The sequence below is a fragment of the Glycine max genome, chromosome 12, assembly GCF_000004515.6.
Source record: "Glycine max cultivar Williams 82 chromosome 12, Glycine_max_v4.0, whole genome shotgun sequence".
NCBI classification, from domain to species: domain Eukaryota; kingdom Viridiplantae; phylum Streptophyta; class Magnoliopsida; order Fabales; family Fabaceae; genus Glycine; species Glycine max.
Window position 1 is genome coordinate 36,032,479 of NC_038248.2, and position 62,570 is coordinate 36,095,048.

General features: G+C 31.3%; 6 protein-coding genes across 11 annotated transcripts in view; 4 read left to right on the forward strand and 2 right to left on the reverse strand.

The window, feature by feature from the left end:
- LOC100820370 (bZIP domain-containing protein) overlaps positions 1-463 on the forward strand; it is a 2,390-nt gene extending 1,927 nt beyond the window's left edge. Inside the window, exons 4-5 of the mRNA NM_001370950.1 lie at positions 44-73; positions 154-463. Of these exons, the coding sequence (NP_001357879.1) occupies positions 44-73; positions 154-240 (117 nt within the window). The 3' untranslated portion in view covers positions 241-463. The remainder of the gene's footprint in view (positions 1-43; positions 74-153) is intronic.
- Positions 464-13,414: 12,951 nt separating this feature from the next.
- On the reverse strand, positions 13,415-21,855 carry TGA17 (bZIP transcription factor). Of its 5 annotated transcripts, none has more exons than XM_006592702.4 (13): positions 21,494-21,855; positions 21,219-21,369; positions 21,006-21,094; positions 20,573-20,649; positions 20,098-20,331; positions 18,996-19,040; positions 18,855-18,914; positions 18,648-18,725; positions 18,517-18,562; positions 17,441-17,715; positions 16,134-16,355; positions 14,188-14,330; positions 13,415-13,842 (listed from the first exon to the last, which is right to left on the reverse strand). In XM_006592702.4, exons 2-13 carry the CDS (start codon positions 21,326-21,328, stop codon positions 13,755-13,757), a joined length of 1,467 nt encoding a protein of 488 aa, XP_006592765.1. In that variant the 5' UTR covers positions 21,329-21,369; positions 21,494-21,855; the 3' UTR covers positions 13,415-13,754. The 5 variants fall into 5 exon arrangements, with proteins under 5 accessions (XP_006592765.1, XP_040863511.1, XP_014620491.1 ...); XM_041007577.1 differs by having other exon boundaries at positions 17,441-17,712; positions 21,489-21,848; XM_014765005.3 differs by having other exon boundaries at positions 21,489-21,848.
- A 10,627-nt stretch (positions 21,856-32,482) lies between these two features.
- Positions 32,483-35,726, reverse strand: LOC100499759 (uncharacterized). Its single transcript, NM_001248701.2, is given in 6 exon segments — positions 32,483-32,790; positions 33,235-33,280; positions 34,549-34,607; positions 35,241-35,292; positions 35,386-35,436; positions 35,535-35,726. Coding segments are annotated over 6 exon segments (417 nt in total). The 5' UTR covers positions 35,628-35,726; the 3' UTR covers positions 32,483-32,674.
- A 5,248-nt stretch (positions 35,727-40,974) lies between these two features.
- Positions 40,975-44,421, forward strand: PHR21 (MYB-CC domain-containing transcription factor PHR21). 2 transcript variants are annotated; one of them, NM_001363724.1, is made up of 7 exons: positions 41,242-41,404; positions 41,488-41,704; positions 41,795-41,871; positions 42,570-42,627; positions 42,710-42,794; positions 42,905-42,974; positions 43,318-44,421. In NM_001363724.1, the coding sequence occupies exons 2-7, from the start codon at positions 41,494-41,496 to the stop codon at positions 44,077-44,079; spliced, it is 1,263 nt and encodes a 420-aa protein (NP_001350653.1). In that variant the 5' UTR covers positions 41,242-41,404; positions 41,488-41,493; the 3' UTR covers positions 44,080-44,421. The 2 variants fall into 2 exon arrangements, with proteins under 2 accessions (XP_040863041.1, NP_001350653.1); XM_041007107.1 differs by having other exon boundaries at positions 40,975-41,404; positions 41,488-41,871; positions 43,318-44,346.
- A 3,678-nt stretch (positions 44,422-48,099) lies between these two features.
- Positions 48,100-48,919, forward strand: LOC100810928 (uncharacterized). Its single transcript, NM_001254268.3, has one exon. The coding sequence runs from the start codon at positions 48,227-48,229 to the stop codon at positions 48,644-48,646; it is 420 nt and encodes a 139-aa protein (NP_001241197.1). The 5' UTR covers positions 48,100-48,226; the 3' UTR covers positions 48,647-48,919.
- Positions 48,920-51,082: 2,163 nt separating this feature from the next.
- On the forward strand, positions 51,083-53,260 carry LOC100305550 (uncharacterized). The gene is made up of 6 exons (NM_001250017.2): positions 51,083-51,098; positions 51,208-51,266; positions 51,492-51,711; positions 52,079-52,244; positions 52,564-52,769; positions 53,001-53,260. The coding sequence occupies exons 2-6, from the start codon at positions 51,262-51,264 to the stop codon at positions 53,052-53,054; spliced, it is 651 nt and encodes a 216-aa protein (NP_001236946.1). The 5' UTR covers positions 51,083-51,098; positions 51,208-51,261; the 3' UTR covers positions 53,055-53,260.
- Positions 53,261-62,570: the final 9,310 nt, after the last annotated feature.

A 62,570-nucleotide genomic window follows, 5' to 3' on the forward strand; every position in this document is an offset into this window, starting at 1 on the left:
TTTTTGATGTTTAACATACTTTATCTTCATTGAAATCTACTAGGCCGATGCTGAACGCAAGAGAAAACAAGAGGTTAGTGATTATGTTTCAAATGTAAGTTATTGCAGGGTTATTAAGTTAGATCACTGTGTAATTATCATGTAATTATGCAGATTTCTCAGAGAAAGCACACAACAATGGCTCAAAAGAGGACAGAAAAATTGAGGTCAATGAAGAGGCCTCTAAGCGCATCCTGGTGAACAAGCCTCAACGGCAAGGATAAAAATTAGCATACACACATGTGAAAAGAAATAACGTATCTGTATTATCTAAGATACACCTTAACCGTTTATTAAAATTTAAATTGTTAGTACATTTGGAGATATGGACAATAGAAAAAAATAAGAGAGATAAATGTTACTAATATTATTCTGCTGCATAATATTTCAAGGGTTATAAATATTAAGTATCTCAGCCAGTTAATCCCTGCTTCTATTAAAAATAATTATATTTAATTATAATTTATTTTGCTTAAATTTTATCCGTATTTATATATTTTTTGCAAATTCAAAAATAAATGAATGTGTTATTCTTATCAATCGACTACACTTGTAATGAGGCAGTGGGAATAACATTAAGGTTGTGTTTCGGTTGAACTGAAAGGCTAGAATGCTGTAACCTGCTTTATTGTGTTGTTCGGTTCTAGTGAATTGGGATGAAAATTGCTTCTTCAACCTCTATCTTTGCTTCATGCACCTAATCCAGAATGGTGCAGGAAGTAATTGAAGGTGTAGAAAGCAATTACCGTTGGTGGGTGGACTATGGACGTTTTTGTTGACTAGCGATTAAATATAGGGAGCTACCGCTATTGACACTTACAACTTTACTATTGACACTACCAATAATGTGAAATTCCTCTCCTTCCCCTCACACTTCTCCCCCAGGCCACCCCACCCTCTCTCCCCTTTCCCCCTCCATTGGTAGTGTCAAGAGGCTTTGTTTGTTTCAAAGGAGAAAAATAATGTACCAAAAAAAAAAAATTATACTATATTTCTTGAGATTTATACTTCTTACACTCTATTTTAATTCAAAAATTTATCTTTTTTTTCCTCTAAACTAAACACATCCTAAGAGTAATTTTAGTGCATGTAAACAACTTCTCTAATGTTTTATTTGGTTTAGAAGATGGAAATCCTAAGAGTAATTTTAGTGCATGTAAACAACTTCTCTAATGTTGTATTTGGTTTAGAAGATGGAAATCGAAAGGATGAAAAATAGAAGAGATTTTTTTTAATTAAAGTGTGAAAGATGTGGGTCTTGTATGAGATTCACCAAATTTCTCTTCCCCCTCGACCAAACACACCCTAAAAAAGTGGAAAGTGGTGGGTGATGATCTCTAGTGAAACAGTTAGCTGTTGCAAATCAATATTAATATTAATATATTATCCATATGAGTTAATATTGCAAAACATTTGTTTGTATGTTATTTGTCTTATTCTTCTTTTGACATGTGAATTCTTCTGGCACAATTTCTTCCTTTATACTCTCCATCGTTAATTGTTAAATTTTGAAAGTAAAAAGATTCAATGATTTTTAATTGTTAATTGGTAAAGTCTGAAAATAAAAAGGACTAATTACAACCAATGAATTTTTAATTGATAACTGTTATAGATTAGATAAATAAATTGTTATAGATTATATAAAATAAAAAGGATTAACAATCCACGATTTTTAACATTGACATTTTTTAATTGTTAATTGATATAGATTATAGATAATTGTTACCTGTTAAATTTTGAAAATAAAAAAATATTCAGTTTTTGAAATGGACTTTTTTTAATTGTTAACTGTTATAGATAAATTATAGATAAATAAATATTCGATAAGGGATTCTATCGGAACAGTCGGAGGAATAACTGAAGGAATCTCAGGGAACCGCTAGAAATGTTACTATCACTGGTGGTTGAAGGAAGACACATGAGTCCGCTCAAAGGTAAGGGATGAGTTTATCGCAATTGGGGGTTAGAATGAACATGTGTAAGGATTCTTAGAGAACTAAATTTGAGTTTATTTTGGGATGTTTATTGAATTATAATTTTTCCTTTATGATTATAAATACAATATTATTGTGTTCTATGTACCAATTGATGTCCTGATGAGAATTGATTGATAAACTTGAATGCTCTTGATGTCTTTGTGTTTAACCCATGATTTTGATTAATTAATTTTGATACAATTGTGAGAAACTATTTCAGAGGTTTTACATCTCATGTTGTGATAAAATCTTTTGTATAAATTGTTATGTTAAGGTTATGAAATGATGATTCAAACTGTGAGTATGTGATAAATTGAACATGTGACGGATGATGAAATACATGTGTATTGAGATGAGATGTGTGTATTGAGTTGTGAACTATGAATTGTGCAATCACACAATTGTAAGACCCTTTAAGGGTGACGAGTATTGTGATGGGATCCACTGTGGGAACCCGACGAGTTAAAATAATTTTGAAAACAATTGAGTAAATGTGTGTATTGAATAGTTCATAGGTAAAGTGTATACGATTTATGAGGTGTGATAACATGTTAGACTGAGATTATATCATTGTGATTGAGATTAAGTGTATGTGATAAATTGAGTATGTATATGATTGAGATATATATGTGCATTGAGGTGTTGTGTGCATTGAGTTGTGAACTATGAATTGTACAATCACACGATCATAAGTCCCTTCAAGGGCGACGAGTTAATGCTAAGTCCCTTTTAGGGCAACGAGTTGATGCTAAGTCCCTTTTAGGGTGACGAGTTGATGCTAAGTCCCTTTTTGAGCGACGAGTTAATGCTAAGTCCCTTTAAGGGCGACGAGTTAATGATAAGACCCTTAAAGGGCGACGAGTTAAAATTATTTTGAAAACAATTGAGGAGTCGTGTGTTTTGTACAGTTCATAGATAGAGTCTGTGTGCTAAAATGTTTTCTGGGTTGGACCTGAATCAGGAGGGAGAGGCCCTGACGGACTCTTTGGAGTGTAGGCCTTAGGGGTCACACGGTTTGAGTGCTCCTTTAAGCCTATGTTGATCCCATATGGTTGGAACATTCTCGCAAAACACTGTGACCCTGACTGGTCTCCCTATGATATTACCTAGTGAGAGTGACTTGACTTACTATTGTGTGGTTTGTCTTGTCATGTACTCCTAGGCGCCCGACGAGGTTTTTCACTGACATGTACCACGTTGCATATAGGCTTGAGTCTTAGCATAACTGTTGCATACGCTTGCTAATTGTTTATTATGAAATTGATGTGTTATTATGTCTTGATCGGAGTGTGTGATTCCTGTATATTATGATTGATGATTGAAAGGTGTGATTGATGGATGAAAAGTGTGATTGATGAATGACAAAGTGATGAAATAATGTGAGATATGCTAAGTAAATTGTATTTGGCTACTATATGTTGTGTTGTTTCTCTCTAGTAGTTAGAAATGTAATAACTCAATCCTGATTTGCTGTTTGTGTTTGGATTCTGTGATGATCTTGAACTTTGTGTTCGGGGAAGCAGATGAATAGGTGGATGACTATGAAGAACCTCATGCTAGAGGACACAAGAACACCACGCTCTGATAGGATGTGACTTTAGGATATAGGTTCTATATTAACTGTATGAAACTTAGATGACCTTCTTTGAGCCGAGATGACTTTATTATTTATTTGAACAAGTTTGAATATGATGTAGAAGAAAGTGAATGTGAGCCTTTTACCCATTTGAAAGACTTATATTTAAAAATGTTTTAAAAATACTTTTAATTAATATTTAAATTTTTATTCCTTTATTAATATATATGTGAAGGATAGAGGGTGTCACATCCACAATACTTCATGGAACATTGGAATAGGGACCACTTCGTATGAGATTACGTTTGGCCACAAGCCCTTTAATTTTCCAGAATACCTCTCTAGATCATCTAATCTTGATGTCGTTGACGAGATGTTAAGTAACCGGGAAGAAATATTTCACACTATTCGTAAGAAGTTGCTTAAGGCGCAGGCTATCATCAAGCACCATGCTGATGTTAAGCGTAGGGAGGTAACTTACCAACCTGGGGATTGGGTCCTCCTGAAACTTCGACCTTACCAACAAAGGTCAGTCAAAGGAGCACATGCAGTTTCCGGCAAATTGGCTATGCATTTCTACGACCCATTTCAAATCCTTGACCGTATAGGCCCTGTTGCTTATCACTTATAACTTCTAGAAGGGGCTCGAATACACCCTGTCTTTCACTACTCAATGCTCAAGCCGTTTCACGGGACACCAAACAAAGCTAATTTAGCTGATATGCCAAATCACTTCATCAATGATCAACCTCACATTACTCCCTTGGCTATTCTAGACTATCGTCGATCGTCCCCAGCCATGAATGCTCCGTGGGAGGTGTTAGTTCAATGGCACGAATTATCCCCTGATGAGATTTCTTGGGAAGACTAGGACCAGTTGCACCGGGATCATCACTTTGAGGACAAGGTGATCCTTCAAGGGCCGAAGGATGATAGCATATCAGAAGCAACACCAGAAACAAAAACTACAACATTAGAAGCAGGAGTGCAAAGAGAAAAGACTAAGAGAATGATTTCCAGGCCTTTGTACCTCAAGGATCATGTCTGAGGATGAAGGTGTTGAGTTGGCAGTGAGATTTGCTGGGTAGTGTTGTCTGCTACTAGGGAACATTCCTAACCAATTCGGTTACTGAAAGATTCCTAGAGGATCAGGAAATCACAATTATGTTAGTAGAATGCACTATATATATCTATGTAAATAACAACAAATCAATGAGAAATATAATCCTTCTTATCTTTTGGCCTTTTCTTCTTTAGCTTTCATTCTCTTCCTCTGGAGGTCCTGGCCCTCAAAGCCAGTCCTGATAGCATAGCCGTATCAGTTTTTCTTTAAATATTGGCTTTTAGAATGATAATGAAAAAATTTAGACAAAAACTACAAGAAATTTTTTTATTAGAGGTAGTCAAAGGTTGACAATTATGTATCCTTTATTTGGGTTATAAGTGTCATTTTCTAAGAGATAGTTTGTCATATCAAAGAATTGAAAGTTGATATATATAATTCTTTAACAATATTTTAATTCTTTATAGAATTATATTCACAACTAAATTATTAGATAAAATGTTTCCAATGGACTATGAATCCAAGTATAGAACTTTCCATTATACATTATCAAACGTTCATCTTTCCATTATGCATACCAAATATTTGATGTTATTTTTAATAATCAATTAAAGTTATTGTTGATATTATAGAATATATTCTTGTTATTTTCAATAATTAATAATTATAATAATTAATTTTGATGGACAGAAAAATTGGATTGAAATATATCTATATCTATATATATATATATATATATATATATATATATATATATATATATATATATATATATATATATATATATATATATATATATATATTTGCTTGTGACTACTTTTAATCTTTAAATTTTCTCATTTTATGTTTATATCATGGTCTCTTTGATCAATTTTTAGAAAAAATTAGGAAAGAACAATTTATCTAAAACTACATTAACATTTAAATTATTAAAGTGAAATTAAGTTTATTTAATTTGTTGTAATAATTTTAATATAAATATATTTATTACTTATCATCATGTGATTTAATTAATTTATTAAATGTTCTAATCTAAATTAGTTGTCATAAAATATTATTTTATGACTTATTTATTATCTTTTCAAATAATTATTGAAGAAATTTCTTTGCGTCAACAAATTTAAGTTTTCATTATACCATGATATTTGTATGTAAATTTATTAATATACAAATAATATATGAATATTTTTCTCTCCTTTTACATGTTGATATTATATATGTATATGTATTTATATTTTCTCATGACTACATTTCTTAATATATAAATTTTATTGCATATCATGTATAAAATCAAACTTTTGGAATGAACCTTTTTATTAAATCAAAAAGAATAATTTACACTAAACTCACGAGAAGAAATAATTTTCTTAAAAATACATTAACATTTAAATTATTAGAGTTAAATTCATATTTTTAATTTATTATCATTGTATTTTAAATATAAATCTCGACAAAAAAAAGTTTTAATATAATTATAAATTATCTTGCTTACTAACATGTAACTTAATTAACTTATTGAATATGTTATTTTATGTGGATGAACATTTTCTTATGAAATGAAACAGAGAAAATTATGAAAACATGCTTCATGCATGGTTTATAGTAAAATCATACATTATCTTAGAAACTTCAACATGAAGCTTTTATATTAAGTATTTAATTTTTTTTACATTTAAAAAAAAACATTTTTCACTATTATTACAATTTTATATTTTTTAACAGTAAAAAAAATAATTTTTTAAATCAAACTCTTGAGATGAACATCTTTTATTAAATCAAGTAGGAAAATTTACACTTAACTCATGAGAAGGAACAATTTACCTAAAATTACACTAACAATTAAATTATTAGAGTGAAATTATTTTTTAATTGTGTATACATATATTCAAAAAATAAAAATTATTTATATTTTGTTGAATTTATACACAACAATAACCAAAACAATACTCGTGGATGACATAGGTACACAAACTAATTCTTATAAATATGGGAATTTGAAATGTAAAGAGACTACCCGACCAAATCATGAAATTTTATTTTCCCTAATATGCCATATTTATTGCCTTTTCACAACTTTATTTTACTGTTTTTTGTTTTTTCTTTACCGCAAATTCGTTAGACTAGCATAACTTAGAAACCTTGGTGATACAACAGCTAGGAAGCTTTTTAGAGTGAACTAGAGATCCATTTGAGTGATAAACTACTTCCCTCAAGTCAATCGTTTAACTAAGAATCAACTATTTACTGTTTAATTACTCGTAACTGTGAATAAACTTATCGAGTGTTTATCTATCACCGAAGCTTACCTATATAGAACATGGGAAGTATAAAAAACTAATGACTAATAAGTTGCTGGTTTGAATAGTCCTAAATCTAGTCTCTTTAAGCAATATCCCGGATTCGAGTTTTGTGGATAAAAAAAAATATAATTAGAAAGAAAATTTTTATAATAATTTTGGAATTGAAAGGAATGATGTATATAAAGAGTTTTTAGTTTGGTCACTCATCAGATTGATAGCTACGGTACATAGGTATAATTGATGATTAAATCGTACAAAAATTATTAAATTTCCTCACTTTTATTGTTTATTTTTATGTGAATAATGAGAAATTTAACATCATTTAAATTCTTGACCAGCATATGGTTAATTTGGAAAATTTATAATCTTTGGTGTTAGAATTACTGCAGAAACACGAAATAAAGCTTGGAAGAAAAGCTGAAAACCTGAAGACTCTCACCCAACGAACAGAAGTCACATGGAGAAACCATATATTACGTGAAGACACGCTTAGCGTGAGTTATGCACTAAGCGCGTGATCACCGACTCACTCTTAAGTGCGGCAATCACGCTTAGTGCGAGACTCTGTAAATTTTAAGCTAAACTTCACCTATAAAAAGAGGAGGAAGTACAGGAGAAAGATACATTGAGACACAAAGCTCTACACTAAATATTCACAAAATTAGAGTCTCCCAAATAAGGGAAACAAACCTTTAAGAGTCATTCCTTCCCTGCATCTCCATTCCCATTATTATTCTTTTCTCCCATTAACCCCTTGTAATTGTAAAGTCTCTCATGACAATGAGAGACTAAACTGTTCATTGTTGGGACCCTAGCAACCAAATGCTCGTGATGTAATTTCTTTCCTATTATCTATTTAATGCTATTTTAATTTTTATTGCCTTTTTTATGTGCTTAATTTTACTGATTGTGGCCTGATCACCAATATTCATGTATTTGTTTTAGGATTTAGGCATTGGAAAATGTTTATTTTCTAAGAACTGGAAAAGAATATCTAAATGATTTATGTCTAGGGATAGAATGATATTATTTAGCCTGTTTTATGCATCTCTTTTCTAATGCAATTTATTTAGTTTATTCTTCTAAGGGATTAGGGGAAAGATTAGATAAATTAGACTCTTTCACTCGAGGGATCATGGTTAGAGTGTAAAAATTGGAATAATATTAAATAGAGAAGAATCATTAACATTACATCGAGAGTAGATTTGGTAGGCTAAGCCCCAACATATTTACATTTTAAATCAACCTTCACATCACAATCCTTTAAGTGTTTGTTTTTCTTGTTCTTGTCTGTTTTAGTGAGTAGTTTAATTTTTATGTCAATTTGCTTTTAACTTTTCATCTCTCAAATCTTTAATTCAATTTATTAATTGCTTGAAAATTGGGAATACATCAATCTAAATACAAACAAAGTCCCTATGGACTCAACACTTGAACTCCCGTTTTACTTTACTACTTGTGACAATTTGATATACTTGCTAATGAGTTAACACACATCATTGTTGCATAGATGTCCCATTAAACTTTAATGGTCCTATTATCATGTTTCTTCATAAATTTCCTTTTAGCTCCTTGATTCCTTTGGTGGCTCACATAATAGACTTAGTGACCTCCTTGATTCTTAAGTCTCATTTCTTCCTAGACTAACATATTATGCAATTCATACACACTCCATTTGTCTTTCAAGGAATTATAGTTCATTTGAAATGAGTCATACTCAATTTGTAATTAGTTTAGCATAAATTATACAAAGAAATTCTCATTCACAACCATTCCCAAGGTCTTAAGTCTTGCAGCAATGTTTGTCATATCAATGGCAGGCTCATACATAGTACCTGAATCATTAAACTTCATCATGGTCAATGGACTCATTAATGTCCTAGTAAGAGACTTGTAAGCTATTTGGGAGCACTTTCCCGCTAACCCCCATAAATTCTTTAGCACTGTCGGTCACGGGGAGAGTTATTTTAATGTTGTTTGTGATAGTCATTCTCATGAACATTAGGTTCAGTTTGTTAGATCTTTTTCCAAGTTTTGTAATGGCTTTCAATTCACTGCTACTAGAGTTAGTAATAGTAGCAAAGTTCTCTACTGAAATATAAATAATCACATTAGAAGGGAGGATTGAATGCGTTAATAAAGGATAATAACTTTTCGCAAATAAAGACTTCTATCATAAGCTTAGAAAAATAGATGCAATGAAGTCATCCACTAATAAGAAAAACAAGTTTGATGAAAACCAAGTTTGGTTGTCTAGTAATAATAAAACAATATTTTCTCAAAGGTTTTTCAGGTAAACACTTGATAGGAAAAAGGTGTCAAGATAAGCTTAAAAGAATATTCAATAAAACCACTTAAGAGAGACGTATAAACACTTGATTTATATTGGTTCACTCAACCAAAGTTACATTCAGTTCTCCTTTATGCAACTATAAAAGGATTATACTTATCAAAACTTTGATTACAGATAAGTATTATGTCTTATCATTCCTGACTATACAAGTATTCTTTTTGTCATTCCTAACACACCCTTAGACTTCCCTTGAATCTAAGACCAACTAAGTATTGTTTAACACTAAGTTACTCCTGATTTTCACAAACAAAAGTTTGAATGAATATAATGATTCAACAACACTTAAAGAGTGAATAAACAATTAAACTCAAATACAAATAACTTTGCTTAGAAAAGAGTAATGAAAATTAAGTGTTGAGTATATCATCCACTTCAATGTGCAAAGTTTCGCTTTAGAGAACTTATATATTTTTTTTTCACTTGATTATTTTTCTATTGTTGATTCTAAAGAAGAGTCACATTTTATAAACTTCAATGAAAAATCTGTTACGAGATTAGTGTTGAGTCTTGGTATGTTTGTTGTCTCACAACTGGAGGCAAAGCACGTGGCACACTCTAAATGACGAGGATAGGAATAAAAGTACAAACAATTACATGTGCTCCTCTTCCACAACAAAAGTGATTTTGAGGAATATTTTGCAAAACCCTTCTATTTTGTTCTTTCCATAAATTTCAAATGTTAACAATTCAAATAGAGAGAGGCAATATTGCAATTCAAAAAGCGAGATCGTGAACTTTCCTTTGTGGCTAACATAGACCTTTAGTACCTTGTTGGATATCACTTGTGAGAATATAAAATAAGTGTATAAAAAATTTAAAGTCCAATGGTTGTAACAAAGGACAACTCGTGAAGACATTGGTTTTTACAATAAGTGGACATGTTTGATTTGATAACGTGTGGGACACTGAGTATATCTTTATAAAATTATTTTCCGTTTTAAGTATGGATGCAACTTAAGGTTGTAGATGTTGATATAAAGACGCGTAAGCTCTTTTACAAAGTTGGTCTTACGTACTCAACAACAAATCATAAGATCGTCCATAATTTATACTTTTGTAAACATCAAAATCTAAGGTATGGTAGGTCTTTCATTAGTTAGTGGATCATCCAAAATTAACATATTCCAATTTAGCAAGATCAAAATCCAAAACATCAAGGTGAAATTAAACTTGTTTATTCCAATCATAAAAGTTAAGCAGATTAAAAATTACCATAAACAACACATGAGAATCTAGGAAATTAGGAATCATAATTTCATATAAGTATTTTGAGACATAAGACACATGTTACATATATAATATATATTCAAACAACATTCAATGCATATTGATGTTTTCCTTTGGGCGATATACCAACACATAACATACAACATTATGATGCAGATTAAATTATAATATTATTTCCTTCAAACCAAAATAACATTGTTGAGAATTAAATACACACCAATTAAAATTACCTACTATCTTTGGGTATGTAAATAAACATAAATCACTTACAAATATATTTATTAATTATAAAAACAACTAATCAACTTTTGTATAATTGAATTTCAATGTACCTATTAATCAATAATTATATATTTCAACATCTATTATTTTATGGGTAATTGAAAAATTATCATTAATTTAAAATTAAACAAACTTAAAAATTTGATCACTTTAATGACTAATAAATCTATCGTCCACTTAATTCTAAATAAACATTCAACCTGCATATTTTTATTGCTACCAACAATTCGTAATATTCTTACTAATTTCATTCTTCTAGGTCATAAAATAATATTCATTTACCATATAATAAAAGAATCTCGAAACAATTGAACCATGGGACTTTCAATATCATTCGTATACGTACCGGAAAATTTCAAAGTCATTTGAAATAATAATAATAATAATAATAATAATGACAAAGCTTTATTATTGAATTCACGAATCATGCATACGACCATTCATACACATATTATCACATCGCGATGCATGACCATAATTTCATAAGCAATTTATTCACGATCCAATCAAACCATGTGCACCATAAAATTTTGTAAAATCCTGATTTTAATTCCGATTCATTATAAAATTTCGATCATTCAAATCAATTCTATATCCATATACACGCGATACAATAAATAATCAATATTTACAGCGGAAAACAATCAATAATTTTTAAAATTTTAAAATTAGGGTTCATGAAATTTGGGAAGAAACATCATTAATGGAGAATTATATAATTTTACAACACATAAAAGCTTTCTAGTTTTCTAAGATCACAATAATAAAAAACCAAAAAGGATCTTAATATCAATTATTCTCTAAATAATTGATAAACAATATGTATCTTTATCTACAATGAGACTTTTCTCCTATGCATTTTGATTTCTTAAAAAAAAAAGAAAATAAATTTTTTTCATTTGACTCTTCTTTATATTCTCTCTATCTTTCAATATGGAAGTTAAGATTAAGAGAATACTTTAATATAAAAAAGGTGACTTTGTTTCATGCTAGTGGATATTGACTCTTTTAAAATCTCTACTTCCATCAAATATATATATCTTTAGAAATAACTTTAAGCTCATGAGTCATTTATAATTTAGTTCATAATCATTAATTATTATTTATTTATTTGTCTTTAATAAGTCACGTACATTTTACATGCTACAAAAATTTCAGCCAGCAGCAGTTAACGTGTTCAAAAAAATTTGTTAAAAAAACCATGTAACAGTCTACGTTCAATATAAAGGGAGCATTAGTCATCAACCCAAAGACTCTTGTCTGCACATATAAGTTATTGAGAAAGGTGAGGATGAATTTGCAAGATATTAATTCAAAGAATGAGAATTCAAAATTACATAACTATATAAAGCTAAACTCCCCAACACATTCATAGCTCCAACTTTGTAATTGTGATGATATTGTGGCCTGTTTCTATGGATATATAGATTAAGTGAGGAAACCCATCAAAAAGATCACCCTTTTTCTCCAATATAACCTGCCCATACATATTGTAAATAAGTGCTTTCTTGTATAAGTTTTCTTCTTATAACAGGTTCGTATAAGTTTTCTTCTTATAATTTGGCATCTATAAATTTGGAAGCAAGAAATAAATGGAAGGAAAGTAAAATAGGTAGTGTAAATAGGAACAAAAGTATAATTGGTAATGATAGATTTATGGGAGAGGAGATGTAGCACTTCTTTTCTTTATTATTATAATAATTAAAAAGAGGAGATGTAGCATTTACTTTGAATAATTATTATTTTGTCCAGGGCAACGACTTTCTTATTTTGTCCCTAGCTGGTTCATACACTTTCTTAGCTGGTGACGAAAATGCAAACGACGAGAGCAAAATCGAAGAAAAATGCACAAAATCTGCTCCACATTATTCTGATACTCAAAGAAATAAGGCACAAAATATGTTTTACTTTGTTCCAATAATAGTATTTTTCTGACACTTCACTCAATTTTTGTCCACTTAGACCACTTTTCAACTTATTTTATCTTTATTCACATATTTTATGAAATTTTTTTCAGAAAATCATTTATCTTTTAAGTTAAACACATTTTTCTAAAGTTTTTAAGTAATATGTTATAAAAAAATAGATATATCTTATTAGTATATATAAGTAATATCAATTAATTTATTATAGTTATCATAAACGGTAAAATCTTGAACCTTATACAATTCATAGATCCTCTCATTCTAATGTGATTCCTTTGCAATATTATACTTTGAATTATAATTATCTTTTATAAAATATATATATGTTTAAATTTTTAAAATTGATAATTCTTCATTAATATTATATCACATTAAATCATATCAATAACTATTATAAAATTAAAGTTTTGATTTGATAACTAAAAATATTAAAGTGAAATTTAAATCAGATCAATGACTCTTGAGAAATTAAAATTTCCACTCAACTGTTGTTAAAGATTAAAATAAAATTTACTTATATATTGATAGATATTCCACTTGCAACCACTACAAATAAATGCAATGCAACTACCTCTTCCTTTCTTTTTCTCTATTCCCAAAAATGTTCCGATCTTATATGTTTTTATAAAGTCATTAATCAAGATGTGAGGTCAGATTATAAATATATTAAAAGTTAGAAGAAAAAGAAGCAATTAGCTAACTAGAAGATAGAGTCAATTGTATGGATACTTTATCTACATCCATGCCACAAGCACCTTCTCATAAACTGTTTTTTTTTTTTTCTATTTCTCTTCAGCTAAAGTAGGAGCTTCCTCATCATGCACATAAAAACTAGATTTACATTTACAATAAAACATAAAGACACAAGGGAGCATAGAAGATTGAAAAGAAAAAATAAATAAATATTTTTCTTTTAGGAAGACGCTGACATTCATTTGTAAAGCAGCCCAACGAAATCCCCTTAATTATGGCGAGCAAACTTCTTTCAGGCTAATGGGTTTTAATTACATCTCTCAGAAACTTGAGAAATAATTCTGAGAATGTTGGACTATTTGCATTTCCGTAGTTGTTTGGCATGAGTTATCGTCGTTGATCAAGGTCCTGTTTGAATATCCCAAAAGGAAATTGGTGGTATATATGGAGTATATTAGAAGTTGTATACATATAAACTTAAAATAAAATAGCAATGTCAATGAGAAGAAAGAATATGGCGAAAGCAATCAAATACTCCAATTAGTTATTTGTTTTACCTCTAGAAGGGGTATGAAGTATAAACATCAAAGAAAAACGAAAATGGTATATTATGACAATTCTTTGCTCCGTAAAGAAAAAACCGGTGACCCTATGAAATTAGAAAGTAATTCATTCTTTTATCTTTAAAACAATTTTCTTATTAAATATTATTATTATTATTATTATTTATAAAATAAATAAATTCTAACTTACTCTCGTGGTCTTGATGCCCAAAGAGAACTAAGGGCACGAAGACGTCCATAGTACTCTCCAATAACAATAAAGCATCGTGCTGCTTGACGAACTGTGAGTAATCGACATAGCTGATGAAGAGTTTGCTGCCTCAAATTATCAGCCTTCAATTCATAAACACATAAAAGTTTATGGAAGTTAATAAGTCACCAATAATTTAAGAATTAATGCATGTGTCTATGACTCTATGTCTACATATATTGATAAAAATAATTATATAAAGCCATCTAGATTTTTAAATAAACATGTGAGATTTAAGGTTTTAATTTTAATTATTAATTTATATATAATTCAAAGGTTAATATTTATCTTTTGCATCTCTTGCAAGTTGCAACAGCACAGTGTCTCAACAACAAAAAAGTGTAGCATTAATTCTTGCTTAGCCAGTATCTTGCATCTAACATAAGGGATTAATCACCACCTGCTACCATATAAGATGGCTCTCCAATAAGAGAAAGTTCTTGTGTATTCTAAAAAAATGTTACAATACTTTATTAAGAATGTAATATAGCGAGTTATATTGTATATAAGACGTTAAATTAAAATTAAAATATCATTAAATTAAATTTAGCAATTATAAAATTAATTATCCAATTCAAATTCTGGGATTGTTAAATTTAACAATTATACAATACTTGGTGAGGTAGTCTTATCAATAAACTTAATTGACAGTTGCTAATTATTGAATAAAGTAATACATTTTATTTTCTTCTATAACCCTATAATTTAATTTATTATAAATTCCTCAAAAAAATTAAAAAAGACTTGAGAAATTGTCTTTTAAAATAGTAATGATGATAATTCTACCAAGGGTTTATGATTCAACATTAGCCATCGCTCTCTAAAACCAACTTCTGACTAAGACATTTTAAAATGGAAAAAGTACTTCAAATACCTAGAATCTAATATTTTGATGAGCAAGAACGTTATAACTTATAAGAAATCGAAAGCAATACATGCCTCCACTTATTTAACTAATGAGCCTGGAACCAATATACTTAGAGAGACGTGACGACCAAGAAGTGAAGATAATTAATTTAAGTTATATCCTAGCTAGTTATCTGTATATAAAATATAATTAAGCAAAAAAAATCATCTAAAATTAATGAAAGCAACACATATAGAAAAAAAAATCGAGTAGGGGGCGGAGTTAATTATTCTCAAAGTTCAATCAATGTCAAGTGTTCGTCAGAAAAATATTATCTAGGATAAACACCACAAATGTACGTACGACCTAAAATACGCATGCAGCCAATGAATAAGCAGAGGAAATATGTGGACTAGAAAGAAAGTATCATTTCTAGTTTTCAGCTATTACTATCTAATCATGGGTCTAATAGTTGGCTAACTTTTAGGTTTTAGAGTTAATTTCTATGAGTTATGTAGTTAAAAGCATAATAAAGTGTCATAACTATCCTATGAAAAAAAAATTCCAAAAGTCAAAAGAAGGTAAGAGAAGCAATTGCCCTAGTCTAATTAACGTGGTTCCCGTTTTCAACTATGAAGTTTATAAGCCAATTAGTGTTTAAACCCAAACAATTAAAATTGACAAGTCACACACACATTCAAATCTAATTTTGACAAAAGCTTAAATAAATCGATAGTAAAACAGAAATTGCAACATACAAAGAAGTCAGGTCACTATGAGGCTTTACGTCCACCTCCCCACCAAATGTTGTACTTAAAATAGTATTTACTATTTATTAACTCACCCAAGAAGGAAAAGAAAAGTGTGATCAATCAAGTCAAAAATATGCAAAAAGTAAAAGTACTAATAAAACGTTTCTTTTAATACATTCTTTATTTTGTATTATGATCATTTTAAAACATTATTCATATAAAAAATATATTAAAAAATGTGTTAGTGATATTTCTCTAGTACACGTATAATTTAAAATTTAAATTACCTGGCGAACAAAACCTTCAAGATTGGCAAGCTTGCTCATGGCAACGACCATTTGTTGAACACCATCAACCACTGGGCCTCCAGCTATGGTGTCCACAAGTGACTGCTGCAACTGCTCAAGTCCCTGAGAGAGTGCTTCTTCTGCTTGCTGTGAGGAATGCTTCAGGCCATACATCCCCATTATCTGTTGCTCAGCTAGTGGCTCCAACTGCTGAATCAGCATCTGACCAAAAAATACTATATTATAGTAATTGTTCGAGTATTATCCTTGCCACAATGATTAGTTATATAGGAAGATCAGTAACAAAAAGATAAAATAGAAAAAAGGAGAGAGAAAATAGAAAATAAAGTGAGAGTAAGATGAAAGAAAAGCATTCAGACAAAAAAAAAAAATGAAAGAAAATTAAAACCCTTAACGTTAATGTTAATTATAATTAGTAATTATTGCCTTAAACTGCGAGATTTCCCTGCGACATTGGAACAGTTATTCACTACCACAAAAAACACGGGATAAATTTGTGAGAACATCTCCAACGAAAATATTTTAAATGAATTTTTTAAGTTATTTTTTTTATTTTTATATTATTTTTTTATGATCTTCAAAGTGTTATATCATTATAAAAAATTTATATACAACTTTCTTCAAATGATAAGAAACTTTAAAATATTTTAAAAAAAAAGTCACACTTTTTTTTTAATTATAGTATTATTATGTGGCAGCTGAATATTATTTTTTATTGTTAAAAATGATTTTTTATAATTTTTTTTGAAGATACATATCTTATTTTAAAAAAATTCTCATTATCATATATATTTATTTTATTAGAAAAGAAACAATAAAAAAACACAGTTTTTTCATTTAAAAAATTCTTTAAAAAAAAAATACTCGTTGGAGATTCTCTAATAACAACAAAACAATGATGTTACCGAAAAAGTTATTTATCTCCTTTGTCCAAAAAATGACACCCCCAATTTCCAAAACTAAAAGGAAAATGACTCGCCAAATACATTAGCATGTTCGTTGTCTTTTCTTAAATATATATTTTTTTATTCAATTAATCATCTTTACTACATTAAGTATATGTGGATTCCACAACCTTACCACTCTTTGTCACTACTACTTTTTTTTTTTTAAGGTATTGTCACTACTACTATTAATATATTGTTCTCATTGTTATTTTATTGATTATCTTGTATATGTACTAAATACATATACATACACTTTAACTTATGAGTTTAATGTGGACAATGTAAAATTGTTTTCTCTAAATTTATATGCAATTGATGTATAGTGTATAGTGTACACACCATGATGAGATCAGAGGGTCTAAAACCACCAATCCAGAGGAAACAACGTTCAGCTTGGGAAGTCCACATGCCATTGATAAGGTGGAAGACATCAGATTTAGCAGCCACACCCTTGAGCCTGAAAATCTCATCATAGTGAGAAAGATATCCATCCACCATCACTCTCATATCACTGTCTGATAACGGTGCTTGCAACCCGTTCCTCAGCTCCCCCATTAGTCTGTGATCTTCTTCTAACCATCTTGCATATTCCATGTCAAACATTGCGGCTCCTGCTACATAACATAACAAAACCATTCTGATTATACTTACCATTACTTAATCAATTATTGCCATTATTGATTATATATAATTATATATGATCACATTAAACTACAATATAACTGGTGCCGGTTCAAATCTGTTTGCTTTCTAGTATTGTTTTTATACGTAGTATTTTATACATGTGTTACATATTAATAATGTTACAATGTTTTTAACTACTATTAAAAATGTTGGTTGATTTGGTGACATGTGCAATGTGACCACGAATGAAACAGACCCGGCACCATTTGCATAATGGATTAATCATAATATACATCTCCTTTTCGTTAGAAAGTGTGTTTCTACTTATGATAGTTATTATTTTATTTGTTGTTAACTTTTTACCCTAAAGACCGTATTATTTTACCACGAGTCAAAAAGAGTAGTATCAGAATGGAATAATTCTCTTCTCTGAAAAGCCGAAGCATATAAAGTAGCGTTTTTATAACTTCATATAATATGTTAAGAAAAGGTCGTACAACTAGGCATAAATTTAATATGTTAGAGTTATCTAATTATGACATTGGCTATTGTTTTTATTATTCAAACACGAATTATTTAGCCACAGATTTTGGTCAAATGCAGAGGCTTCATTAAATTTTGAAACGGGCCATCAAAATTGAAATTTGAATTTCATTTGGTATTAAAAAAGATGTAAACTTCGTAAAAATTATGGCATTATTCTATTTTATCTTTCTGAGTTTGAGAAATTAGAAAATGACACTACATTTAAAAACTAAACAAAAAAATTAAAAAAAAACAGAGAAACTCACCCGAGCTTACAGTACTTCCAACACCACCACAATCCACGAACAAGCCCTATAAATTAACAGCTCAAATAATATTAATCACTAAAAGTAAAATATCAAAATATAAATTATAATATAATAAGTGACATGAGAACCTGAGGGCGTGCTCTTTGAAGTTCTTGTTCTATCTGGTTAAGCTTTAATCTACTTGACTCTAGTTGCTGCACATAAGCCTATTCCATACACAGAAACAAAATGCAGTGAAATTTAAAGCTCCTTTTGAGTTTCCACTTTCTGCAACAATGTAAGTGTTATTTCTCAACAAGTAGTTGAATTTGTACAACAATATATGTAGGACTCACCTTTTTCCTCAGACGGCTTTTCCTTGCAGCCTCTCTGTTTTGAGCCAAACGTCTCAATGTCTGAGGCCAACAAAAAAATCTTACCTTAGATCCTACGTAAAATCATTTAATAAAAAAGAGTTTGGAAAATTATTCAATAACCTTTGCATCAAGTGGTTTGTCTGATGTAGAACCAGCTCCCTTTCTCTGCCAGAAAAATGACCCCAAAAACATTATTTGAAAGACATTGATGATTTCAGCAAGGGAAAGAAATGAAAATAGAAAGATGAACACAAATGTTCATTTGCTCAACACAGTGTTGAACTTCGGACTACAATTAACAAACCAGAAAAATGTGACCATATTAGTAGCCAAATAAATGAGGGAGGGAAAAAAAGAAAACTGTTAAACATTACTCAACTTCATTCATCCTAGCTTAGTAAAAACAAAGGTAGCTCAAAAGAAGTGCTAAGCTTTGAATTCAAAACAAAAGAGTGCTCACTCTGGGAAGCATTTCTGAATCCTGAGGTCCCTTGGACCATTTCTCTAGAGGCATGCAACCATCAATATGATAAGGGTAGCAAAAAGCATCATTATCTGCCATTGTTTTGGTGTATGCTATTGCTGTGGTTTAGATTTCGAACTCCAAATTTGACTCTAGAGAAGAACACAAGTTTTCTCTATATTGAGCCAAGTGAGGGGGTCACTTTAATGAGAAACGTTGATAAGTACTGAAAAGATTCTCAATTTGTTTTATGTTCGTACTTTGTCCACATCCCCTCTCTCTATCATATTTCATGTCAGACATTCATCAGAAAATCGTTCAGGAATCAGGAAAAACTCTGTGTTCTTTTGATTTTCTGAAAGCTGTTGGGATCTGTGCCTTCTTTATGAAGATACACAAAAGAGAGAGAGAGAGAGAGAGAGGAAGAGGAGGGACAGATCAAAACAGTAAAAATAGCATTTAAAAGGCCAACTTTCCCCGAGTTTTGGGGATATGGAAAGAGAGAACTGAGAGATTAACAGTGAAAAAACAGTGTTTTAATAACCTTTCTTGAGGCCTAGACTCTGTTGAGGAACCAATTGGAGTTTAGTCTCCTACTAGAAGAGACTAGTCTTGCACAATATGGTGAATTAATGTTTAGATTGACAGGGAGAGAAGTGTTCACATTTAATCTTTGAATAAAAACTTGTGTTTGGAAAAATTACTTGTGTGAGACATAAATAAAACTTAAAAGAAAAAGACCCTGAGAGAGAGAGAGACCTTTTCTTGAGGTGATTTGGCTGCTGATTGATTCTGTGAAGAGGCTGCTCTTGGGGCATCACTTGCCATCTCCTGTTGAAGTTGCTGTCTATGCTGCAGATGCTGCTGATCAAAAGCCTGATGATGATCTGAAGAAGATGCCTTTTTACTTATGGGAGATTCTGCCTCAAAGGGGGGCTCAGTTTTGCTAGAGAGACCTGAATCAGTGCTTTCTCCTCCTGACTTTGAACCAACCTGTATATGGAAAGCCACCAAAAGAAAAAAAAAATTGATTCAGAAAATTCAACTAGAAAAAATAAAAATCACCTCACATATATATATTATCAAAGTTGCAAGGCTGAGGATTTGGACAATATCATTTTCACAAGGAAAGGGAAAAAAAATAAAATATTGAGATTTCTTGAACTTGTAAGCATAAGCAATTAAAAGCATGTTTAAATAAATGGTCAAAGATGGACAAGTAGGAGACTAGTACTCTTGGGGTTTGCTGGAATCTCATTGGCCATGAAGGGAACATTTCCAGTGTAGCTGCAGGTCTGGCTGTGAATAAAGCTGCAAGAATCACAAAAGCAAAATCTGTAAGAGGATCACCAAGTTGAAGGAGTTGAAGATTACCAAAATAAAAGACCATGAGGACTTTCAATTATGACAGCAGCAACAAATAAAAAGGCAGAGGAACCTAATCCCAAATTCAACTTTTCAGCAGTTATGGACTCTCAAAATCATTATTGTATCGGAAACGGTAACCCCCCCCCCCCCCCCCCGCCCCCCCCCACTGCGCATTTTTTAGACATATTCAAACCTCTTATCCTTCACCCCTTTTTCTCTCTGCTTTTGGAAAGAGTTGGTTATGATTACCTAACGTCAGAAAAAAAAAAGAAGCATAAGTGATGGAAACGGAAACATACATGCTTTGCCCTCATCATTTCTACCCTTAACTCCATGCAGAACAATTGCTTCCTCCAGCTCCCCAAAATCAAAAGCAGATCCTTGATTGCTAAGAAACAAAACAAAAAACAGTTTAAATTAAAATCAACACAAACCAAGCATATTAGTTCCTTCTTAAGAGCCTGAAAAGTTAATAGGATTAGGAGATGATACTATTATTGAAGAATAATTACATTAAGCTTGATGCAGGAGTGTTAATTCCGTGAAGCACTCCATAAGGGATGTGGTGACTTGAAGGTCCTGACTCAGACAAACCAAGTTCTCCTATTCTGTGGCTCGCCATGCAAAGCTTTTATTTTTAGACCATTATCATCTTCCCTGAAGCTGAAACCATGTATTATAATTCAAATTGAATTTACATGAACAAAAAGTGGTGTTGCTCCAGCATGAATTTGAAAAGTGGTATATATGTGTATGGTGTCATGTGTTGAGTTAGTGTTCACCTTACCTCTATGTGTGTTTTAGGGATAAATACAAGTCTATATTGAGAAGGTCATAGAGGGGAGAAAGATCAAGGCTTTCTTGTCAAAGTAATATCTAATCTATGTTGTAAGTTGGCACAAGAGAGGGTCCAGTCTTTTTCTCAGATATGATCCTCTTTGCAACTTTTTATTTTATCTTTCATGGGGTGTCTCTTTCTCTTTCTTTTCTCCTTCTCAATGAAGAAACCTGAGTGATTAGTCTGTTTGGCTTGCTTTATGGCTGTCCCTAGTTGAAAAAATATTTCAGATTGAGAAACTCATTCTGTGGTACCCAAGATGTTGTCCCAGCAAAACTTGTCTCATGCTCTCTTTGGAGTTTGGACTTGTGGGGCTTCTTATTCAAAGGTGGCTCAAATAAAATTTAAAAGAAAAATTTGAATAAAACAAAAAAAAACTAATAAATTTGGACAGGTGGGGTCTGTTGCAGGAACCCACTAGGATCACTGACTCCTACTCCACTCTCTCTCTCCTCTAACCGCCTGTGTTTTCTTATTGGTTCAATTCTGTGATGAATGTACTTAAAACAACTAAAGACTCATGTAGTTTCATCCGAGATGTGAGACCACAACAAATTCATTGAACTCCTGTATGAGACCAAGTTGAACACAATAAATTCATGAATCAATGCATGGGATCAAGTTTTCTTTCCTATTAAAATTTGGCTGATAAAAGGGGTTCAAAATTGAAAGGAAAAGGTGAATTTCACTCTTTTTTCTTCTTCTGTTGGAGTGAGTTATTTTACACATACAAATAAAAGAGAAAAAAAACTATGTTCATACCAATTCAACCAAGACATTAGAATAATAGTCCACAAGCTTAACAACTTTGTGTATTTAATCCAAGCTCTGTGATTGATTTGTTTGGTGTTATCCCATTTGTTGATGGGTCAACATCCATTCCATGTCATCACCTAAACCATGCCACGTTAAGATTCCCTTCTACTTATAGTTATAGAAATATGTTTGCAGAGCAACATGGTGCAAAGGATAATCTCAAATTACTAGCAACCTTGGTTTCATTTTAATCTGTTAATTAGTACAATAAACCCATCACTCACGTAATTTGTATTTGACTATCCTTCCTAACTCTCACGCCTTGTATAGTAAGCTTAACTGCTAATCTTTCAAAATTCTAACTACCCTAGATAGAGGTGTTACGACATAGACTGCTGATGTAAAATAAAGTGTACATAGCAAGGCAAAAGGGGATTTATTTATTTCCACAATTTCTAAGTCTATGTAGTATGAAGTTTGGGACCAACATTATTGAACACATAAATATAAATATGTTATATATCTACGGATATAAAGAAAGGACAGAAAGAAAGAGAGAACGGTGAAGGAGACTTTTAGGTAATGGACCCATGATCTATAATATATCATGAAAGAGGTAAGATCAATATTTTATATTGTGCTCCTTTTGCAGGTAATATGCCTCCTACCAATTATTCTTTTATGATGCCAAATTGCCAATGATTGGTCTTAAAAAAAAAAAAAGGTGGTTTGGCTCAAAATATAAACGCTCTCTTGGTTAGGTCAATATGTATTTTAAGCATACATAAACCTGTGTTCCCAACATACCTTACAACATCTTCACGTGGAAGTGTTTTTGAGAAGATTTTAGACAATAAATCATTCAACGAATCTGTCATTACCTTGAGCCGTAATTTTTTCAGCTTCCCTGTCCAGAAAGGTGATTGGTCTGGATCAAATCATAAAATTAATAATTCTTTTGTTGATTATGTTCAACTGTTATGTTGAGTAGCCTCATAGTTTGTCGGCTAAGCAAGTAACTGAAAGTTCTTTTTTTTTTTTTGGTTTACATTATTTTTGGGGGATTATAGCTGGACCATTTTGCATTTTGGTCTAAATTTGTATCGATACTAACGTTTGGGGGATAATTAATTGTTTTTTCATTCTTTATAGGTGAATGGCCATAGGCAGATCAAACTTATGTAAGAGTTGACATGGCACTAATAAATCCACCAAACTATATGCTAAGAAAAATCAGGGGTGTCAATGATTAGCAATGGACCCGGGGGGAAGGAATAGAAACTTGTAGTGAGTACTATACCGATTATTAATGGGATAAGCGAAATTCACTCACTCAAGCCTTACATATATTTTGGTCATAAGAAGAGAGATTCATAAAGGAAAATAATTAGCTATTTAGCCTATTAATGAACTAAATGGTAACAGTTGATAAGAAAGGAACGTCATCTTTTAGCTTTGGATTCCTACAGCACTCAGTTTGAACTTTGAAGATCAACTAAACTGTAAGTGCATTGAAGGATAAGACATAAAAGCAATAAAGAAAGGTGCAAATAAAACAATAAATAATGAACATATAGTGGGCTAAAAAAAATAGACATAATTAGATTAACATTCAATAATAGTTGGATCTTAATTCTATAATTTCTATATTAAAAGTCTAAAACTAACGGTTAAACCCTTTAAATTTGCTTGTTATGTTTTTAATAATCCATCAACCCACTTTTATAATTATGTAAGATAAAGACTAATAACTACAATGTTGCTAATGCTTCATTAGTTATGGATAAAATTCATTGGCATCTTCTCTTTCCTACTTTTTCTCAATCTACATTACTTTATAATTTAATTTTTAATATACACTACTTGAAACTTTCTCTTCTTTTTGGCTTTTTAATTTAAAATATTTTAAAATATAAATATTATATTATATAATTTTTTAATTGGTTTTAAAATTACTTATTTATTAAATTAAACTTTATAATTTTGTTTTTTATTTTTTTAAAGAAAAAATATACATATAAAGAAAAATAAAGAAAATTTGATAAAATTAGAGTACAATTTTTTAGTTACTTTGTATGTACTTTTATAGTTAAATTTATGTGCTGTTAATATTTTTTTGTTATGTTCGTTGATTAAAAAAATAAGAAAATTAGTTAGTAGTATTAAAATAAATTAAAAAACACAGTAAAAAAATAATTAATACATCTCTCTTATACAATAGACATAAAATTTCAAAGAGTAGTAACTGTTATATTGAAAATATCTTTAAAAATATTTATTGAAAATATCTTTAAATAAAAATATATTGAAAATATCTTTAAAAATATTTATTTAGCAGGTTATTTTGGATTGAGTGATAAGAATTGATATTTTTATTATTTATGGCGTACAGCTATGAAAAGAAATGATTAAAATATCCAAAAGATACTGATAACTATTAAATACGAACTATTTTTTATAATAAAAATATATTGAAAATATCAAAAAGATACTGATAACTATTAATTGGCAATTATTTTTTGTTGCCACCCGAAACAACGTGGCAAGAATATGAACGAGATCAGTGAGTTCCTGATCCAAGGAAAAAGAAGATGACAAAAGATCGTCCCGCTTCAACTGGCATTCCTAACCGTTATCATAACATATCTTCATCTTAATTTTTTTCGTAGTCAAATATAATTATTTGAGTATTTTATTGATAATGTAATATAATGTTTTTCTATAAATAAGTTGTTAAACAAAAAATCTTCTCATTTTTAATTAAATCTAATGACATAAACAAACTAATTATATTTAGTAATATAATTATATTAAAAATAATTATATTAGAAAATTTAGATTTTAAATAAAAATATTCACCTAAAAAATATGTTAAGTAAATGAAATAATAAAATAAAAATAATTATATTTAATAATATCATTTTCTTTAAAAAAATTAAAAAAATAAAATTATAAAATTTAATTTAATAAATAATTAATTTTAAACCAATTAAAAAAATTATATAATGTAATATTTATATTTTATAATATTTTTAATTAAAAAATAAAAAGGAGAGAAAAAATCCTAAGTAATATATATTAGAAATTAAACTGTAAAGTAGTGTAAATTGAAAAAAAAAAACAGGAGAAATAAGTGTATTTACGGGAAAAAAAAAACCAAATTTATTGCCTACCCAATTAATTATCTTTTTATTTGAACATGTCAACCATTTTTATTTGAGGAATGCTAGCAACAAAATATCTAGCCAACACTAGAAATTATCATGTTTTCCGTGTATTTACGATAATTTTTTATGATTTTTAATAATTAGAAAAAATATATTGAAAAGAATGTTTGGAGAATACATTTCTTGTATATCTCCAGTATCTTTAAGAAAATGGGTCTTGGAAACACATCTCTTAACCTGGTCAACTAAAAAAATGCCTTGATTCCAATATCCGGGCTTTGAATTCAATGTAGCCTTTTAGATCATACTATCATTCATCCTCATCTTTAAGATGAAAGAAACTAACTAATTCATCTATCTTTTGATTTGGTCAATCTTTTCATTTATTTTATCACAAGCTAAATGTTATTAGTCCTCCACTGAGTTCTAATATGCTAAATCTACATTACTGTTTTCCTAACTTCTAGTCTTGAAATAATTATTTCATCTCACCGTCCAAATTCTTGTCTAGTCTGTTGATAAGCTTCTTGCCTAATTATTCTATAAATTAAACAGCTAATTTCTCAAATCAGACTGATCACGTTGGTGTGACTCAATAATTTATACTCTAATTCGTCCTATTATAATTGCAGTCGTAAGTTATTTTATGCATACCAAGAAAAATTATATGGATGAAAATGAATAATAATTTTACAAATTTAATCTTATCATTATTAATTTATTTTTAATTTTTGTTTCTCTTATCATTAATATTATAAGAAATATGAGTGAAAAAAATTATTACATTAAAAAGCTAAAATGATAATTATTTTGAAATAAATTTTCTTTTTCACATGATGCTTGTTATGAGATGGAGGGAGTAATATTTTTGTGTGCTAATAGTTACATATCACTTTTAATATAACACAAATTTGCATGTGGTGACAAAATTATCATATGAAAATGAAAAATATAAAATGAGATAAATTGTGTATAAACTAAATGAATCTAAGATAATATGCATGTAGTTATGTGTTTTTAGCATTTCTATCCAACAAATTGTAAGGATTGTTCCTAACTAACATTTCTTCAATGAGAAAATAAATTATGTAGTGTTATTATAAAGTAATTTTATATGATCATTTAATCCACAAATTAATATGTATGAATTATAAAAATTATAACAACATATAACTACAAAACTCTTCATTAATCACTTTATCCATGACGTATTAGCAATATATTACCAAATTATGTTTTACTAAATAGAAGACAAGTGGTTTGGATTGATAAAATAATCTATCGTATAAAGAAATATGAAAATAATATCACAAAAATAATATATATATTTTTTAAATTTAGAAATACTGATTTTTATGTGAAATCTCAATGGAAGAACTACACTACAGAGTGATTAGAAATATAAGTCTCTCCTTGTGTTAAATCAATATGAGCTTACTTACCTACCCATTATAAAAAAATCCATTCATCCTTCACATCAACATATTACTAATATGGGTTACATTTTCTTTTGGCAAAATAATTGTTGTTATACCTTTGTGAGTTACACTTAAATGAATTATCATCAATTTCTTTTTTAACTAAGTGTCAAAATTTTGGCAGATCACCCATTCTTTTACTTCTTTTTTATTGAACTTTAAACATTGTCGAGTATCGTATACATAATAGTAGTTGAGTTACTTGAGTGGCATATCAAAACATTATTTTAGTTTCAACACTGCTATGTAGTATATCAAAGTTATCACCAACTCTACTCAATTGACAAGATCATTTATCTAACCATCTTCTAGTTATTGTAATAGTTGGCACAATAAACTGAAATGATCTTTCACATAACCTATCTTAATTCGTCTCATGCAAAGAAATTAGAATCATCTCACCATTAATTCAATGCATATCATATCAAGTCAGTTTAGTGTTAAATCATGTCCATATATGAAGATTCTCTGATCATTTGGCAAAGTAAATTGTAAGTTCTAAAGACGCAAGCCTAACATATACACATAAAAAAAAAACTCACGTTAATTAGTTAATGACTTTGTTCTTTGTTATTTGACATTTTATTTTTACTTTTACTTCTTTAAAATTGTAAGGTGTTAAAATGTTACTTATTTTGAAATGGTTATTTGTAACTTAATTGATTTCTATTTCGAGTAAATGGTCATTTTATTTCTTAAAATGATGTTTTAAAAAATACTTAGTCTATAAACTAATCCATTAACTCACAAATTTAACTAGCAGGTTGTATGGATCATATCAAATAAATGATGATTGCTTCTTGCACCTTCATAAATTATTTTTTGCACTTCTATCACATCTGAAAAGCTCAATCCAAAATAGAAAATTACATTCTGAATTAAACTTTTCAAAATATAATGAAGTGCAATTTTCAGAATATGATGGAGTGCAAGGAGTAAATTATGTAAGTACAAGAAGTTTTAGTCCATATAAATCACTTAACTCATTTGATTTATGGGAATTGCTTGGGGCACCTAGCAATTTTTGGAAATGTCGAAAATACCCTTATGGTATTTTCGGTTATAAATAGTAGGAGGAGTTTTTTTTATTTCTGTAACGTCATTTTTTTCACAAAATCTCTGTCACTTAGTGTAAGTTGCTTTCGTTAAGGTCGGTTTTGAAGCGTATTTGGTCTCCGGTGGTGTATGTGCATTGCTGAGGAGTATACGGTGAATTTTGGTTAATTTTCATTGTCGGAGAAGAATAGGTACGTGAAATACATACAGATTGTCAATCTATATGGTCATACAGATTTATTTATTTTGTTAATTTAATTATTAATAATTTTGTAAATTTTTTTGTACTAGTTTTAGTAATTTCAGAAAATTTGATTTGGTGATATTATTTTTGATAGCGATATAAAAAAATGTATTAAGTAATTAGAATGGTGCAAAAAGAAATACTAATGATTAATAATTAACTAACATTACATTGCTTAAAAATTAATATACTAATGATTGATAATTAAACAAATTTATATGATAATGATGATGTATTTACATGTGTTAACTAAATTATGTATTTTATTGAAGGATGTATTTATTAGATTTATATGACATTTTAATGAAAAAGTGCAGTAAAATATTTTTTTTAAACAACTATATTTGTGTGAATAACAAATGAGGTAATTGTATAATTTGTTGTCATTGAATTGAATTTGTTAAATATTTTATTAAGATGGATGAAGACCAATGGATGTATGATAGTATGATGTCTGAAGAAGTTGATATAAATATTAAAAATGAGGAAGATGTTGGTGTTAAAGTAGAACACGTTGATTGCTCTGATGCCTTTAATACTTCTCAGGTATTTGTATAGTTTGTTGTTGTTGGTACAGTAATTATATTACATAGATGTTTACTCATGTCAAACCTGATTTGAATTGTGTTCTAGTTGTTTGCTTGTCGTGATGAAGTTTTACAATGGGCTCAATCGTTGGCTCATGACATTGGATTTGTTGTCGTTATAATGAGGTCAGATAACAATACCGGTGTTCAAGGAAGAGTTGATAGCTTGTGAAAGGAGTGAGGAGTATAGGCCTAAAAAACATAATTTGGTAAAAACATGCATTGACAGTAGAAAATGTGGATGTCCGTTTAAGTTGCGTGCGAAACCAATTTCGAGAGGAGACAAATGGATGGTGAAGTTAATTTGTGGGGTTCACAACCACAAAATGGCAAAGTCATTCATTGAGCATCCATATGCGGGTTGACTGATAAAGGATGAGAAGATTGTTGTTGCTGATATGACAAAGTTCATGGTGAAACCAAGAAATATTTTGTTGATGTGGAAGAAGCACAATGACAACAATTATACAACAATCAAACAAATTTACAATGCGAGACATGCTTACCATTCTTCTATAAGAGGGAGTAACACCGAAATGCAACAACTGATGATGTTGCTTGATTGAGATCAATATATTCATTGGCATAGGCTGAAGGATGATAATGTTGTACGTGACTTGTTTTGGAATAATTATGATGCAATAAAGTTAACCAATTTTTTTAATTTGATTTTTTATCAACAGTACCTACAAAACAAATAGGTACAAACTGTCGTTGCTTGATATTGTTGGTGTTACACCAACAAGAATGACATTATCCGTCGGGTTTGCTTACTTGGAAGGAGAACGTCTTAATAATGTTGTTTGGGCTCTACAGCGATTTCGGGGTCTTTTCATAAGAGTTGATGCATTCCTCAGGGTTATTGTCACTGACAAAGATTTTTCTTTGATGAATGCAGTGAAAACTGTATTTCCGGATGCTACAAACTTATTGTGTCGGTTCCACATTGACAAGATTGTGAAGGCAAAATACAAAACCCTGGTTGCTCAAAAGAATGCATGTGATTATGTGATGGAGGTTTGGGGAAGTTTGATTGACTATCCATGTGAGAATTCTTTTGATGAGTACCTTAAAAACTTTGAAATGGCTTACTCTTCGTGACCTATATTGGTGGACTATGTATGTCAAACATGGGTAGTTTCATTCAAAGAAAGATTTGTGAAAGCATGAACCAACAAAATGATGCATCTAAGAAACACAACCACTAACAGGTATCAATATTGTTTGTTGTTTGTGTTCATTTGTTTAAGTGTTGACTTAAATGAAAATGATGCAGTTGTTTACATATTTTTGTATATTTCATCTCTAGAGTTGAGAGTACTCATTGGTCACTAAAAAGACTCTTACAAAACTCAGTTGGTTACATATAGAGTATTTAGGAAGCAATAAATAATATGATAACACCTTAATACACCCAAATTAAAGCATCTTTTAAGACAAGCACACACATAATTGGACATGTGTTTAAAATAACCTAGTACAAAAAATTACTTGACATGATATCAAAAATTCAAGATATACTTTAAATGAAATTACAAAATAGACAAAAACTCTTCACGATGTGAATGTGTCATGATAACTACCCATAAAAGACTTGAAAAATAGTCTCGTAAATTAAACAAAATAGGCTATTAAATGACAAAATGTTTTGTACAAAAAGACTCTTAAAAAGGTTAAATTAAAACAAGATATTCATCTTTATGCAGAAAAAATGCATACACTGGACACTGTACTGTATCGACAATGACAATTCTAGATTGATAGAAAGAAAGAATAATGACGGAACCCTTTTAACACCTTACTTTAAATATTTTTTTTAAAAAAAAAGCCGTATCATCTTACTCTTTTAGACAAGATTCAATTTGATAAATTCTACCAATAGTGCTTAAGAATATTGAGCGTTACTAACAGGTGTCAATAAACAAAAATGTGGAACAATTAGAAAATAGGGTGTAACTAAATTAAATTGCAGTCAGTCTCGCTAATAATAATACAGATACATGTCAAAATACATTAAGCATGATACATATTGCAAAAAAAATCTCTTCAAGCCTTGTGAAACTTCAGATGCCAATGCCATACTTAATCAGCTACAAAAGAGAAGAGTATGAAGTGATTAGTTAAATAAATAAATAAATACACTCCTAATTCATAACCATCTTCAACAGAGATCAGCTTCCAACAATAAGAGATGTGTAAAATATACATTTTTAAAAAAGAAATAGTTGAATCATACTTAATAAATAAAAATATAGCATAATTATATTTATATCCACACACACACAAAAGCATTAACAAACAACAGAAATGCACAAAACACACGGCAACGACAATTCAAACGAGAAATTAAAAAAAATAGGGAATGATAAATTTGGAGAGCCCGCGTGGCCATCACTGCCCTCAAGCAATGTGAAACAGAGAAAGGGGCTCTGACCGCGGGCAGTCTTCATTGCAGGGTTCCAACGGCGAATTCCATCTTTCAGTCGCGGGGACTCTGGGGGCAGAGCCGCCATTAAAGGAGGCTCCGCCGTCACCGTCCCCGCTGCGAGTGAAAGGATCGGAAAGGGAACAACCGCGCCGTGGCTTCCTCTGCTCAGATAAGATCAAGTAGTGTTGAGGTTCTGTTTAGGGTTTGTGCTCTGATTAAATACTACCACCACCCACCAATCCGTCTTACTCATATTCCCAAAATACCCTTGCCATTAAATCAACCCACGCTCCCTCCTTTATAAATTGTAAAAAAATTCAATTAAATAAAATACACCGTAAAAGTTAGGCATAATTTCTAATGTGCATTTTTTAGGTGTTTCTAATGTTATTTTATAATCAAAATTTAAAATTCATTTCGATAATTTGCCGTTAAAAATTAACGCAGGTTATAAAAGTGAAAGCTTAATATTATTGGAAAAATAATATTACAGACATATGGTAAATAGCATCTAAGCTTTGTCTTTTGAAAAAATATACAAAAACTATGTGATTTTAAAAAATAAAAAATCCAAATTAGATTTTCTATCATTTTAAATAAATAAATTTAGTAATTTATATAAAAAAGTTACGTAAAATTATTTTTATTAAATATAAAACAAAAAGTTGTAATTATCATAAAGTGTAACCATTAGAAAGTGCTATTTGTAGCAAATTATTCTCTTTCACTGTTTTTTTATGGCAAGCAATTATAGATGATATTACATTTTTTATTTTTCGTATAATTTTATTTCTAGTTATTCGTGAAATTGGAAATGAAAAAAAAACCACGGGATTAAATTATTTATTTTAAAAATAACAAAGTCATATCAATTGGCATGATTCACGAATGAGTTTAGATTAAATGAGATTCCGAAATGCAAATAGTTGAAAGGAGTTCAAAAAATATGAAAGAAATTCCAATTAGATAAATTTTGGAAAAAAAATTAAGTGAAAAAACCCATATTTCCATAATATTTTCATAACCTTACACATTTTATTAACTTATTGAGCCATTATTTGATATTAAACTTTATTGAACCAAACTATAAATGATTACCAGATAGAAATAAAAATGATTATTTATGTTTCAAAAATAACAAAACTGCCAACGATTTGTTATTTTATTGCATCCAAAAGCAAGAACGCGGTGAATGCAAAACAAGAGTACAATAAACTTTTTTCTGTCTATCTTTCACTTTAACTTCAATCAAACAAAATAAAATACATCATTATACGTGTTTTTTCTCTTTTCTACTATCTTTCCTCTCATTCAAGTTCCAAACATACCAATCTCAAGAGCAGTATTTACACAAGAAAAACAAAACTCTCAGCACACCCATCATGAATGCATGGTCAGACACAAGTCCATTATATCATTTTCTTGACCTTTGAATATTTTCATCCTTTGATGGCGGAGGTGAGATAGGAGATGAGTAGGCTGCATGATAAGAAGAGGAAACAAGTTGTGCTGCAGCAGGAACAGCCCCACCTGCAGTTATGCAAGTGAAACGGTTATCAAACATGGTACATCCCCGAAAGGATAAAACAAACGTCATCCAACTCTTCATATAAATGAAGAATTTCGTGACTTGGATTGTCAGATGTTAACATGGTAAACACAAAGCTTTTCTTCAATCAACGCAACCACAACTTGAAAAGTTTACCGTGTCAATCAAGAGTCAAGACTATTCAAATATATCAACAGAATAACTGGCACTCCGTAGAAATAGAAAACATAATCAAGGTAAGTATGCTTTGTCACAACTCAGAAAACAAAAGTTATTTTTTTACTTCTGAATATAACAAATTTTTGTGGGCGTTCTTGTTTTTCTGAAATTTTCCCTACAAAGTTACACATTTCTCAGCCTTAGGACTGAAACCAAAGACCAACGGAGTGTAAAAGCCAAGTAAAATAACATGTTCAGAAACTCACCTGCCAGGCCTGCACAGGCTGAAGACAATACTATCACAGGTGGTGCCTGAATTGCAGAAAGGTTTATGTCAGTATGACTGTAAAATGGTTTAGACTGAATTAAGAAGGATCATAGACACATAGTATTCAAATGTTCAACTTGTGAGTGAAAGCTCTATGACTATGATGCTTCAACATCTATGAAACTTCATTCCAAAAGATACAGCAAAATATGTAACGACTGCAACCTCAATGGTACAAATTACACATTTAAACAAAGAAGAAATAACTCCAGCTGAATTTATAGGCAATAAAAAGCATTAGCATTGGACTCGGAAATCAACCAAATGATGTATGCATCAAAACAAGGCTGATCCAAAATGGATAACAATGATGATCCAAGATGGTGCAGCAACAACTTTAGCTGTTTTAGAAAATGTAACTAAAATTTCCTAAGGGAAACAATAAAAAAGGTTTGTAGTGGATGTATAAAAGTAAATTTTAGAAAAGATGCTTCAAGAATGTAAACAAAAGCATAACCCTCCCCCCAACCCCTCTCCCAAAAATATCATTTCCCCTTTTGAAAAGTGAAAATTCACTCTTTCTATCTCGTCCAAAATTTAGTCATCAAAGAATTATGTGTGTACTGTGTAGGAAACATGGCAGGAATGAACTAATAATCACAGCGAATCCTCCAATTTTAAGTTCTATTCATGAGTATTTTGCAGATTACAGAATGATATAAGTCATTTCACTTATATATAAAGGGGCAAAATGACTCTAGATCAGCAGACGAAGCAAGGGTGTCTAGGTCACAGCCTCACAGGTGCTGTACCTTTAACACTGTATGAAAGGTCACAGGGTATCCTATCTGTTAACTGTCTCATGAATTGTGATGTCATAGATATGCAACAATAATTTCAATACCTTATATGGTTTTATTTTGTATATTTACGAGTTTACATAAAGTTGCCAACAACAACAGCATCACTTCGTCATTCATTAGGAGGATAATAAGAAAGAAGTACAGAATCTTAGTTAAGAATCTATACATCATTTCTTAGTAAAAGAAAGGAAATTTCCAAGTTCATAAATCATAACTGGTAACATTTTTTAAGAATTAAGAACTAATATGATGTGCTTAAGTCATATGATAGAACATTATTAACTTTTAGGATGCTTAATTTTATAATCTAAGAGTTCATTAGTCAATGATTTACATCTCTGAAGTATTCAATATGAGGAAAAACCATGAACTATTGCAATAAGCCAAAATTTAGTACAGATAAATGAATAAAACTAAAAAAATACCAATAAAAGCACTAAAAAACTTACACCAATGAGAAAATGCAACCACATGGGTCCTTTGATCCTTCTTTGGACAATTGGCATAACTGCATCAGAGAACAAAATTACTTTTGAATACAATACATATGTGAAAATATGTAGGCTTCATGGACATGAGATTCCGTGCTAGAGAGGGATTGGTAGTCAAAGAAACAATACATGCACTGACAATATAAAGTCTTCTACACTGACATTCAATCATAAACCACCAGTATGACAAACTCACTAAGTTTTATAATAACTACCTTAAAAGTCATCCTAACAATGATTTCTAATTAGTTAACATTGTAAAAACTTTCGCTAACAGTACATGTCCATTTTGAAGATTCGAGGCATAATATTGCAATCATCTAAGAAAATAAGTATAAATACACATTCATAGAGTTTTGTTTCTAAATACTAAAATCAATCGTTTAGTTACTAAATATTAAAACTTTTAGTTCGGAAGATGAACAATTTCCACAATTAAAATTTACAGACAAATCAAACTTAATCGTTCTCGTTCATCATGTTTACAACCCAAGTCAAGTTTGAGTACAATACATCTTAAAGGCAATACAGACAAAACAACAGGCAGCAACTGATCACTATGATGAATTACCCCCTTACATTTTAGAGAATCTTAGCAAGCTAATATATGCTATAATATAAATCAAACAGTGAGGAACAAGAAGGCATACCAAGATTGAATCCATAAAATGCACTTGCCACGCCGCCAACGGCAGAACCAATCTGAAATGTTCAAACCCCACAAACAAAGATCAGAAATTTCGCACACCCATATAAATATGGAAGAATAAAATGAAATGGGTGTGAAGAATTTACCATGGAGAAGCTATCCCTAATGAGAGGCGAAACGGTCCAGTGACTGGTTTCCTGAAGAAAAGTCAAAAGTTAGAAAGAAAGAAAAACAAAAGGGATAAAATTGATAAGAGAGAATGGAAGAATAGTAATTGCGAAGAAATATAACATACCATGTCTTTGGAAAGGGGTCCTGCGCAGTGATGGCATCGAACGTTTTGATCACTGTTACTGAATTTGGAGGCTTCCATGGCACTGTGTTGCATAGCGCATAACCTAGCCAGAACAAATAAAAAGGATGGTGGAGGAGGGAGGGCGGGACTTGGAGTCGTTGTGATCGAAGACGGTGGAGCTTCGGAGAAGGTAGAAGGATAAATTTGGAAAGACAACTTTAAAAAGAATAAATAAAACATAAAAATAAAAATAAAAAGTCTCAGCCATCTCAAACTGCAAAATATTTGTAAATCAATAACCTGCTTGTATTATTTTTATAGGATAAAATATGTTTTTATCTTTATAAGATTACAAATTTCCAAAGATTTTAGTCCTTTGAAAATTTTTGTCTCATTTTCTTTCTTTTAATCTTCAATTATAAGTAATATTTTTTCTGAATAGTTATATTTAATATTTAATTGCAATTATAAGCCATCAGAAAATATACTTTGAAAATTAATAGTTGAGTGTTTTTTAATTAAAAAGATGAAAATAAGACATGACTTTTTTAAAGACTAAAAACTAAAAAAAAAATATGTTACCTTTTTAAACTTCATTGGAGTTTTGTGGAAGAAAAAAAAGGAATAAATAATCACTTTGATAACTCAAAGTGTAATTCATTGTCATTTGGGTTTTTAAAAGTATTTAAATTTCAAAGATAATATTAAAAAGTATAATTTAATTATCACTTTTTAGTCATTGAAGACTTTGGTTAAAGTTAATATATCTATTTATCTGATATATTATTTATCTATATAATAATGATTATACACACAAGTGATAATCCGATGGATATAGTAGTTAATACATATAAATGAATGACACAAGACAATTCAGTCAATTTGATCTTTGACTAAACTATCATGTGCACATCATAATTGTTAGATATGCATAAAATTAATATGTGTCATCATGTGTTTATTGTCAAAATGTTATATAGGTATATAGTGTGTCGTGTAAGATAAGACAAATTACATTTTTTATGTCTTCTTTTTATAAAAATTTTAAGAATAAGGATATGTTAGGTTAAAGTTTGAGAATTTAAGTTTGGATAAGATTTATTTTACAAACTTAGGGGGTGTTTGGTTTGATTTCTATTTTTATTTTCATTGAAAATAGAAAATGACGATAAAAATGTGTTTGACTAGATTTTTGAAAATATTTTTAGTGAAAATGAAAACAAGAAACAACCAGAAAATAAAAATAATAAAATCTCATTGTCAGTTTTCAATTGAAAATAGGAACTTCATTTTGGGTAAAATGAAAATAAAATGATAAAGAATGTAATTTTAAACAAATTTAAAGATACAAAAAAGATCAGAAGTCTATAGCATAAATTTTCAGTGTTTTTATTTCTTGAAAACAGAAAACAAGAAATCAAACCAAATATATTTTCAGAATTCTAATCTTTTGAAAATGAAAACAATTTTTAAAAAATGAAAATCCAAACCAAACACCCCTTAGTTTGCAAAAGTATCTCTCGTCTTGCTTCTATCTCATATGTAGTTTCAAAGCAAAATTATAACAAAATTTAGTTTAAGATTTGACTCAACTGAAAACCAAACAATTGTTTAGTTTTACTTTTTAAACATATTTTTAGCCTCCAATCTGAAAACCAAATGCACTTACACTTTTGAAGATCAAATGGTTATTTACCCCCCAACAAATCACTTCCGTCCAATTGGATTAGGAAAGGCTGGACAGCGTGTTACTAGAATTGGATTTTGTGCAATCGTGATTTAGCTGTAAAACAAATTTGTAATTAAAAATAAACTTTTATTATTATTATTATTATTACTTTTTTTATATTATATTCAATTATAATTTTTTTATGAATTTAATTAATATGGACTGACAACATAAAAAACAATTATATTTTCAATCAATCATAAAATATCATTTCTTCAAAAGTCACAATACTATAAACACCGACAGTGACGGTATATAATAATTAATTTTTTTATTTCATTTTTTACCTACTTTATACTCTTTTTTTCATTACACAACGAATTACATTTATCGCTTTATAACTTTCCTTTTTCATCTAAGTGTAAGCTTTCAAAGAGTGTCAAAACATCATTTTGCTATTTAATTTAGCCTTGAATTAGCCTTGGGCTACCAATGGCTATCTTTCTTTTAACATATCCTTTCATATAGAATCATATTCACTCTCACAGGTATCAAATCTAATATAATCATATATCATTTATTATAATAATCATAGATAGCTATTTATATGATATGATCAAACTAAATATCATCATATTATAAAGCTGATGATCTGAATTGAAGACTAGGACAATTCCATCAGAAAAAAAAAAGTGGAAAAGGTACTGGAATTATCCAAGGGGGGACAAACTAATCACCAATCAATTAGCAAGGGAACAGTCCAAATGTCAATCAACAAGGTCATTTCCCAGATGAAAGAAAAGTTGAAGGTAACTCAAAATCTTATTAAAACATCTAAACATGGCAATTCCCATAATTGATATTAGTCCCAATGAATGCTGAAAAAAGCATCTGATTACAATTAGTAAAAAGTTAGGTGGGGAAGTGAGAATCCATTTTTTGTGGCTTCCGCAGAAGAAGAATAACGTAATTCTTTACTTCAGAATATAATATATGGGCTTTAATCTAAGTTAAGATTCTGATATTCTCATTCCAAAGAATCTTTGAAACTTTCCTTTTTCCCTTTATTTTTCTCCCTTTTCCCCGCGAGGAATAGCATTCCGTGGTCATTTCTCGCTTTTCATATGAACCAATGCTAATATGCCATATATGTGCTCAACAAAATCACAGCCAGTAACCCTCTCAACAAATGGTTTTTTCTCATGATTGACCATTTAGTCCACAAGTTGATTCTCACTTGTGAGTTGTGTCCTGTGCTTCTCATTTCATAGCTGCTTCTAGAACTCAAAACTCAAGTGAATCTATCTTACATTAATGTAACATGTAAAAAATAATGAAATAAACATAACCAAGAATAAAAACTTATGTCCCATGTCACAGGTGGGACATTACCATATTGTAAGATAAAGCCAATTGGACACTACTAGAAAATAGAAAGAGACAAGTACTAGTCCTCGGTTCTGTACAAGCACAAACTCTTTAAAGATGCAATTGAAAGTAGTAAGGACAGATTGTCAGCATCAAGTAAAGATGACTATCAATACGAGAAAAAAAATGAAAAGAAAGAAAAACGGTTCCATGCAAGAATGAGCATGATATATCAAAGCTGCCAAAACAAAGTTATGCCATAAATGGATTTGGTTTTGAAGACTTAACAGCTTTATGTGATTATCTGAATGCAAACTGAAACAGAATCAAAGCATGGTTTCAGCTAAAAAGAAATGGCATGAAAGTTGTAGCAACAAATTTTTCTATGTATGGTTATTTCTGATTACATAAAAAACAATCAGTCGTCATTGCATGGTCAACAATGATATAAAATTAAACATGCAATGCAGAACAAAGACTTACACCAATTGGTAGATAGAAGCAATACCAAAAGGTGAACATAAAGGTTAGTTACTTAGTTTCCTTTATTCTCTTCCAATAACATCCTCGTTTTGATTTTTTTATGCTTATGCTCCTTTTCGTTGTCACCTGGGAGTATAATATTAAACACCTCCCATATTTTTGCGATGGGATACATTCTAATTCTATATACTAAGAAAAAGTAGACCTCTCGAGTTACATGAAGAGTTATGATGAGTGTGTTTTTATTTACTTTTTGATGAAATTTAAAGTCTTGTAGTAGTGCTCAAGATGACAACTTCAAATAAATGCTCTTTGCCAAGTGGTTATACTAAGTCCATCTAAGGAGAAAATTCGATATCAAGACGGAAAAGTACCAAATCAATCCTCTTGCCCAAATTATTCCAATCCACATGCAAGAAAACTACTTAGGAACTCAGCTTTAACTTTATCCAAAGTCTCTTGGGATTCTCCTGGCCGCATTAAATATTCTCAAAAATCAGAATAAAGAACACGAACAAGGAGAAGTAATATCAAGATACTGTTCAAGGAGTCTTTGGTTAGGTCAATTTATTTTCATGGTTTCCGTAAGTTGTTCTTAAAATGTTCATCTTACTGACCTCTTTAGCACCTGACGAACTGGTATCATCTAATCAGATACGGTTTACAAATGGCCCTCTACTCCTACATTTATGTGATGACAAGTTGTTTTCTGTTTTATGACTTATTATAATCTAATTTATTCTGTATTAGCTGTTAATCATTTAAATGTTCTTCATCGAATTTTAATCACCTAGCATTACACCACTTACTCTTACAGTACAGTGTACAACACTACAATCTTTCTTTCCAATTGAAAAATGGAGATTTGCATGCACTTGACACATGCATTGCCTGTGGAAAGCGTGGCTTTAATTAAAATTGAATCAGATTCTAATACATTTTCTAATTATATTCATAGTGGTTTAGCATAGTATATGTCATTTAGTGAAAGGAAAGTTCCCCATGGATAAGAACAAGTGTATACAGGAATTTATTTTTTTTAAAGTGCATGTGGTAACATAAGGAATGACAAATGTACCACCTATTCTTAGTTCTTACACAAGTATCAGCTACATTATCCATGGTACAAGTCAAGGGCAAGGGAAGTGGTCCTATGCTATAGTACTGTATTTAACCAAATGCAAGTATAAAAGCAAGTACAATTCTTCTATATTTCCCTTTTTATTAGGTCCCGCATGCTTAGGATTCCAGAGGATGGGGCCTGAGTTTTTGTGCCAAAGAAAGAATGAAAAGTTCAGGGTCCATCTTCCTTATATTTTAAAGGGTGCAGGCTGAATAAGTACCAAACTTATTGAAGGAGACAAAACAGAATGTGTTCTTATTCTATTCCTTACCTCCAAACAGTTCCATGGTGCTCTAGTCAATGGAATCCTTCATCTATAGTTCTTCGTATATAACCAATTAAGGCCTTCCTTCATGTCTTTCTCTGCAAAATTTACCAAAGATAACATTCAACCAACCCCATATATCATGCTACTAAAGAACTATGTACATTAACAAAGGAGATGTAAATGGCTCCAATATCAATGGTGGAACAACAAATTTAGGCTTCTAAGTTCTAGGAATCTTCCTCTGGAACATAAATAATGGCTGTTCCAAGTCGAGAGGGATATCAGATTCCCTAGAACCAAGTCAGAAAAAAAAAAAAATACTCCTTCAAATGTGAGCATATGATTCCCACTTTTACCTGGCAAACGAATAAAAATGCATATTGGGTTAAAATTTGAAGGATCAATTCTGGAACCTAATGCAGTTTTGAAATTGATATTTGCACATAACTTTTTATGCATATCTAAATATTAAAATGTTTTGATTTGTATGCAATTCCTGCACAGGAAACCCATAATGTGTGTGGATAAAGGTTGTGCATGGGAAAAAAAATAAATTATTTCCAAAGTTTTATTGCAGAGGAACTCAAATGGAAAGCACTATCTGAGAATGGAAAAATGGAACTAGAAAAAGGGGTCCACTAGTGAACAAAAGTAGGAAGGAATAATATCTATTTCTCATGTCACCGCACATAAGGATTAAGTTGGGTTTTCTATTGGTTCTATCCAAGATTCCATGGGATTACTAGCTCCCCTCCAGCTCTCAAATATAAATAACAGTTTCAGCATGCTTTCCACTGAAGAAGTGTGTATAAGAGAAACAAGACAAGCACAACAAGCATTCTGAAATTCTCTTATTTGTTAGTATCAGGACTAGTAACAATTAACCTTGAAAATAAAGCTTCATCTAGTTTTATCTTCCATAGGTAGAAAAGTGATCAAGAGAATACACAAGTCACCAGGTAATTACACAACTGGTCGTCAGCACTGGGAATTAAGTTGTTAGTTTTTTATATGTTGGGGTGCTTATAAATGACTTTTGTAGGTGGGAATGTACCATCATCACCAACACCAAGGAAAAAACATTCATTCTTCTTCCAGAATGCCAATCCCCTCTGAGAGGCACATGTTCCTTCAAACAGGAAATGGATCTGGTGATTCTGGACTTGTGCTTTCAACTGATGCTAAGCCTAGATTAAAATGGACACCAGATCTTCATGCCAGGTTTATAGAAGCAGTCAACCAGTTAGGGGGAGCTGACAGTGAGTATACACATCAGCTTTTGGATCATCAAATTTTGAGGAACATAGAATTTGAGTTCACTAATGCAATTTACAATCTCTCCATTGCAGAGGCAACTCCAAAAACAGTAATGAAACTCATGGGAATTCCAGGGCTTACCTTATATCATCTAAAGAGCCATCTTCAGGTAAAATCATTTGTGATCTGTATTACTACACTTTGGTTATAGGATTCCATTCATTTTATGCCTTACATCTTCAGTACCTGCATTATTTCATCAGTACTTGCAAGCCATTTGAATTTCAGTATCATTCTGCCTCCCAAGTTGAGAATTAAACCTAGTTTGTGCTAACCAAAGTCTCTACCTATAGGATACCTGTAAGTTTCATTTCGTTAAATAGAAAATTCTTCTTCATTTAAGACTTTCACACCATACGAGTTAGAAGGATGTTACACATAAAGAAACGTGCATATCAAATTTGTTTCCTTTCTTCTTGTCCTAATTGTTGTTTTGGAATTGGCATAAATGTTTTCAAACACTATTATGTAAAAAAATATGTGTATAGAAGTCATGCACAAATCATGATCTATCCCTCCTTCACCATAGTTGATCATATTCGTAAATTTACTTTATTGTCATCTTGAAATCATTAGTCTCAGGTTTCAGACCTTATAAGTTGTAATGGTTTGCAAGTTATATGCTTTTGCTAAATTATATATCATATATTAGCAAAGTTATCCTGTCTGATGCATCATAGAGATCTGAAAGTTTGTTATTTGAAGAAAATTTGTCATATGTAACATGCACATAACCAGAAGCGCAAAATTAATTTTCCATCAAAACTTGTCTGGTGCAATTACTGATCTTTTCTGTTTTGCCACCAGAAGTATAGATTGAGCAAGAATCTGCATGGACAAAGCAACAACGTAACATACAAAATCAGTAAGAGACCAACCTCTTTTCATTGTTCTGAACTACTAATAAACCAGAGAGCTGTTTCTGATGGTTCAACTTACCTTACCAGCAACAAGTGCATCAACTGGGGAGAGACTTTCTGAAACAAATGGAACTCACATGAACAAATTAAGCCTTGGACCGCAGGCCAACAAGTAAGAAAAGTTAAACATTTTTCACATGCTTCATGTAATCTTGCATGACATGAACATTCTATTGTTTAAATATTGTATATTTATACTAATGTTCAATGCCTTTTTGCCAGAGATTTGCATATAAGCGAGGCACTGCAGATGCAGATTGAGGTTCAGAGAAGGCTCAATGAACAACTTGAGGTGAATCTTAGTAACAACTTACTATGCATGCATCTTCCAACCATAGTAATAAAGAGTAAATAATCTATGCACTGATACTATAAAAGTTTTTTACATTGTCCTCCAATTATAAACCGCATGCATAGTAAGTTTATTGACTTTTGTAATAACTATCTTAGAAATCATATCAAAGATAATTTCTGATTAATTAACAATATAAAAAGATTTTATACTAATGGTGCATAGAAATTAAACTCTTATATTAAACTAGTGATCTGTCCGAATGATAGGGCACACAGCTTTTGGCTTTTTGACTTCCAAGTTTATTTCACAAATTCTTACAAATTATCCTGTACCCTTTCAGGTACAAAGACACTTGCAGCTTAGGATAGAGGCCCAAGGAAAATACCTTCAGTCTGTGTTGGAGAAAGCTCAAGAGACTCTTGGCAGACAAAATTTGGGAGTAGTAGGAATTGAAGCTGCCAAAGTTCAACTTTCAGAGCTGGTATCCAAAGTCTCATCACAGTGCCTCAACTCAGCATTCACAGAGCCGAAGGATTTGCAAGGATTTTTCCCTCAGCAAACACAAACCAACCCGCCAAACGATTGCTCAATGGACAGTTGCCTCACATCCAGTGACAGATCACAAAAGGAGCAAGAGATTCAAAATGGCTTAAGACACTTCAACAGCCATGTGTTCATGGAACATAAGGAAGCCACAGAAGCTCCCAACAACCTTAGGAACCCTGAACTCAAGTGGTGTGAAGATGGGAAAAAGAACACCTTCCTTGCCCCATTGAGCAAGAATGAAGAAAGAAGAAACTATGCTGCTGAAAGCAGTCCCAACAACTTATCCATGTCCATTGGACTTGAAAGAGAAACAGAAAATGGAATCAACTTGTATCCTGAGAGACTAATCACAGAAAGCCAATCAGATGGTGAGTTCCAGCATAGGAACAGAATCAAGCCAGAAACATTGAAACCAGTGGATGAAAAAGTTTCTCAAGATTATAGGTTGCCTGCTTCTTACTTTGCAGCAGCAAGATTGGACCTAAACACTCATGGAGACAATGAAGCTGCAACCACTTGTAAACAACTGGACTTGAATAGATTCAGTTGGAGCTGAGAAGACACAGAAAAAGTATATAAAAAAAAAAAACAGTTATGATTCTTCAAAATTTGATTCAGCATAAGAGGAAGATAGTAGGTAGGAACATTGTGTTGTTAGTTACTACAGTACAATTTCAGCTGCCCTTTCTTTCAACCCAACAAATGACCAGATATAAGTCATTTTTAGCCAAATGAAATAAGTTGCAACAAGATCAGTGATAAATTTGTAAACAATCATTACAAAGGAGATAGCTCCAGCAACATAAGGTTTTATTCTAGTTTATTCAAAATTCATGACATCATGTAACATGCATTAATTACTCTTCAGACCAACTTCTATTCGAATTAAAGATTAAAATGACACTAGTATATAAAATGGCGTTAGTTTTACTCTAAATATCACACCTCTGCATGCTTATAGCAATCATGGGTTATTTAAAATTCTGAAAGTGTTCATGTTATTCACCAAACGCCCCATTGGAAACATTCATGGTCTAATGTAAACACCAAACGCCCCATTGGAAACATATTAATTGATTGGAAATAATTGATCCATAAAAAGTTTATCATGAATGAAACGATGGGCCAAAATCCACGAGCTTCAAATGTTTGGATCAATTCATCATGTTACCAACATCATACCGTGCATGAATAATTGCTTTCAGTGAAGGGCTGAATGCTATTGAAAATTTATAGCATACTCATGTTACACGGTCGCACTTAATTAAGCATACCTAGACAATAAATTATTGACACATAATTACTTGACAATTTGTTAAGAAATAATTGCTCTATCGCATCTAATTTTGGCATTCCAAAATTGCATAGTATTTTCTTAGTTTTTTATTTATTTAAAATGAAGTATTTTCTTAATTTAAAGAAATAAATGGATGTAATAATACAAGAAAAAAGAACTTATTTTAATCTACAAAAAGAAAAACTTAGGTCTTAACAGTTTGACATCAATTTAGTCTGTCAATCGTATAAAATAATGGTATCAATTTAATCCCTCAATATTATGACCTATACAAATAAAAGTAATTTTGATATTTTTTTTTTGTGATTGAGGAATCAAATTAAAGCCAATTTTTTTAAAAGACCAATTTAATGGCATTTTTTTAATTATATAATAATTACCATTTCCACTCAATAAAAAAAGTCAATGATATATTTACCTAAAATTTGTATTAAAGTATACATTATATAACGCCCAAAAGTTTATTACTAATTTTCTTTATTTGTATATATTTACTCTCTTGAAACACAACACGTTCCATATTTTTTAATTATATCAATCTTTTATTTAACTCATTCTAATTTGCATGTAGCAAAGTTTAGTTTAAATATTGTCAAATAAAACTATTTAATTTATACAAACTAGTGCATTGACCGGTTTTGTCTTTTTATATTCAAGATGAAAAAAGTGATAATAAATGAGTTTAAATTAAATTCTCTACCAAAAAAATTAAATTATATTTATATAATAAATGAAATGTTTAAAAATATCTGCAAGTAATTGGTGTTTTAAAAGTTTATCCTTTTTTAATTATCTAAATTTTAAATAAGTAATAACTAATTTAACTATTTATAATGTTATTATTCATTTTAAACTTCTTAAATAAATAATAAATAATTGCATAGATATGCGGAACAAATTTCCTTGCAATTATATAAGTGTTTTCGTACGATGTCATAGGTATCTTTTACTGTAATATGCATTGGATAGTTTTAAACTTGAGACCACTCATTTAGTCTCGAATAATAATCTGTTATTTGATTCAAACACTCACCATGTCTTGCAAGTATATATGTGAACTTTATTTAATGGCAAATACGGAATCACTCACCGCATATTGCATATGTTAAATAAAAAATATAAAATGAAGAATTTTCCATTTTGGTAAAAAGAAAAAAAATTATATAGGTATACATTAGGCTCCACACTCCATCCTATATATGATTTTGATTTCTCAGATTTTGGGCTTGTACTTAATTAATTCTCGTAGTTTAATATCCAATTGTTTAAATTAAATCCCTTGTTCCAAAATTTCAGCAAATTGTTTTGTATAGAAAACAAAGAAAAAATATATTAAAAAGGAAATAAAAAAATGTAAAGGAAAGCTAAATTTTGTTTCTTTATTTCAATTTAGGGGAGGATTAATCTCACACTAGAGAAGTGTTAAAAACGTTTTAAAAATCATGAATTTAATTTATTTCACTACTTTTACAGACAATAATCGTGTTCCAATACAGTAAATCTTGTTCTATGGTCGTCTTGGTGTCTGTTCGTCTCTTTTCATATAGTTTTTATACTGTGCTGCATTATATATGCATCTGTATTATTGTGCTGGCTTAGTACCTCTTGTAGCCTTAGTATTGTACTATGTAGTTCCATCTGTTTTAATCAATTCTTTTTGCCTAGGAAAAAAAAATTATACTGACAATTTTTTATATTATTTATTTAAATAGAATATTCTTTAGGTTTAAATTAAGTCTATTTATCGCTAATGTATTATGAATGTCTGTTCTCACAAGCGTTTTATATCGAGTCAAACTCATGATATAGCTAGTGGAGGTTTGTCAATCTTGTTTGCATTCGCGTGCTTATATATGAGTGTTGCGCACAATTTAAAACGCAAACACACATACCTTAACTAATATATGACAAATTTCTAATTAAAAGCAGTTATAAATAAATAAAATAAAAAGTTATTTCATTTTTTTCCTGGAATAGAATTTCGTTTCATTATCAATCCAAAAAAAAAAACATTTGGGGTGCTAAAATAATTATAAGTTTTCATATGAAGAACACATATATACGTGTGTTGCATTAAAGGAAATAAGAAAATTAAATTACTTTAAGTAAGAAATAGTGAAAAGGAAAGGGAAAAAAATTTGGAGGACATAATGGCATATACAAGAAAAATTAAGAAAAATGACATTATAATGATGGGAAAAGGGTAAAAATAGGGGATTGAGATGAGTTGCCCCATTTATGTCTCTTTTTCGTTTCTAAATATAATTAAATACCATATCATTAATAAAAAAATCTCTTTAAATAATATTAATAATACATTTTCCAATTATTGATTCTTTTGTTGATGAAGTGCAAACTATTAATAAAAAGAATAAAAGAATAGTTTATTTGATTCTTTTTTTTTGACAAATGTGGGAGTGAACATCCAAAAACGCGGTGCAAATTTCAGAGCGAATTAAACAACAATACAAATTAAACAAGTTCCAAATCTACGCAACGTACATGGTACATGGTCTAATATTTTGAGGATGACTTTTTGCCAACCCCTTGAAAAGACCAAAAATATCTGAGTAGTTGGCCTCCTCTCATTTATGTTCCCATCTCTCTTGCATCAAATAAATTCCAATAAAAACAATGACAACGGAAATTAAAGCGCCAAAATCTTCATACTTACCACGATGCATGTCCACCTCACAAAAACCCTAGGCAATAATCCACTCACAACCCAAACTAAAATCTTTGAAAAATACCACCAATACGTTTTCTAACCCACTTGATCTCTCAATAAGTTATTAGTTCAAGGGAAATTAAACTAATTTCGAGTTCAAGCTCTTATAAATGGAATAAGTAATTTGTTAGATTTTTTTGATAAAAATTAATCATCTACAAATTAAAATCAATAGATACGTCATACTTATAACATAATTATCCAATAAATTAACACACTTAATCTAACATACTATCAATTATTTACTGAAATTTGTTAGAAATAATAAAATTATGTAGGTCTCGTTTTTTATCTAATAAAGGATAAACTTTCACTCGTAAGTTTATAATTTTTAATAAATTTTTATTAATAGAAAAATATATTATAGAAAGAGTGCATGTGTTAAAATGTTTGTCAGTAAGAGTCCTCAAAATCTTTTTTTCTTTCTTTTATTTCTTAGCTACGTACATTAGGACAAAACCACACAATCTATTTCTAGAGAACTTGCGAGGGACTAACGTAGAAGCATCACATGCCATACAAAAACACGTATGCGACGTGTACTCTAAAGCACCCACTCAATGCTATTGCTCAATATATCATGATCTCCTTTCCCTTTGTTTTGGTTATTGCATAAACCCTGCTTAGCTCAATTGTCCATAGCTACAACAAGTAGCACTTGGATCTCACTTTGCCAATATGGAAGAAAGCAAATTGTCCCACAACATACCTACAGGGAGTTCGAGAAAACTCGTCACTTCCCAAAGCCCTCCTTCACTTTCCCTTGAACCAAATGAGAAGCTCAAGAATAACAGTCAAGAATGCAAGTCTCCAAATACTAATGACAAGGCCAAGGACCCAGAAAAAGGGCATAGTGAGAATATTGGTAAGGTTGATGATGATGTAGAGGAAACGGGGCGTGAGAGGCTGAAGAGGCTCCGGGAAGAGGTGACCATGGAGAAGGTCAACATTCCAGAAAATTGGGGTCAGGAGCCAAAGTTGAAGGACTGGATGGACTATACTATGTTTGATGCATTCTTTCCTCATAGCTTGATTGTGACTGCTCGTGATGCTCTTATTGCTAATACACGTAAAGCAAAGTCACCAAGACTATATTAAGGATCTAGAGTAGTTGCTAATATATATTTCTTTTGACTCTATATATATATATAGCTGGTAGCAGTGTTGCTGTATGTTCTTAATATTCCCAGGTTGTGGCAGGAATAATGTTCTTATTAATATTCCCATGCTTGGATCTGATTCGGATCTTCTTTCTTGATCTGGTTAGTCAAACAATTTATATGTACACTTGCTAATCATAATTGTATAATGAGTTTTTTATGCACCGATTGTAATCTTTACCGACAAATTATTGTAAACCTTTTTTCGAAGTGAAAAGATATATCTCATCAAACTAATTAGGTACAACTTTTCCTAACATATTTATATAATATGAATCAATCAAGAGTTAACTATTGTTTCTTATTATTCTTAGCTTCTTTGACATACACATCTTTATTTAGTCCGTGCCTGGGAGCTGTCCATGAGCTATCTATGCAAAAACTATAAGCAGGTCCCGCTTCTCTTTTCCAATTCCAAAGGTCCCTACTATCTATGGAGGAAAAAAACCTAGTTCATGATTTTAGAGATTGTTGTGAGTTGTGACTTATTCCTCCTGGAATAAATTCAAATTCATTCCCCTCTTAAGAATCTAATTTCTAGAGTGGTATACGACGTCTTCATTTAGCGACAATGAAATTCAAATCCCCTCTTTTTGCAAACCTGTATATTCTGCCAAACATTCAGTGTTTGGGAATAATGATAAATCCTCCATTCTTTATATATTTTTCGTACAGTTATTTCTATCACGTTTTAGTTGATTAAAAAACTTTTGCCCTAAAAATAACTATGGTTGCAATTTATCCTTAAAAAACAAGTAAATTATCAATTTCACTTTAGTCCCGAAAGGTAAAAAGCAAAAAAAAAAATTTCTAAATTAACAATTCATCTTTTACGTTAATCTCTTAATGAATGTCTATTAGTTGATATTAACACGATATTTTAATTTAAAATCTTAAAATTTAAATTTATAAATTTTGTTTTTATTTATATGATACTTATATATGATATGAGTTTTCACCTCACATTTGTATTCTAATATTATTTTTAACTATAATTTTTTTTATGCTAAGGGAAAAGAGCATTCCAAATTGTGCTATTGAATGAATGCCAATTGGCTGAGAAGGGATTACAATTTTTTGTTCGCCAGGCAAATTAAAGATGCATATTATCAGAAAAAGGAATGGCACTGGAGGCTGTCCAACGTCAACATGAAAATGAAGAAACCAATTCTTTAGAAACACATCATTAAATACATGTAAAAGCTCAGACACAAGCTCAAATGCAATAATGCCAAATATCTTTCGTAGCACAGCGTTTGAGACACTAGAGAACAAAGGAGATGCAACTCGAGAAGTTGAGTCACATTTTGCATGCGTCCCAAATGTCTAGATAACTTGTGTCTTCAAACAACTTTTTTAATATTTTTTGGCCAATGTCTCAAACACCTAGCCCACGTTAGAGATCAAAGGAGATGCAACTTGAAAAGTTGAGTCACATTTTGCCACGTGGTTAGGCTAGTGTCCCAAAGGTCTTCATAACTCCTGTCTTCAAACAACTTTTTGAATATTTTTTGCCATTGTGTCTGAGTGCTGTAACAAAATATATTACATGATCGGCTTATTCTAGTTGTTATAAATACCCTCGACATGACCTAACAAGAGAGGTAAACGAGTTGAAAGGCAAATTCTCATATCAATCATCCTAGTTTTAAGTTTTTTTCTTACATTTCACCTTGGGGATTCAACCCCTAGAAGAGAAACTTGGAGATTCAGACACAAGTTACCCTTTTTTTTAATAGTAATAAAATTTGTTTACAATTAAAAAAAGGTAAATTTATATAATAATTAATTCAATTACTATTATCAATTGTAAATTTTATTGTAATCATTTCATTTTCATTTAAAAGAAGGCGATTTGTATCACATTTAATTTGATTACTATTAGTAAGAGTAAGTTATATCATAATTAATTTGATTGCTTATTAGGATAAAAAAGGTGATTTATTTTTCAAAAACAAAATTATGTCTATAATTAATTATTAAAAAAAAACACATTTTCATTGTGAATTGTCTACAAGGAAAACACGTTTCTATTGGATTAGGAGAATATTCTTGATATAGAACAAAAATGTATTTTCATCGAATAATATATATAATGAAAATATGATTTCATTGTGAATGGAAAATAAATTCTCTAATCCAACACAAACATTTTTTCATTATCTATTTTGTATAATATAATTGTATTTCCTTTCAGAATATCTTCCGCAATAAACAATGTTGGGGGTGAGAAAAGCAGAAACAAGATTGGGAATAGCAGAGTCCTAAACTAGTAAACATAGTTGCAAAGCCCGTTTCAATTATTTGAAATCAAGCCCAGGCCCATTCTATCAGTCCACCCTATATATTTCTTCCTCCAGCCGCACCAAACCCTAGCTAGGGTTTCAGTGGTACTTTCTCTAATCCGAAGATATTGCTATTTGATTTTCCTACATTTTCTTCTGCTTACTTCACTGATTCCAATTCTTACTTTCTTCTTCTCTGCGATTTTGTTCGCAGGTGTTAGATCTGTACCTGCCTAGCCATTGATTTGGAAAAGTCCAAGCTTCAAAGATGAGGTATTCATTCTCTCGTCTTCTACTTGTCTTTGTTCAAATTTCATAGTTTGTTCGCACGTTTTATTGTGAAAGCAATGTTGTTGATCGTTTTTCGTTGATAGCTGATGTGTACTTTGCGCTGTGTTACTGTGTATGATGTTAATGAAAATTGTTCGGTGAAAATTGTGCATTTGGAAAACCTAGGTTTTGTGGTTTCTGATCTGTATTGGGTGTTGGTTGTTGCAGTAAGCTTCAGAGTGATGCTCTTAGAGAAGCTATCTCAGGAATCATGACTGATTCCAAGGAAAAGAACAGGAAATTTGTGGAGACCATTGAACTCCAAATTGGGCTGAAAAACTATGATCCCCAGAAGGACAAGCGTTTTAGTGGCTCTGTTAAGTTGCCTCACATTCCTCGCCCCAAGATGAAGATTTGTATGCTTGGAGATGCCCAACACGTTGAAGAGGTAATAAGCTGATCTAATTATCAAACCCTTGTGCGAGATTTTCAATTGGGTGCAATAATATATTGCTTTACAGACTGTGTTTGCTTCCTTTCCATTTATAACATAATTTATAATTTACTGGTGTGGTACTTGATATGATTGTAAGAGTTACTAATTGCTTGTTAATGGCTATTTTTCTTGAATTACTTTGAAATAAGAGACAGATTTGTTAATTTTGTAACCACAATACAAGATGAGTGATGCCATTCTTTTAGGTTTGTTGGTGGTTATTTTAGTGTGTTTTAGACTTAGTGTATTGTTCAATAGTTATCATTCAATTGTCGATAGCCTAGTTTGTTGTGTTAATGTCTATTATTCAAATCTGCAGGCTGAGAAGATAGGATTGGACTACATGGATGTCGAGGCCTTGAAGAAGCTTAACAAAAACAAGAAATTGGTGAAAAAACTAGCCAAAAAATATCATGCCTTTTTGGCCTCTGAAGCAGTCATCAAGCAGATTCCTCGTCTCTTGGGACCTGGTCTCAACAAGGCAGGCATGTTTTATTGTTTTGGATTTTGAATCTCGTAGACATTTTAGAGAGTACTTGGTGATTTGCCTGTTTTGATAACTTCACATCGGTCATTGCTGTGTTTTGCTATTTGCATGCTGTTTTTAAGTACTAACTTTATAAAAATCTTTCAAGTGTCTTTCTTTATCATCTGGAATTATGCTATATTGTTCCTTTCTTTTCCATCTAGTTAGATGAACAATATAGCATTGGCTGATTCAAGTGTCTTTCTTTATTTACATGCTGGGTTTTAAATTTCAATGTTGCTTTGGCTGATTTTATGATTTTTTGCTTGACTTTGCAGGGAAGTTCCCTACGCTTGTGACTCACCAAGAATCTCTCGAGTCAAAGGTTAATGAGACCAAGGCCATGGTGAAGTTCCAGCTTAAGAAGGTGCTTTGCATGGGAGTAGCCGTGGGGAATGTTAGCATGGAGGAAAAGCAAATCTTCCAAAATGTACAACTGAGTGTTAACTTCCTTGTCTCTTTGTTGAAAAAGAATTGGCAGAACGTGAGTAGTCCACTCTTAAAATTGAATAAAATTGTTGCATCTAAGCCTATTTTACTGTATTTTTGTTTTTGAAGTTATGATTTCAAATTTTTTGCTCTATTTTTATGGGCTTAATAACCCTGTGCTGCATGTGGAATTGTCTTTTTTTTTTCTTCAATACTTGCAATAGGTGATTTAGTTGAACCTTCCCATCAAGACTGAACGTACTCTATTCTTAATTCTTAATTTCAGGTTCGCTGCCTGTATCTGAAGAGTACCATGGGGAAATCGTACCGTGTCTTTTGAGTTGTTCTTAAATTCAGTGAATTTCTGATCGCACCTAATATATTGTCTTTCGATAGGTTTGACAGAATTTTTCATCGTTCTACAGTTTTGTTGGATGAGTATTTTTTGGGTAGTATTTGTTTGTTATTTGGCATTTATGTTTCAAGTGCTTTTCGACATCGGATAATTTTAGCGTGTTAAGTTTAAGCTTCTCGTGTTTTTACTTACACAACTCCTTGCGCTAAGCCCCTTTGATGCAAATATCTTGTGATTACATCTATCCGGCAACAATTTGATTAGGCATTGAGTCAGCCGTTAGATCCAAATTGTTTTAAAGTTAGAATTAAGTTAAAACCTTTAAATGTAATTAGGATATAAATTTGGATGAATCTTAAATATGGATTTAACTCAGAATATGGTGTAGTAGGTGAACGTTTTGACGCTGACAAGCGTTAGTTGTGAAGTTTTGTTTCAAGTACAGAGTGACCGTGATGCAAGCTTGGTCAATCATTGCAGCTGTTTATTCTTATATGATTGGTTGATGTGTTTCCACAGATCGATAATAAAAAAAATCAGTAATATTAGGTCATAATCCTAATTTTAATTGGTGTGGCATTTGGAGTTCTCGGGTGGTGCTTAATCAAGGGTTGAGGAGGATAATTGGTGCGAACTCTGAAATTAACGTGTGGAGGGTGGAGGCAACCATGGCAGGGAACCATGGTTTAGAGGTTTGATATGGAGATAACCATGCCAATGAATGGGATATGTACTTTGTTCGTTTGGTCGTCCCTCCCCCAGTGCTGGTCTAATTCAGCAATTGCCTATTAGCCGACTGCAAGCGAAGGATAGAGTAATATGGAGATTGTCACCAAATGGTGTTTATTTGGCGAAGAGTGGCTATCAGGCCATCGTGAATTTGGGCTCAACAACTTGTGTATTGGCATAGTTTGGCAGAAGTGTGGTTTCTGGACAAAATCCTAATATTTCATTCCATTGGAACCTTAATTTTATACTCTAAAACTTGTCAAATATAACCATGTTTTAGATTCCTAGTCTTAAATCTTTAATTGTTTAAGTTGAAGGTGAAATTCTGAGATGTTTATGTAAAAAAACAATAGACAGAAGGACTTTGATTATTATATAAGGGGTGCTCATGCGTGTCTTTTTTAGAGAAAAGCTCGCCGTGCAAGCTAATTACTAACAAACCTAATAACTAACTATTAACCTTCTCAGAAAAATAACCAACTATTAACGAACTCTGGGACCTATAAATTCGTTCCTCTATTGACACCAGAGTTTTAAAGTTAGGAAAGTAGTCATAGAAACAAGCTCTCCACAATTTCAACTGTGGAGCTTCATCATCAAATGGTGGTAATTGATATAGTTTGGTCTTTAATTTTAAAGGTGAAGCTTTAATTTCGGTTCTTTTTTTGGTTACTTGAATGATTTTATTGCATTGTTGTTAGGTGAAGACGAAGATTATATACTCGGTTCATCATCTGAGAAGGGAGAGAAAATCATCACGGTTTCATCATCAAGTGAAGGGAGATAACACTATGGGTCAAAAAGGCAAGAAACTGGTCATGAGGGGTTCTTCATGAGTCAGAAGGCAAAGAAACTCATGTTGGGTTCATCAACTCAGAAGGGAAAGAAACCCATGAGGGATTGAAGGGTTCTTCATCAAGCAGGAGGGAAAAAAATTAAAATGGATTCGTCAAGTGAAGAAGATGGATAACACAATGACTCAGAAAGAAGAGTAACTCATGTTGGATTCATCAAGTCATAAGGGAAATAATTTCCTAAGGAGTTCTTCATCAAGCCGAAAGGTAAGGAACATGGCCAGAAGATATTTTGACTATGAAGCTTTGATTTTGGTTCTTTATTGTGTTTCTAGTTTAGTTTTTATAGGATAGATAGCAATACATTGTTTCGGTGAAGATATATTTTTGTATACATTGTTGTTGTTTATGTTGAAAACACAAAAAATATGACACGTGGCATTGTTGTGTCTTTAATTCATTATTTTTTTTTTGTGTTTCTTAGGATCAGGATTTTTCTTTATTGAATGTAGTATGCTATTAGATATGTGACTTTCAGTGAGAAATTTAGGTACTGTAATTTTTTTGAAAAGTATTAAAGTGATAAGGGTTCATATGTAGAATAGCACTTGCACAGTTGCACTGTCACGTCGCATTGGTATTCGGTGAAGATAGATTTTATTTTATTTATTTTTCTTTTATTTTTTAAATAACGAATATTTTATTATATTTATTGAATCAGGGAACGTAGAAGAAGGTCCACGTAGGTGTGCGGCTTGCGTGAAAAAAAAAAGACGCCAGGATAGTTGTTTTTGGAAGCACAAATTTCTAACGGGAGTTCAATTTGAAGAAGAGTTTAAGCTTCTAAGGACGTCCAATAGCAGATTTTATGAGATTTTAATTATTTTTTTAGATACTAGTATCACATCAATCTTAAAATTTTCTACATTTTTTTATTTTAATAATAGATCTTATTTTAGAATTTTAAATAATTTTTTTATTAATCCTACAAGGACTTACTTTCTAATATTTATTTTAGTTAATTATGTATTTTTTAATTTTTTAAAAAATTTATAACAGAAATATAAAATTTATTAATAATTAAAATATTTATTTATCAATATAATTTAAACCTACAATAATACATGAAATTGATCGGAAAAAAATAGAAACATCGATATTGATCAACAAAAATTAAATTTCATCATTGTGATCGAAACTTTATCAAATATGTTTCATCAAGTTTGCTTTAAGTTGTTGATGAACTTCTCTTGTATGCATATAATGTCTTGTTTATATGGATGCCACAAAGTCAGGATGAATACCATGAGATACATCAATATTTAAAATATCTTCATCAATATGATCGTACATCAATGATACTATTGTATGTATCTTGTTTGTCTTCAACAATCATATTATGCAATATAATGCATGCCAATATTATGTTCTTCATGGTACCCATTTGCTAATTATGCGATGGGCTACATATAATTGCGAAATGAGATTTGAGCACACCAAATGCTTTCCCCACATCCTTTCTTGTTGCTTCTTGACATTTTGTAAATAACTTTATTTTCTCTCATTGTGGCATTGCGATGATATTCACTCATCTGGCCCAATCTGGACAAATATCATCTGCAAAATAGTATCTCATATTATTGTGATTCCATTAACTGTAAAATGTACTAGAGAAGCTTGACCTTGCACAACATCATTAAACACGAGAGATTGATTTAACACATTAATGCCATTGTTTGAACCAACAACTCTGAAATAGGCATGCCAAATTCACAAGTCTTGTGACGCGATGACCTCAAGTATTATTATGGGTTTTCAATGATCACCTTTACGATATTGTCCTTGCCATGCAACTGGACAATTTTTCAATTCCCAATGCATGCAATCAATATAACCCAACATACTTGGAAATCCACAAGCCTCTCCAATTTGTAGTAGGCGATTGATGTCGTTGTTGTTAGGCCTTCTCAGATACTCATGTCCAAATATCTCGTTCGCACCTCTCACAAACGCTTATAAGCATTCAACTGCAGTGCTTTCGCCGATTTTGACATACTCATCCACACTATCGGTAGGTGATCCGTATGCTAATATACAAATTGTTGTAGTGCACTTCTGCAAAGGTGAAAGATCCCTTCTACCAGATGTATCAGATCTCATTTGGAAATATGGATAACGATTATTGAGAGCCTCTACATTTCAAAGGAACAACTATTTTTGCATTCAAAACCTCTATCGAAATTGACTCTCTGTGTATATGCAACTTTCAAAGAAGTAGTCATTCATCAAGAGACTATGTTCCTCTTGACGGTTTCGATTTACGTTTCTTCTTGTTTGTCTGGGCCGATCGCTACTCTCTACTTGTTGTTGCAACTGGCATAAATATCTCATGATTTCTTCAACGGTGTTGTCATCAAGTGATTCATCAACAACTTGTTGCCAAACTCTATCGAAGTCAGATTTTCGAGCCATTTTATGACTAAGTGAGGGTAGAAAAAAGACACAAGAATTTTGAAGAAGTAGGTGTGTGCATGAATGAAAGGAAACTAAACAATCAAATAACATTGTCAACAACAACAAGTTTTTATAACGGTTAGTTTTTAATGGCTAGTATTTATAATGACTAGTTTTTAACGGATAATTTTTATAACAGCTTAAAAGTTACACATTAACAAATAACTTACATAATAAAAACAAGCTTCATCATTCATCTAACTAAAAATGTGTTACAACATAATCATTGATAACTTAACACATAAAAATAAACTAAAAAACTAATTAAAAACAAACTTGAACATACAACTAATTAACGATAACTTAAGACATAAACACTAATTACTAAATTTCTTTAAAATATATTTAGAAGTGATTTTGTGTTTCTTGCGTTTTAAACTTAAGCCTCTACCCCTTGAGTTTCTCTTCTTCCTTTCTTTCTTCTTTTCTCTCTTCCCTTTTCCATCCACTCCTTCTGCCCCTTCAGTTTCTCCTTTTTTTTTTCTTTTTTCTTTTCTCTCTTTCCTTCCCCACCCCTTTCTTTTTCCCCTTCCACCCCCTGCGTTCTAACCCTCTCTTCCTCTCCTTCCCACCCCTTCCAATCCACGTTTCTTGCGGTACTCTCATATGGGCCCCATGGTCGCGCGAGCCTTCGATTTGGCCCCATGCTATCACTGACCACTGCGTATCGACCGTCATGTTTCTCTGTGCGCCTCTCTATTTTTTAATTATTATTATTTTTTAAAAATGATATTGTTATATATTTTTTTATGGATCGTGTTCTATTGTTGTTGTTGATTTGTTCTTCTTCTTTCTCTTCTTGTCTTTTTTTTTTGGATATGTTTCTGCTCACAAGAATCAGTTGGGGAGAAAAACAATAAATTTTTTTTTTAAACATGCAGATCTTCAGGGTTCTTCTACAAGAACCAAACCTCCAGCATGGAGATCTTGAGAGTGTCTCTAGTAGCTGGATCTTGGAAGAATAGATCTTTAACTTAAGATCTCTCTCAAGGATCACTTATTGAAGATGACCTAAGAAAAGTGTTTCATGGCCCCACTCATATGAGTGATTTGATTAAAATTGTACAAATTACATGTCGATAGGCCACATGCCGTTTTGGAAGTACAAATTTCTAGCGGGAGTTCAATTTGAAAAAGAGTTTAAGCTTCTAAGCGAAGTGTTTCATGGCCTCATTCGTATGATTGATTTGGTTATAATTTTATGCAAACAGGTTGACAGGCCACATGCCATTATTCACCTGGCAAATGAGGTGCAACGGAGACTCAATGACTCAGTTTTGGGTACATAGCTGTTGCAGAATCTTCAAGAAGAATTAGATGGACTAAAACTTGAAGTAGCCCAACTTCAAGCAGCATTAGATGGACTAAAACCCTTGAAGTAGCCATTGATGCTCCTAGGATAAGGAAGAGAAATCTCTAAGGGTAGGTTTGGTTGTGGGAAGAGAAAAGAATAGAAGAGAAATGAGAAGAAATATTTGAATTAAAATAGAGAGAAATAGGCATGAAACCCATACTATTTTTTAAATTTTTTCTCTTGAATAGTAACCTCTTCCCCACAACCAAACCACCCTTAAAACTATTGGGATCCCTCCTTAATTGGAGAGGTTCTAGAAAATTCTAGAGCTTTCTGGAAAAGTGTAGAATTTTTTAGAACGTCCTGGAGAACTCTAGAGTAGTGTAGAACTCTCTAGAAGCTTGTGGAAGAATGTGGAAACCTCTGGAATATTCTGGAGATGTGTGGAACCTTCTAGAACCTTATGGAAGAGTATAGAAGGAAGCAGAAGAGTGTAGAGATTCCTAGAATGTGTGGAGCATTCTAGAGAATTAATTTCCACCCTAGGATACAAGTAATCTCCACCATTCATTGTGGAGGTGGAGTAGTATAAATAAGGGTAGGAGCCTTCATTCCTATCCATCCAAGACAAAGAGTGAATCCACTTCTTAGAGTGAGAAAGAACCTCTTTGAGAGAGAAGATAAATAGCTTGGGAAGTCTCTATCCTCAAGCTTGAGTAAGCCTCTCTGAAAGAGAAGATAAATAGCTTGAGAAGTCTCTATCCTCAAGCTTGAGTGAGCCACCGTAGAGTGAGTCGATCCAAGTAGAGATAAATAGCTTGGGAAGTCTCTATCCTCAAGCTTGAGTGAGCCACCATAGAGTGAGTCAATTTTGTAAACACATCCTTGTAACCCTACTATCACTTTGTATAGTGGAAGAATCTCCATATTGGAGAATTATAATCGTGTGTTCCCATTACTACCTTTAATTACTAAGTGCCTATCTTAACTTCACGAAGCGGGAAAGTCCGAGTTTTCCCAACAGTGGTATCAGAGCCAGGTTGTTCGACTTGGTGATCGGCTCAGACGAGTAAGATGGCGGTGATGGATCTCAGCTTTGGGGATCCCTTGTATCGAAAGTCTTCCTGGCGGTGAGTCCAGGCAGCGTGTCCCGCAGATGGAGCGGCGGTGCAAGTACCGCAGGTAGCTAGAGCATGAAGGCTCTAATGGTTATACTCGTGGATGATGACTTTCGCTCGAAGGGGGAGGCTTCCATGTGGAAGAGACTCACACTTGAGGGGGAGATGTGTTGGAGTACAAGTGTGAGATGAAGTCCCACATCGGGTAAAAGAATCTCCCCGATATTTCCTCCCATCGAGTTTTTCCCAACAGTGTGAAGGTGGAGTATTATAAATAAGGGTAGGAGCCTTCATTCCTAACAATCCAATGAGAGAGCCTCTCTGAGAGAGAAGATAAATAGCTTGGGAAGTCTCTATCCTCAAGCTTGAGTAAGCCTTTCCGAGAGAGAAGATAAATAGCTTGGGAAGTCTCTATCCTCAAGCTTAAGTGAGCCACCATAGAGTGAGTCAATTTTGTAAACACATCCTTGTAACCCTACTATCACTTTGTATAGTGGAAGAATCTCCATATTGGAGAATTATAATCGTGTGCTCCCATTACTACTTTTAATTACTAAGTGCCTGAGTTTTCCCAACAAAAACTACTACTTAGCAAACAAGGGAGAGGTGAGTTAAGTAGCTAGTGTGTGGGGTACTGTGTTGGGATTTGAAAAAATATGATAATTGATCACCTAAGGGCAATTGTGTACAATACATTTATGCTCTAAAATAAATTTGCAAGTAACTCATTTGAACCCTTTAATACGATTAAGTTTTCAAAAGTCATGCATGTCGTTAACAAAATACAACTAAAGGAGACAGTAAACTAGTAAAAGGTGGAAACTATGAAAAAGAAGAAAAAAAGAATATGAAACTATATATTGGAAAGTTTCGCAATTAAAATGATGAAACTAAACTCTCTACATAACTGCTGTCATCAGTTCACTCTATGAGATTGTCTTGCAAATCTTAGTCGCCCACCACCTCGCTTTTCTTGCAGCTGTAGAAGATAACACATCCGTCTATCCGAAGCCTTAGTAATGTCTACACTTCACCATCTGCTGACATTGGAAGGTACTCAAAGGAAATGTTGGCAAAAATAGTCCATGACTTTTCCATTCGCCATAATACGAGATGAGTCTTGGAATAATGAGAAAAATAAAATTTTTCCGACAAAATCTGAACATATGTTTTCCTAAAATCGATTGTGTCATCAAAGGACAATCCTTTGATGGTAATTGCGTTTGTCCGTGCATCAAGTGAAATGATAATAAAGTCATCCCTGCTAACATAATGCACTTGAGAGAGTCATTCAGATAAATGTAAGTATTATGTCTTTCTCGCAAAACAGAATGTGTCAAAAAATTCTAGATGATGTCTCTCCAACGATGGTCACCTATATTGTAAACTTTCACCTTCCTTTTCCTTTACAAAATAACATTTCCAAAAATGGTGACCAGGTATCACTTCAGCCTTATCAGTATAATTTATTGGGTTATGTCCAAATCCAAAATGGTGACTAGGTATCACGACAACCTAACAAATGCAATTACCGCAAGGACGGTCCTTTAATGTCATAATCGATTTAGGAGGAAGTAAGTTTAGGTTTTGTTGGGTCATGTCCAGTAAGTATCACTACAACCTTAGAGTAAAAAGTGGAAATTACGAAGGGAAAAAAAAAAGAATATGAAACTATTAGAAAGTTTCGCAATTAACAAGGTGCTTAGTTTTCTTAGGATTCTTTGTTCACTTTTGGAGATGACTTATGAACCACTTGATGTTTAGTTTTCTGAGGGATTATTGGTTCTCTTCTTGATATAACTGATGAAACACATAATGCTTAGTTTTCTTAGGCATTCTTCGTTAAGTTGTTTTAGGAAGTTCATGACGCTTATGTGTGTTCTAGTCCCGTGGTATGATATTTTGTTTATCTGAATGAAGTGGTTGCGAATTTTAAATGAGCAGATTTCTTACACTAAAGATTTACGAATGAGAAGATTTCTTACATTTCTTTGAGGATATAATTACAATTTGATTGGTAGTTAAGTTATTTAGAGAAAAAAAATACAAGAATTTTTTACAAAACATGAAGATGAACATTTGTAACTTAGATTTAATGATTAGGGCCTAATCACTGTATATTTGCTTACTAATCTTTTGGATTTCAAAACCAGGGAATTTTAACTTTAACTAAAATCATGGGTCCAAAATTATGTTCAAACACAACAAATGTTGATTTTTCAAACATGTTAAATTAAATTCAGTGCAAACTAAAATCTAACAGTGTACCAAGTAGTGCTGTAGTGGGATTGAGGGATGATGCTTACCACACCAACAACTGATAGTTACTACGAGTTACTTACACTAACGATACCAATGAGAATTGTGAATATAATTTTTTAATCATTTCCTTATAATATTAAGTTATTAACGGAATGATCAGATCTAGGGTTGGCCACAAGAGTAGGATGGAACGAGTTTATCCCCATTCCTGTCCCCACACGAGACGGGACGAGTTCAAATTTATAAAAGGCGAGATGAAAAAATAAAACCTAGCTTTATTCCCATTAGATTTTATTGGATTCAAAGAAACTTGCGGGAAACACATTTCACATTTTTTAAAAGAAATTATTTTTTCATATACTTTAAATCAATTATAGATTAAGTTATTAATGACATTTTAATTTAATCAATATATATAATTTAATAAAAAAAAAAAATAATACAAACATATTTAAGAGTTAAATTATATTTTTCGTTAAATATATAATTTTTAATTTTATTATAATTAGTATTATAACTATAATTATTTATTTAACTATTAAAATAATTCATTTATATTTTAATAATTATAAAAAATAAAATATGAAATAATTACATAATTATGTAATTAATAATTAAATATAATATATAATAATAAAATTATATATAACTACATTATTAATAATTATAAACATATATGTTGCAAGACGGGTAGGGGAGTGATGGAGAGTAATATGTGGATACGTATCCACCACAAATTGCTAACTGTATATGTGGATACGTACACATTCACTAAGAGTAATTTTATTTT

Coding starts and splice junctions, on each gene's coding strand:
- LOC100305550 (NM_001250017.2), top strand. Junction 51,712..52,078: donor ATGCCCAACACGTTGAAGAG/GTAATAAGCTGA, acceptor TCAAATCTGCAG/GCTGAGAAGATAGGATTGGA. Junction 52,245..52,563: donor ACCTGGTCTCAACAAGGCAG/GCATGTTTTATT, acceptor TTGACTTTGCAG/GGAAGTTCCCTACGCTTGTG.
- PHR21 (XM_041007107.1), top strand. CDS start 41,494: ATGTACCATCATCACCAACACCAAGGAAAAAACATTCATTCTTCTTCC. Junction 42,628..42,709: donor CAACGTAACATACAAAATCA/GTAAGAGACCAA, acceptor TTACCTTACCAG/CAACAAGTGCATCAACTGGG. Junction 42,795..42,904: donor CTTGGACCGCAGGCCAACAA/GTAAGAAAAGTT, acceptor CCTTTTTGCCAG/AGATTTGCATATAAGCGAGG.
- TGA17 (XM_006592702.4), bottom strand. CDS start 21,328: ATGGCGAGCCACAGAATAGGAGAACTTGGTTTGTCTGAGTCAGGACCT. Junction 18,726..18,854: donor AAAGCCGTCTGAGGAAAAAG/GTGAGTCCTACA, acceptor TGTATGGAATAG/GCTTATGTGCAGCAACTAGA. Junction 17,716..18,516: donor TGGAAGTACTGTAAGCTCGG/GTGAGTTTCTCT, acceptor TATGTTATGTAG/CAGGAGCCGCAATGTTTGAC.
- LOC100810928 (NM_001254268.3), top strand. CDS start 48,227: ATGGAAGAAAGCAAATTGTCCCACAACATACCTACAGGGAGTTCGAGA.